This window comes from Triticum urartu, chromosome 3 (genome assembly GCF_003073215.2).
Source record: "Triticum urartu cultivar G1812 chromosome 3, Tu2.1, whole genome shotgun sequence".
Taxonomy (NCBI): domain Eukaryota; kingdom Viridiplantae; phylum Streptophyta; class Magnoliopsida; order Poales; family Poaceae; genus Triticum; species Triticum urartu.
The window spans coordinates 532,238,876-532,310,964 of NC_053024.1; positions in this window are offsets into that span (position 1 = coordinate 532,238,876).

Genomic DNA, 72,089 nt, shown 5'->3' on the forward strand with positions numbered 1-72,089 from the left:
TTTTCTGTCATGATTTTTTGTCATAGTAGTAGGAGCCCACCACGTCTATGATGATACCAGGTTTTGTCACAATTATCGTCATAGAAGTGTCATATGTATGACAGAAAAAAATTCGTTCGGCCCAAAATGTCACGGATGTGTCTTTTTTTGTAGTGCTAGGAAGAATCTATTGTACAAAAAATAGCAAAAACATAGCCAAAATTTCTTAGTCCACGCCAAAAACTACTACCTACCGATTAGGCTAGTTTAAACCCATTTATGACAGGGTTGGCCCACATGTCCCTACCGACGAGGCAGCTTAAACCAACACATTTTGTTTGACCGTTGACACGAGGGACCCACATCTGACCTTCTATCCTGTTATTCCCCCTCAAATCATTATTTTTCCTAAACATTACTTCAAACAGTACTGATGCGTGTTCGTCAGTGGTGCCGGTGATGAGCGAGTTAGCCGGACGCCGCGCTGGCCTCCGCACGGGTTGGCAGGCTGGCCCGAGCGTGACTCACGAGCGAGCAAGCCGCCGCGCTGGCCTTCGCTCGAGCCAGATGGTTGGCCTTAGCGCAGCGCGCGCGAGCAAGCCGCCGCGCCGCCGTGCCAATCTAGCTAGCAAACCTTGCAGACAAGCAGCTGGACAGAGCTATCTTGGCTAGCTAGCGGCCGCGAGCGCCGGACTGAGCTGGCATCCGGGCTGCCGCAAGATGGGCTCCGCACCGCTGGCGGTTTTGACCTCGCCTTCTGCCGGCGGCGGTAGCTGCGTCCCGTGGCCGAGGATGACTAGGTGGACGGGCGGAGGTAGGAGGTCACTCGGGGATTTTTGTGCAGACTGACATGTAGGTCCCACAAGTCATAACGCCCGGTCGAATAGAAGGCGCTGACTTAATGGGCGACATGGGCCCTGTTTGGATACTGTAAGTCAGAGGCTAGATTCTAACCCTGAACTAACTCTAACCAAAGTGGTGTTTGGATGGCAGGGTTAGATTGACAACAAATGTATCCAAACAGGGCCATGGGTTGAAACGTGCCTATAACGACACTTTGTAGAGTAGTCGTTTCTTGGTAGGGCTGGTTGGTAAGAGCATGTACAATGGTTGATAAGGTAGTCTTATCTTAAGTCTGCCACGTATGCAAGTGGTAGTAGTTTCTTGGCATTATTAGTGGTTTCTTGCATTATTAGGGGTTTCTTGTAAGGCTACTCATAGTGGGGAGTACCATATGCTAGTAACATGCGTATGATACTAGTGTATGATACTACCTTCATAGTGCATAGTATCATAAACTAGTATCATAGATGATCATATTTATTGCCATGCATGACACAAAGTAGCATAGCATTTAACATGATACGGTATCTACCTATGTTACTCTAACACACTCTCTCTCTCTTCTTTAATTATGTGCCACATAAGCATGTTTGCTAGTCCCAAGTGCATGTTACCACTTATGTTACCCCCACTATGGCCAACCTAAGGAACAATGTACTACTAGCGACAAAAGGCAATTCTAGGCTGTGTTGTACTCCAACGAGTACTACTACTGGTCGCGGGAGTGTATACCTCGTTTTGTGGGTTCTCGGCCGAACGCACGGCGGTCTTTTTTTTAAATAGTAACTTTGCTGTGAGCCAATATTTTACACGGGTAGTTTGAGTTTTGAAGTCAAACGAATGTGCGGTACCACAATCTGGGTGCACTGGATAGCCTAGCCACGTGAACGGGTTTTCCTTCCCAGCATCTCGTGGCTCGCGTGCTCGCCCTAGCCGCACCTCGCTTGCAGCTTCCTCATCAGCTAGTAGCATATTTAAACTAGCGCCTCCCAATTAAGCCCAAGGAGCCGGAAAAGCCTGGCGGGGCATTGGGAACTGTGCAATATGGCTCCGTACGTAAAGTGCTCTACTACTACTCTGTAGCTTGTGGCGTTGCACGCATGGACTTCACTCCATTATCGGCTCTACTATAAAAGAAATTCCTCTTGACATGTTTTTTTTGAAACGGAGGCAAAAGCTTTGCTTCATCTCATTCATAAAGAAGGAACTACTAACAAAGTTCGACGAGATCCATTACACCTCCACAAATGGAAGCAAAAAGCCTGGTCTCGCTATATCAAATAACTCAAATGTTCTGCCCCCGCAGTAACCGTCGTTGATAAACAGGCTGCTAGTGTGTGCGTGAGAGGAGCGGCTGAGTAGGCCAGCTACGTGAGAGGAGCGGCTGAATAGAGCACCGAGAGTACCCACTAGGCCACTACACAGGTGTACTTTCCCTGCATTGATAGTACAGCGATGGTTCTAGAGAACAGTAGTACCCTCCACTTCCAACTGTAGCTCCTTGGCCCTGAGATTCAAGAGTTCAAAACTGGTGCACTATACTAGAAGTACAGTACATAGCACTAGTAGTACCCTCGCACTACTAGTTGAGAAAGTAGTACTAGTACTGCTACAGTACGAGTACGTACTCCTCCGTCACGTAATGTAAGATGTTTTTTTTACACTAGTTGGTGTGTACAAAAAATAGCAAAAACATACCCAAAATTTCTTAATTCACGCCAAAAACTACTAGCTTACTACACTCTATAGTTGGAAGAGATGAGGCCCTATGGTTATTACGCTCTTATCTCCTCGTCGCCAGTTCCCCTCCCCCCGAAGAGAAGGCAGTTTATCGCTGCTCCCATGGATTCGCCAGGCGGTCCTCCTCCTCGTCGGGGCTGGGAGACCTTGGACGACGATCCTCTGGGAGAAATCGCACGCCGCTCCGATGTCCTCACTGCCGCAAGACTCGGTGCTTCCTACACCAACTATTTTCAAGACGGTGCTTAAAATGGCTTGGGAAAAGGCCATGCTTGTTGGTCTTCCATGCGTCCTCGAGGAGAAGGTTCTTCTATGGGATAATCCTTCGAAGTCCACCGCTCCTTGGCCATGGTTGCACGTTGACTCCGCTAGAGTTGCTGACGTTGAGAGGTAGTCGGATTTTGTCCGATGAGCAGGTCAGTAATGGAGTTTGATCATGTAGTACTTAGTTATTCCATTTCCATCCCATAATTTCTCCGCTGCCCACCGTCTTATATATAGGTCTGGGTCGGTGCCAACGAAGATTGGCTTGCATACCTCCGGCCGGATACCACCATCATTTTGCACAACATCCACAGCAGTGCGGCCGTTCCGGTAGACCCCTTCTCCACCATTGGGATCAGCCTTCCGGACTGGCTGGGCTTGAATACGTATGATGATGCCTACATGAGATTGAAGAAGATAGCAATTGCGGACCCGCCGACAAAGCAACGCTGCTACGATGATTACTATCTCATCGCGGTGTTCGACATAAGGATTGCCATCAATGCAAGAGGCAGTAACGGCAGAGGCTGGGGCGCATGTTGGCGGCGGCAGATTTGTACCCCTACACGTTCGAAGACGCCGTGCGCCATCTAGGCCGCATCTTCACAGTGACAAGCTAGGGGACTTGTTTCATCTGTTTGCCATCCTATGGTATGGGAGATTACAAACGGAATGCACAAACCATCATTTGCATCCCTAACGGTACTCCATTATTTTGCAAGGAGCAGTCATCCAGCGATCAAAATAAGATCACCGATCCTGGATGTGCATTTGCATCCGCGATTCGGTCCAACCTGGAACCTTGTAGCTGACTTTGGCATATTGGGATCAACTATCTTAGCAGTCGTTACCCATGGTACCACTGATGTGCAACATGGTCACACAATCTACCACGATCGGACCGTCACCATCCACCAAGGTATCCCATTTTTAACCCTCTCGCCTTCTCTTTCATTGTTGCACTAGTACTCTACTTACGTACTAGTAGGAGTACTTTTTACCTTGGAGGACGCGTATAGCTAGCTAGGCCCTTGAAGACTTGAACCCACTAGCTGCCACCATTTTTGTTTTTCCATGTCTTACTATCTCATCCATGTTGCCAACAGTGGCTATATATAATAAGCCGGTTATTTTACTTCCTCTATACCGGAGTAGTACTATTTGCTGCATGGTATTACTGACCGCCATATTTGAGCACAACATTATTATGCATGGACCTTGAGTATGTACGTCACCAAGTGTCCAGATGTGAGATGCCGCGTGTACCAGATGAATGGCGCCGAGTTCGACCCCCATGATGCTACGTGGGTGCCGAGGAACATTCTTGGAGAGTACTTGCTTTTCATTGGGGACAGCTACCCCATTGTGAAGCAGATGCCACCTTCCGTGCACGACGCGGAAGGCCTGCCGTCCATGAAGCATGGTTGTGTCTTCAGTGCGCACCGCCAGATGAACAACATGCTGGGACACGCTATCCCTGATTTATGCCGCTTCAGCTTGGATGAGTCTCCATCGTGTGGAACCGGACTAGAAAGCTGCGACAATGATTCCCGTTGCCCAACATTATGGATCGTGCCATCCATGAAGAACACCTGGGACTGGAACCTGGAGGAGGACATGTAGCCCATCTATAACGTGTAAGTGGAGTACGGTAACTTGTGAACGGTAGCGCTGTGAATATATGTAGACTAGCCGTGCACAAATTTATCACATGAATTGGAGATGAACTTGTGTGGCATACTGGCATTTGTCCTTTAGAATTTATTACTAGTAAATGTGTTATGTGTACGTGCAACTTGTGTGGTTGTTGCATGGGCTCCAACATGCTCTTTGAGAAAAAAGGTGGCACAGCTTTGGATATATGTGACGTGGTGGCATCATACAGTGGCATTTTTCGCTATAGTTGTAGTACACTCCTACTAGGATGACAACTCCTATAAAACCTTGCGCTTGGCTCTTTGCCTCTTCGGGAGGTTCAATAGTTTGTACTCGTGTGAACCTTGCACTTGGCTCTTTGCCTCTTCGGAAGGTCCAACAATGATGATACTATAGTACACATTATGCTTCTGGCAATCTGACACCGATTGAACTGTTGCACGTCCACTGCGAGGGCGAGGGCGAGGGAGAGGGTGCTATAGTCAAAACCATCTCCTTGTCCTGCGAACCACCGTGCACGTGGGCGAGGGAGAGGTGTAGTAAGCAAGATTCTCCTAGTTCGGCGAGTTGACGGGACACATCAAAGCAGTACTAGTACTAGTACTAGTCCATACTGCGTCCTTTTTGGTTAATATGGCTTAATTTTAAACGAGAAAAATACACTGGCGGTCAACGTATGTAACAATACGCTCTTTACGGTCACTATATATAGTTTTGCGGTGATTATACGATCACTAGCTCATCGTAGAGCACCGTATTGCACCCTACTGACCGGCCACATAGTCGACGTGGCACTTTGTTGACTGGTTAAATTGTCACCTGGTTTCTGGGTCCCACCTGTCAGTTGGCAGAGCAAAGAAATCAGCTAAAAAACAAAGAGTGTAGTACATCTACACTTACAATGCATTTAGCCTTTAATCTAAATCGATATTGATTGCCGCATGGGTGCGTGAGTGTTGCGTGCGTCCATGTGTACGTGTGAGTGTTGCATGTTGCATGTTGCATGCATGCATGCATGCATGGGGCTTACTCCCTCCCATTGACATTTTCGTATTTCAAGTTTCCTCTGTTCCCTCCATATGGTGATACTCCCTCTGTTCCCAAATACAGAGTAAAATCCTCCCTCTGTTCCCAAATACGGAGTATTTGTCTTTCTAGAGATTTCAACAAGTGACTACGTATGGAGCAAAATGAGTGAAGTGAGCATAGAGGCATAAGGATAATGTACAAAGGAAGTCTTCGCGATCCATTATTCCCCGTCTCGATTAGAGAGAACTATTCAACAAGTCTTCGCGGTGAAGTGACAATTCATGCTGCAGCAGATGGGACACTTAATTAATAAGCTGAACCAGCGTGTTGGTGTTACTAAATCAGCCTTACCCAGTACTGCCATCATGTTTGCCAGTAGAGCACGCTTCTGTCCTCCATTAACTGACATATGGGCCCTCTTGTGGTAGACCCACATGTCATCGGTGTAACTATTTACACTCCGAAGGACGGTATATCCTGGTAGTAGTAGTAGAATTGAGATTTAATGCACTTTCTTCCCCGTCTTCCACTCTTCTTCCTCCTCTCTTCTTCTTCCTCCTCTCTTCCCCATCGTCAGCCGCACACCATTTCCCCCCGCTCACTGCTCGCCCGCCCGCGCTATCTTCCTTGGTAGCTCGTGCGTAGCATATCCCCCACTCACTGCTCGGCCACGCGAGGAGAAGCTTCTTCGCTCGCCCGCCCGAATCCACTTCCTCGCTGGCTCGCAGGCACCGAAAACCCCAATGGCAGAACCGACTAACACGCAGAGCCGCGATTGGGATTCCCTCCTCGATATTCTCTTGGAGCAGATATGTAATCATATGGACCTACTCAGCACCGTCCGTCTGGCCACATGCTTGGTGTCTTTGTACCGTCTACTCGTCTGCAACCGGCCGGCTCTTTTCAAGACACCCTGCTTGCTGATGCCCGATCCTCGCAGGTGGCCCAGACACCGACTTGACGATCCTACGGAGGTTGCCGTGGTGCCCCTCGACATGCTACCACTAGCCGTCCAACTGTCCTTCATGCGCGGCCACTACTGGGCGGGCATGAAGGCCAACTGGATCATCCTCATCCACCAATCCGGTAGTCTGTGGCATCTCGTGGATATCTACAGCCTGCGAGAGATCACCCTTCCATCTTTGGATACCACCGCCATCGAGCCTCGCGGCCCGCCGGACACTCCTGCCTACTACGCATGAGACGCGTCAAGCTTTTGGCTCGACCTCTGTTTGCTAAAGGTTGTAATCTGCAAAGTGCCCACACCATCAGAAGACTACATGGATTACAAGCTCATTGACGTGTTCAACATGGGAGTAGTCTATCTGGAATCCGGTCGCCATACATGGTTATGGCTCATCGTCGATTCTCTTTACCCAACACTTCTGTCTGATGCTATAGTGCATGATGACATCGTTTATGCGGCCGACGCACAGATTGGCTTCCTATACTGGTGGAATCTATCGTCGTGTAATTGTTCTATCTCATCTCATCTTTACCTTAAGAATACGACTGCCTGTTCATTGTTACAAGTTTAGAATATATAGTATGTCTATAACCACATCATTGCTATATGTTCCTCTCATTTCCTAGATTGTTATGACCACACATGTTATTGTTAGAGTTGATATGAGAACAATTGGTATCTAATGATTGCTAGAATAGATATTATGAGTATAACCTCATGATTGCTATATGTTACTCTCATTTCCAGGATTTTTATAACAACGCGTGTTATTGCTTAGAGTTGGTATGATAACTGTAGTAAGTGCTATGGTAGAATATGAGTAGGCCTTGTCATATCTATTTTCCTCTCATTGTTACATGATGTTTGAACCATGATATACTGCTAGAATATGAAAGCCATTGGCTTATTTTTTTAACTTGGGGTATGATTATGACCACGGCATTGCAATTCTCTGTCTATGATATGTGTCACTGTTATAATAATCTTAATTCCACACATACTCTGAACATGATTGTTTATTTTTGTCTTTTTGGTCTCCAATTTGAATTGTTGCAGTAGACGCAAATGCGCTGGCCTTCATGATTCCAGGACCTAGAATCATACCAGCCGATTGGTGGTGGTTTATCGCTCGTTCAGCTGACAGTGGTCATTTGATGCTCATTTGCACGTACCAAATTGACCAAACCATTTCATCAAACCACATGCAGTACAATGCCTGGGGCGTTCGTGACATTGATGGCTATGGCTTCTTCGTGTTCGAGAAAGATCCCAGCTCCGTTGGGCCAGGCATATTCAACTGGAGGCGGGTTTATAGCATCGGCAACCACTCCATGTTCCTCGGGCTCAATTATCCGATCATCCAACCAATCATCGATCATATCACCAGCGATGATTACCGTGCTATGCAAATTCCATTCGCCAGGGGAACTATGTTTACACATCATACCGTGGGTTTCATGAATCACCATATCCAGAGATTCGTCGACATAGCTTGTTGCCAGATAATCTTCAGTGCGTGAAAGGCATGAAGCTTCCATGCGATGGATGGCTTTTGCAAACCCGACATGCGGCGATGTGGTTCATGCCAACAGCAAATATGCACAACTTGATTCGTACTGATATGTAGACTGAGCCATGTATTCTGCTGCTGTAGCACGACCCTCTTTTGTTGGATATTATGTACTATTGTTAGTTTGAAGCACTCCTCTGGTTTGAAGGATAGATACCTTTCTGGGATCAAGTGCATCCTAACTCACCTGCGCTGTACTGATAATGATGATGGAGATGATGTGCAGTATATATATATATATATCACTTAGGCTTCAAGTGCGTACTTGTTAGTTAAACCTATGGTCAAAATGTGACACTAAATACGACTAGTAAGTAGTACAGTAGCAGTACTAGTATACGCCGGTCAAATTATTCATCATGCACACACATTGAGTTGACGTGACAACACGCTATGTGTGAGGTGACACAAGAATCCTGGCGGCGTTTTCGGGCATTCTGGACTTCAGATTTGGAGTACCACTTATCTGTCGAAATCTTTCATCATTCACTTAAAACAGTTGATTGATCATACATTAGTACCATATAACTGGAATTAACCCATGCAAGTCGAAGAAGGATTGGCCGGTCCTGCCGGCTGGCGTCAAGTTCGATCCCACGGATCAGGAGCTGATCGAGCACCTTGAGGCCTAAGCAAGCATTTCTTCCAGCGCAATTCCAGGGCATTCAAGAGGGGCATGTGGACGCATCGCAAGATACAGTCGGAGTGCGGCATGCACGCGATGTGGCACAACACCGGCAATACCTTGCTAGTGATGGTCAATGGCCGGCAGACGGGCAGCAAAAAGGTTCTGGTGTTGCACACCAACAAGAACTTTGACCAGCAGAGGATCAACTGGGTGATGCACCAGTACCACGTCGGGGACCTGGAGCAAGAGAAGGAGCGGGAGCTGGTCCTCTGCAAGATTTTCTACCAGACGAACACTAGGGCCAGGACTAAAAACATTATAAGTTAGTTTGGTATTGGTACTTGTACTACCTTGTCGTCTGCAAGTTGGTATTGTTGTTAACGATCTTTTGGTATGAACTTGGCATTTGCTTCCAACCATCATGCCGAGCGTCGACGTGGATATAAAGCTGAATCATTTGTTTCGAAACGAATTTTCAGGCACCTGATTTTTATTTGATGGGTGGCATAAGGACCTACCGTTCGAATTTCCAGTTCTCCAAATTTTCTGAAACAAGTGCATGCTCTTATTATCACGATGAAAAAACAATATCCCTGATGCATCCCATTTATCAGTCTGTACTTTCAGAATTCTCTCGTTTATTGAGCACGTATATTGTTTTTTCAGGTCGAGCAAGTTTCAACTGGGCTGTAGACTGCCCAGGCTCGGTTTTGTTTTTAACAGGCCCAGCCCATGATGACAACGGGGCACAAAGATCCAGCAGGTATCTACTGGCCTCTGGCCCACCACCCTTAGTTATATTTTGTCTTACAACATCCGCATGCACTTTTTTTACTGAATCAAACACACAGCCCAGTTCTATTTTCCTCTTGAGACGCATGTCCTACATCCGTTTTCTAATCTCTACCTATAGTTTTACTAGTTCATATACACGTATCATTATATTAAAAATACATAAAATTCACTTTTCATATTTACATCCTTATTTTTTTGTTGTTTTCCCTCCCAGCGCAGATTTTTTTACCACTGGTTTTCCCTTAAACCAACTCAATTGTCCCACGTCTTATTTGCTTACAAAAACAAAACGATTTTTTTGGCAAATAAATAAATTCTTAAAAAAATGTTTATCATTTCGGGATTACAAAAGTTCGGACTCCACCGAAATATGCAAAATAAGGTTGAACTTTTTGACCGTGGTCCTGGGCAGAAAATGGGTTGTAATAAATTACTTAAGAATTAGCAAATGGGCTGCAAATTATTAAAAAATAGCAAATGGGTGTTGTCTGCCACAGATTTGGAGGCTGACTTGTGGGCCTACTAAGTTTATGCATACACAAGGTTTATCAAAAAAAGAAACTTAGTCAACAATCGACTCTACCAGTGTTAGACCGTTAGATGTCAATCTAACGGCAATCGTGCTTCTTCAATCTCTGATCTTCCTGCCCCAGCCACCCAAACCAGCGCCGTCGGAACCGCCTGCTCCTGCCTCCCGTGGCCGGCTGTGCTGCCGGGCAGGCCTCACGGCCCCATCATATACTCGCATCCCTGGCGGGTCTATCCCTCTACTCACCCACACCTCCTGTTATTTTCCGGCGAGGGCAGCCGAACCAGTCAACCCTCGTACTCTCCACCGTGTGGGTAGCCACTGTCGTGTCTTCCCCGGCTCCGTGTAGTTCCCTTCGTAGGCCTCGCCGTCGTCCACCGCCCTGGTGCTCTCGGCACGGCGTGGTCAACGAACGACATCCATCGGAAGTGGACTGTACGTGGAGAGGCTGACAGCTGGGTCCACGACTGCACACAATGAAATGCCTTCTTATTACGCGCAAAATAATGATTCCTCCACCTGACATCTGGGACCCACCGGAAGGGCCTCTGTATTTCACGAAAAAACATTCCCTCCGATGACAGGTCGGACCCACCAACTATATCTTCGCACGCACGGAAGTGCCTCCTTATTGCGCACAAAAAAATGAATATCCACCTGCCAGTTGGGACCCACCACAGTGGGAGGCTGACTTGTGGGCCTACTAAGTTGACGGGGACGGAGGGCTTTGTCAAGTTAGTCAATATGAATGATTCTAGCTCCAGTGACCGTACGATGTCCATCCAACGGCCTTAGTGCTTCCTCAACCTCTGGTCTTCTTGCTCCAGCCGCCCAAAGAAGCGTCGGTCGTGCCGCCTGCTCCTGCCTCCCGTGGCCGGCTGTGCTGCCTCGGAGGCCTCACCGCCCCCATACTACTCCCACCGCTGGCCAGGCCATCCCTCCACTCACCCACGCCCCCTGTTATTCTGCGGTGACAGCAGCCTCACATCGCAGCCGAACCAGTGAACCCTCGTACTCCTCTCCGCATGCACATCCACTGCCGCATCTTCCCCAGCTCCGCGTTGTCCCCTTCCTAGGCCTCGCCGTCGTCCACCGCATTGGTGCTCTCGGCGCGGCGTGGTCAATGGTCAACTTCCATCGGAAGAGTACTGTACGTGGAGAGGCTGACAGCTGGGTCCACGGCCACATCCCAGTTTTTTTGTGATTTGCCAAGTCGCTTTGTCAGGCCTGTTGGGCTGCAAATATTTCAAGACGAGGAGAGCTTCATTCGGTTGGCCGAGAAAATGTCCTGTCAGTAATGAGAAATGAGTTGTACATTTTTAAAACACATCAAACCGGCAATTAGTTTCAAATTTCTTTTTTTTCATTTTGAGATTTTAAATTGCATTGATTTTTATGCATGGACAATTTGTTGGATTTTATATTGATATACATTTATTTTTAAAATCAGTTTGAATGTGACTCGAAATTTCGGGATTAAAAACAGTTCAGACCGCACCGAAATATGCAAAATTTCGTATAATTTTTTAACCGTGGCCACAATATGGGTTGTAATGCTAACAAAAAGAATATGGGCTCCAAAAAACCTTAAGAATTAGCAAATGGGCTGTAAATTATTAGAAATAATGGCAGATGGGTTGTATGATGTTTTCCACAGATTTGAGGCTTTCCTAAAAAAAGGTTGGCGCACAACAGTGACTATTGGATGTCCATCCAACGGCCGTCGTGCTTCTTCAATTTCTTCTCTTCCTGCTCCAGCCGCTCAAACAAGCACCGGCGGGACTACCTGCTCCCTCCTCCCCGTGGCCGGCTGTGCTACCGCGTAAGCCTCACCGCCCCAACGTACTCCCATCGCTGGCCTAGCCATCCCTCTACTCACCCACACCTACTGTTATTCTCTGGCGACGGCAAACGAACCAGTAAACCCTCGTATAGTCGTACTCCCCTTCGCGTGGGAAACAACTGCCGAGTCTTCCCTGCCTCCGTGTCGTTCCCTTCCTTGGCCTCGCCGTCGTCAATCGCCCTGGTGCTCTCGGTGCGGCCTGGTCAACGTGGTCAAGGACCGACATGCATCTGAAGTGGACTATACGTGGAGAGGCTGACAGTTGGGTCCACGGCCGCACGCAAGGAAATGCCTCCTTATTACGCGCAAAATAATGATTCCTCCACCTGACATCTGGGACCCACCGAAAGGGCTTCTGTATTTCGTGAAAAAAATGTTACCACCGCTGACAGCTTGGACCCACCAGCTATATCTTCGCACGCAAGGAAGTGCCTCCTTATTACGCACAAAAATTCAATACTCCCCCTGCTAGCTGGGACCCAGCATAGTGGCAGGCTGACTTGTGGGCCTACTGAGTTGACGGGGACAGAGGGCTTTGTCAACTTAGTCAATATGCACGTTCTAGCTCCACTGACCGTACGATGCCCATCCAACGGCTGTAGTGCTTCTCCAGCCTCTGGTCTTCTTGCTCCAGCCGCTCAAACCAGCGTCGGTCGTGCCTCGTGCTCCTCCCTCCCGTGGCCGGCTGCGATGCGGCGGAGGCCTCACCACCCCCTACTACTCCCACCGCTGGCCAGGCCATCCCTGTACTCACCCACACCCCCTGTTATTCTGCGACGACGGCAACCTCACACCGCAGTAAACCAGTGAACCCTCATACTCCTCTACGCGTGGGCATCCACTGCCGTGTCTTCCCTGGCTCCGCGTCGTCCCCTTCCTAGGCCTCGCCGTCGTCCACCGCCCTGGTGCTCTAGGCGCGGCGTGGTTAACGTGGTCAAGGAACGGCTTCCATCGGACGTGGACTGTATGTGTAGAGGCTGACAGCTGGGTCCACGGCCGCAGCAAGGAAGTGCCTCCTTATTACGCGCAAAATAAATATTCCTCTACCTGACAACAGGGACCCACCAGACAGGCCACCGTATTTCATGAAAAAAAAGTTTTCCCCTGGCTGCTGGGACCCACCAGCTACATCTTCGCACGCAAGGAAGTGCGTCCGGGCACAAAAAACGATTCACCCCTGACTGCTGGGACCCACCAGCTACATCTTCGCACGCAAGGAAGTGCCTGACAGTCGGGAACCACGTGGTCGAAGCGTACATAGCATTGTCATTCTGGTCGTGAACGTGTACGTACATACTGGTCGATGTAGAGGTGCACACGTGTCGTAGTAGAGGTGCGCACGTAGCATGTACACGTACGTATAGTGGCCAGGGTGCAAGAAAGTAAATACAGCCACATACGTACATACGGGCGGGGTCTCGAACGCCTACTCGCGCGTACGTACGGCCAGGGCTCATGTACATGGCTGGGTCAGAATGGAGAAACAACGTCGTCATCGTGTTCATGGGGAGCCAACCGGCCGGGTCGAAACGGAATGTGTCGTCGTGTTCATCGGGAGGGCTTGGACGGAATAGCTGATGGAAACGAGGCCTGGCGTACCACAAAACGGAGGAAACGGCCTTGTGTTTGACCGGCCACGTTCAAAACAGGATCCTATTCATCAGGAGGGGTCTGGCGTACCGCAAAACGGAGGAACGGACCTCCTATGGTCGAAACGAGGGTCATGTTGATTGGGAGGGGTGTGGCGTACTGCAAAATGGAGGAAACGGACTTGTGTTGGACCGCAACGGTCGAAATGGGGGTCCTGTTCATCGGGAGGGGTGTGGCGTACCGCAAAACAGGACTCCATGGGATACTGTTCATCTCCACCGTCGACCCCCTCCAGCCTCCACGGGCTACTATTTGATACGTCTCCGTCGTATCTATAATTTTTGATTGTTCCATGCCAATATTCTACAACTTCCATATACTTTTTGGCAACCTTTTATACTATTTTTGGGACTAACATATTGATCTAGAGCCCAGTGCCAGTTCCTGTCTATTGCATGTTTTTGGTTTCGCAGAATATCCATATCAAACGAAATCCAAACGGGATAAAAACGGATGGAGAATTATTTTGGAATATTTGTGATTTTTGGGAAGAAAATCAACGCGAGACGGTGCCCGAGGTGGCCACGAGGTGGGGCCCACGACACTACAAGTAGGCGCACCCCCCACCCTCGTGGGCCACCCGTAAGGCAGTTGATGCTCTACTTTGGCCGCAAGAAAGCTAATTTTTGGGAAAAGATCTGGGCGAAGATTTCAACCCAATCGGAGTTACGGATCTTCGGATATAAAAGAAACGGTGAAAGGGCAGCATAACAGAACGGAGAAACAGAGAGAGACAGAGAGACATATCCAATCTCGGAGGGGCTCTCGCCCCTCCCACGCCATGGAGGCCATGGACCAGAGGGGAAACCCTTCTCCATTCTAGGGAGGAGGTCAAGGAAGAAGAAGAAGAAGAAGAAGGAGGGGGGCTCTCTCCCCCTCACTTCCGGTGGTGCCGGAGTGCCACCGGGGGCCATCATCATCACCGCAATCTTCACCAAAAACTTCACCGCCATCATCACCAACTCTTCCCCCCTCTATGCAGCGGTGTATCCCTCTCTTACCCGCTGTAATCTCTACTTAAACATGGTGCTCAACGCTATATATTATTTCCCAATGATGTATGACTATCCTATGATGTTTGAGTAGATCTGTTTTGTCCCATGGGCTATTTGATGATCGTGATTGGTTTGAGTTGCATGTTTTATTATTGGTGTTGTCCTATGGTGCTCTCCGTGTCTCGCAAGCGTGAGGGATCCCCGCTGTAGGGTGTTGCAATACGTTCATATTCTCTTATAGTGGGTTGCGTGAGTGACTGAAACACAAACCCGAGTAAGGGGGTTGTTGCGTATGGGATAAAGAGGACTTGATACTTTAATGCTATGGTTGGGTTTTATCTTAATGATCTTTAGTAGTTGCGGATGCTTGCTAGAGTTCCAATCATAAGTGCATATGATCCAAGTAGAGAAAGTATGTTAGCTTATGCCTCTCCCTCATATAAAATTGCAATAATGATTACCGGTCTAGTTATCGATTGCCTAGGGACAAATAACTTTTCCGTAACAAAAAGCTCTTTAGTAAAACTAACTTAGTAGTGTCTTTACCTAAATAGCCCCTACTTTTTATTTACATGCTCTTTTTATCTTGCAAACATATCCAACAACATCTACAAAGTACTTCTAGTTTCATACTTATTCTAGGTAAAGCGAACATCAAGCGTGCGTAGAGTTGTATCGGTGGTCGATAGAACTTGAGGGAATATTTGTTCTGCCTTTAGCTCCTTGTTGGGTTTGACACTCTTACTTATCGAAAACTGTTGCGATCCCCTATACTTGTGGGTTATCAAGACCTTTTTCTGGCGCCGTTGTCGGGGAGCAATAGCGTGGGGTGAATATTCTCGTGTGTGCTTGTTTGCTTTATCACTAAGTAATTTTTATTTGCTGTTCTTAGTTGTTCTTTATCTTTAGTTATGGATATGGAACATGAAATACCAAAAAAATTAGGTGTACTTGCTACTCATGGAGATGGGGAACCTCCTAAAACCCTCGATGCTGGTTATGTGAAAGATATTATGTACTACTTTAATAATCCTGAGAAAACCCCATTCAATTATGTAATGGGAGTAATGTTGGATCAACGTGAATACTTTAGGGATTACCGCTTGACACAAAAAGGGAAACTATTATGGGATCAAATTCGTATATTGAAGTGGTATGCTAGGCAACTATGCTTGAGATATGATTATACTTGTTTCTCTAGGATGAAGGCTCCACACCTTCCCTTTTTATGCGAATTTAATGATAATAAAACCTTAGCTTCTTATGATAATGGTATATATGATTACTATGATGTGGAACAAATAGAAGAATTTGTTGCTTTTATGGGTGCTTATGAAATTGAATCTATGTTTAAAGAGTTTGAAGATTTTGATGATCCGGTTTATAGACCTGAAAATTTAGCTATCCGTAAATATTGCTATGAGAATTATGAATACAATTTCGATATTAATTCACTTATTGAGAAAGTCTCCGCTGTCCAAGAAGAGAAATATTTTGCAGGAATCTATGGAAGAAGAAGTTGATGAAACTGTGAGCTCATAGGATGAAAAAGATGAGGAGGAGAGAGAAGAACAAAAGGAGGAAGAGTGGATTGATCACCCATGCCCGCCTTCTAATGAGAGTAACTCTTCAACTCATACATTGTTTAATTTCCCTTCGTGCTTACCGAAGGATGAATGCTATGATAATTGCTATGATCCCGTTGATTCTTTTGAAATATCCCTTTTGATGATGCTTGCTATGCTTGTGGCCAAGATGCCAATATGAATTATGCTTATGGAGATGAACTTGCTATAGTTCCTTATGTTAAACATGAAATTGTTGCTATTGCACCCACGCATGATAGTCCTATTATCTTTTTGAATTCTCCCAACTACACTATATCGGAGAAGTTTACCCTTATTAAGGATTATATTGATGGGTTACCTTATACCGTTGCACATGATGATTTTGATATGTAATATGCATGTGCTTGCTGCTCCTACTTGCAATTATTATGAAAGAGTAACTACATCTCCGCCTCTTTATGTTTCCAACACGATAAAATTACAAGAAACTGTTTATACTATGCATTGGCCTTTACTATGTGTGCATGAATTGTTCTTTTATGACATGCCTATGCATAGGAGGAGAGTTAGACTTCGTCATTACATGATATATGTTGCTTTGTGCTCACTACTAAATTACAAATAATTGTTAATTAAAATTGGCTTTGATATACCTTGGGATCCGGGTGGATTCACTACTTGAGCACTATATGCCTACCTTAATGGCTTTAAAGAAAGCGCTGCCAGGGAGACAACCCGGAAGTTTTAGAGAGTCATTTATTTCTGTTGAGTGCTTTCATATAGTTTTAAAACAACAAAAATAAAGAGGGGAACCCAAAACTCTTTCAAAAAGGAAAGTGAAAGTGAGAAAGACAAGCATTGTTGAAGTGGGAGAGCTCCTTGAACTTTGTTCATGCTCACGGCAACTTTGTGAATCTTGATTACAAAAAAATTTCAACAAAAATAATTATCCCCTTGTACAATTACATTGTATTATACAAATAATGTGCCAAGGTTTGCCTTTAGGATGTTTACATTTGCTTGATGGTCTGTACGGTGCAGGACAGAAACTTTGGCTGTAGTGCGCGATTTTATATTTTTAGTTGGAATGTCAAATGGTTCTTATTCTTTTTGAACTGTATTTCTACACAAATTTTTTATTTTTCATAATTTTGACAGAATTTTTCAAGTATCAGAAGTATGGTGAATGTTCAGATTATTACAGAATGTTCTGTTTTAGACAGATTCTGTTTTTTATGCATAGTTTGCATGTTTTGATGAAACTATCAATTTATATCAGTGGATTAAGCCATGAAAAAGTTATATTACAGTAGACACAATGAAAAAACAAAATATGAATTGGTTTGCAACAGTACTTAGAGTAGTGATTTACTTTATTATACTAACGGATCTTACCGAGTTTTCTGTTGAAGTTTTGTGTGGATGAAGTGTTCGATGATCGAGAAGGTCTCGATGTGAGAAGAAGGAAGAGAGGCAAGAGCTCAAGATTGGGGATTCCCAAGGCACCCCAAGTAAATATTTAAGGAGACTCAAGCATCTAAGCTTGGGGATGCCCCAGAAGGCATCCCCTCTTTCTTCAAGAAGTATCGGTATGTTTTCGGATTCGTTTCGTTCATGCGATATGTGCAAATCTTGGAGTGTCTTTTGCATTTAGTTTTAACTTTTCTTTTATGCACCATGCTGGTATGAGATAGTCCTTGGTTTATTTATAGAACGCTCTTTGCACTTCACTTATATCCTTTGAGTATGGCTTTATAGAATGCTTCATGTGCTTCACTTATATCATTTGAAGTTCAGATTACCTATTTCTCTTTACATAGAAAACCGCCATTTGTAGAATGCTCTTTTGCTTCAGTTATATTTGTTAGAGCGTGGGCATATCTTTTGTAGAAAGAATTAAACTCTCTTGCTTCACTTGTATCTATTTAGAGAGATGACAGGAACTGGTCATTCACATGGTTAGTCATAAAATCCTACATAAAACTTGTAGATCACTGAATATGATATGTTTGATTCCTTGCAACAGTTTTGCGATATAAATATGGTGATATTAGAGTCATGCTAGTGGGTAGTTGTGGATTAGTATAAATACTTGTGTTGAGGTTTGTGATTCCCGTAGCATGCACGTATGGTGAACCGTTATGTAACAAAGTCGGAGCATGATTTATTTATTGATTGTCTTCCTTATGAGTGGCGGTCGGGGACGAGCGATGGTCTTTTCCTACCAATCTATCCCCCTAGGAGCATGCGTGTAGTACTTTTTTGATAGCTAATAGACTTTTGCAATAAGTATGTGAGTTCTTTATGACTAATGTTGAGTCCATGGATTATACGCACTCTCACCCTTCCACCATTGCTAGCCTCTCTAGTACCGCGCAACTTTCGCCGGTACCATAAACCCACCATATACCTTCCTCAAAACAGCCACCATACCTACCTATCATGGCATTTCCATAGCCATTCCGAGATATATTGCCATGCAACTTCCATCATCATCATATACATGACTTGAGCATTCATTGTCATATTGCTTTGCATGATCGTAAGATAGCTAGCATGATGTTTTCATGGCTTGTCCGTTTTTTGATGCCATTGGTACGCTAGATCATTGCACATCCCGGTACACCGCCGGAGGCATTCATATAGAGTCATATCTTTGTTCTAGTATCGAGTTGTAATATTGAGTCGTAAGTAAATAAAGTGTGATGAGCATCATTATTAGAGCATTGCCCCAGTGAGGAAAGGATGATGGAGACTATGATTCCCCCACAAGTCGGGATGAGACTCCGGACGAACAAAATAAAAAAAAGAAAAAGAAGAAGAAGAGAAAGGCCAAAAAAGAGAAGGCCCAAAAAATGAGAGAAAAAGAGAGAAGGGGCAATATTATTATCCTTTTACCACACTTGTGCTTCAAAGTAGCACCATGTTCTTCATATAGAGAGTTTCTTGAGTTATCACTTCCATATACTAGTGGAAATTTTCATTATAGAACTTGGCTTGTATGTTCCAATGATGGGCTTCCTCAAATGCCCGAGGTCTTCATGAGCAAGCAAGCTGGATGAACACCCACTTAGTTTTCAGTTTGAGCTTTCATACACTTATAGCTCTTAGTGCATCCGTTGCATGGCAATCCCTACTCACTCACATTGATATCTATTGATGGGCATCTCCATAGCCCGTTGATACACCTAGTTGATGTGAGACTATCTTCTCCTTTTTGTCTCCTCCACAACCACCATTCTATTCCACCCATAGTGCTATCTCCATGGCTCACGCTCATGTATTGCGTGAAAGTTGAAAAGGTTTGAGAACGCCAAAAGTATGAAACAATTGCTTGGCTTGTCATCGGGGTTGTGCATGATGTGAATATTTTGTGTGGTGAAGATGGAGCATAGCCAGACTATATGATTTTGTAGGGATAACTTTCTTTGGCCTTGTTATTTTGAAAAGACATGATTGCTTTAGTAGTGGGCTTGAAGTATTATTGTTTTTATATCAAATGATAGACTATTGCTTTGAATCACTCGTGTCTTAATATTCATGCCATGGTTAGATATGTGATCAAGATTATGCTAGGTAGCATTCCACATCAAAAATTATCTTTTTTATCATTTACCTACTCGAGGACGAGCAGGAATTAAGCTTGGGGATGCTGATATGTCTCCATCATATCTATAATTTTTGATTGTTCCATGCCAATATTCTACAACTTCCATATACTTTTTGGCAACCTTTTATACTATTTTTGGGACTAACATATTGATCTAGAGCCCGGTGCCAGTTCATGTCTGTTGCATGTTTTTGGTTTCGCAGAATATCCATATCAAACGGAATCCAAACGGGATAAAAATGGACAGAGAATTATTTTGGAATATTTGTGATTTTTGGGAAGAACATCAACGCGAGACGGTGCCCGAGGTGGCCACGAGGGTGGGGCCCATGACCACTACAGGCAGGCGCGCCCCCACCCTCGTGGGCCACCCATAAGGCGGTTGATGCTCTACTTTGGCCGCAAGAAAGCTATTTTTGGAAAAATATCTGGGCGAAGGTTTCAACCCAATCGGAGTTACGGATCTCCGGATATAAAAGAAACGGTGAAAGGGCAGCAGAATAGAACGCAGAAACAGAGAGACAGATCCAATCTCGGAGGGGCTCTCGCCCCTCCCACGCCATGGAGGCCATGGACCAGAGGGGAAACCCTTCTCCCATCTAAGGAGGAGGTTAAGGAAGAAGAAGAAGGAGGGGGCTCTCTCCACCTCGCTTCCGGTGGTGCTGGAGTGCCACCGGGGGCCATCATCATTACCGCAATCTTCACCAACAACTTCACCGCCATCATCACCAACTCTCCCCCCCTCTATGCAGCACTGTAATCCCTCTCTTACCCGCTGTAATCTCTACTTAAACATGGTGCTCAACTCTATATATTATTTCCCAATGATGTATGGCTATCCTATGATGTTTGAGTAGATTTGTTTTGTCCTATGGGCTATTTGATGATCGTGATTGGTTTGAGTTGCATGTTTTATTATTGGGGCTGTCCTATGGTGCTCTCCGTGTCGCGCAAGCATGAGGGATCCCCCCTGTAGGGTGTTGCAATATGTTCATGATTCGCCTATAGTGGGTTGCATGAGTGACTGGAACACAAAGCCGAGTAAGGGGGTTGTTGCGTATGGGATAATGAGGACTTGTGTGACGCCCCAAAACCGGAGCTTCAGGTGCCTTCCATGATTTCTGGGTTTCGTCGTGTGATTTGTTTGGTTCATTGCATTCATCATTGCATCATGTCATCTTGCCATCATTTTCTCAAAGCCGACTAAAACTCACTTAAATAAATTGCATGGATCTTCGGTCCATTTAAACCGAGGGAATTCACGTGGTGATTCTCTTTAGAACATATACCCCAATATTAGGGAGCTATATTAAATATTCCACTATTTTGAAATTCACCTTAACACACTTGCATAAATCCCAATGCCTGTGTTATCACAATTCTTGGCTTCTAACTTTGCTATATACCCTTTCTCTATTTTCCGGAGCTCTACCAAAATTCTCAACATTTTTGGATACTCCTAAAACCTCGTCCTAGTTCAAACCCATTTGAATTAAATTCAAATGAGTTTGAATTCTTATCGTTCGATCTGGACTTTTCTAATTTTCTCAGACCAAGCATATTTTTGTGAGTCCAAGAAAATTAACCACATGCCCAAATTCTTCCTCTAACCTTCTCTTCTCTCTTTTCCTTTCTCTTATTTCTCTGTTAATGTAAAGAGAAGGAAATAGGAGAGAGAAGAGCCTAGCTGGGCCTCCCAGCCCAGCTGCAACTTGCCCAACAACTAGCTCGCTACTTCTCCGTGGCCCATTTGTCCAACCGAGCCTCCCGCGCCGGCCCATTGGCCCAGCCGCCTTCCTAACCCTAGCCACATCCCGATCGATCCCCTCCTCTCCTTCATTTCCTCCTTGCGTCGGCAGCTCAGGGAGATGCTCGTTCGATCCCATCTCCTCTCCCCTTCCCTCGTTCCCTTCCCTCCAGCGCCGCCAGGGGCCTCGCTCCCCATCTCTCCCTCTCAACCAGGCCTGCCGCCGCCACCGCGAACGTCATGGCCCCGCGCCCTCAAGCTCCGGCGACCGTTGCAGCTCCGTGCACCCCAGCCATCCTCCTGCGCCCCTCGATTCCTTCCTCCGTATCATTGCCTCGACCTCGAGCTCCTCTGTCAGCATCACGGATCTCCGCTTCCTCTTCCTCGCATGGCATGGCTCCCTGCCGCGTGCCTGGTTGCTCGCCCGCAAACCCCCTCCCCGCGTGCCCGTGCTCCCTTTGCCTCCTCGCTGCTGGCTCCGCCTTCGCTGGAGCACGCGAGCAGCAGCAGCCTGAGCCTCCTGCACCGCGCCATGTTCGACCAGAGACCAAGCGCCCCTACTCCTGGTATGTCCTCCTTCGTGCGGAGCAGCACCACCACGGGTCCTCGGCCCGAGCTGCTACTCACCACCGACCAACACCGACCCAGGGCAGGACCTTGCCAGGTCCACCCCGCTCCGGCCACGACACCAGCAAGACCACTGCTGCATCTGTACACCGCGTTGTTGCTCGTTGCATGTCAAGACCGCCTCCGTGGATTTACGTTGAGTACCTCTTCGCAAGACCAAGTACCTCTCCGAATGAACGTGAACGACTGCCGTCGCAAGAACGGGACTGGAAAGTCCGAAGACTCCAAGTACCACGACATCGATGACATGAACATCTTCGGAATGTGTACGACTACACAGTGTTGCGCCAAGTACCCCGATGGCCGGAGCCCTCGGATCCATCAAGCTCGTCTACGAACCAAGAACAACTACCGTCTCCGAAGAACTGTGGGTCACAAGACTCGTGTACAACTACCATCGTCGTGTACTACTACTTCCACTACCCTCGCGAGAACGACTACAATGTGAACGTGTACCCGACGACCCCGGAGACCTATGTTGCGCCAAGTACCCGCTCGTTGACCCGGACATCTACAGGAAAACGGGTACCACTACCGTCAAGGACCGATAGTACCACTAGTTCCACTACCCTCGCGAGAACGACTACAATGTGAACGTGTACCCGACGACCCCGGAGACCTATGTTGCGCCAAGTACCCGCTCGTTGACCCGAACATCTACAGGAAAACGGGTACCACTACCGTCAAGGACCGATAGTACCACTACTTCTACTACCATCGCGGAACGACTACTTCCTCTACGTCCCATCGAACCCGTCCGCCTCGAAACGCTCACTTCGAAGGTATAACCACCGAGAACGACCGTCCGAGAACGAATGCATCTTGTTTGAGATGCACCCCTGTTCGCCTCGAGTCCGAATTGTCAGTGCACGTTGCCCCTCTTTTCCCTTGTCACCGACATGTGGGAACCCGGTATCCGGGAGCACCCCACCATCCTTGCATGACACGCTCCCATCACTTTTCATTTTGCACCGGTATCTCCCTGAGCTACCGGAACCGATACGTTGCCATGGCAACATTTTCAAATTCGTCGCCGTGGCACCCTTTCTTTCCACCACGGTGACAAATGCTTCATAATGCTCTTATCAACATTTTCATTAAAATTGCATAAACTTGCATATGTCATCCGCATCATGATAACAACTTCTAGAATGTTTAAATTGTTGCTTGCTTAAATTGCTAAATGCACATGAGGATTTACCGGAATTGTTGTTTGCTATTTCCAGCCTCATTTAAACTTGCCAAAATGTTTAGTTTATTTATGCTCCACCTCTTGCCATGTTTAAACAACATTTAATTTTGTTGAGTAGTTTATGGGAGAGAACTAAATAAGTCACATGGCGTTTTGTCAATATGCAACTCATTGCATATTGAGCTCCACTTAATTTGTAGTATTGTTTGTGCATATTGCCATGCCATGCTTATTTAAACCAGACATGCATCATACTTGATTGTGCAACATGCCATGTTTATGTGATGGTTGTTTATTATGTTGCTTGTTTCTTTCCGGGTTCCTTCTCTCGTTAGCTTCGGTTTCATTCCAGAGTTGTGAGGATCCGTTCGACTACGCCCGTTTGCCTTCTTCTTGGACCCGTTCTTCTTCCTTGCGGGATCTCAGGCAAGATAACCATACCCTCGAAATCACTTCTATCTTTGCTTGCTAGTTGCTCGCTCTTTTGCCATGCCGCAATACCTACCACATGCTTTATCATGCCTCCCATATTGCCATGCCAAGCCTCTAACCCACCTTGTCCTAGCAAACTGTTGTTTGGCTATGTTACCGCTTTGCTCAGCCCCTCTTATAGCGTTGTTAGTTGCAGGTGAAGATGAAGTTCGTTCCTTGTTGGGACATGGTTATTGTTGGGATATCATTATTATATCTTGTTTACTTTAATGCATCTATATACTTGGTAAAGGGTGGAAGGCTCGGCCTTATGCCTGGTGTTTTGTTCCACTCTTGCCGCCCTAGTTTCCGTCATACCGGTGTTATGTTCCTTGATTTTGCATTCCTTACGCGGTTGGGTTATAATGGGAACCCCTTGACAGTTCGCTTTGAATAAAACTCCTCCAGCAAGGCCCAACCTTGGTTTTACCATTTGCCACCTAAGCCTTTTTCCCTTGGGTTCTGCAGACTCAAGGGTCATCTTTATTTTAAACCCTCGGGCCAGTGCTCCTCTGAGTGTTGGTCCAAACTAGAGTCCTTTGTAGCGCCCCCTCGGCGAAACTCGAGGTTTGGTTTTAGTTGTACGGAGTGCTCATCCGTTGTGCCCTGAGAACGAGATACGTGCGTCTCCTATCGGGATTTGTCGGCACATCGGGCGGCTTTGCTGGTCTTGTTTTACCATTGTCGAAATGTCTTGTAACCGGGATTCCGAGCCTGATTGGGTCATCCTGGGAGAAGGAATATCCTTCGTTGACCATGAGAGCTTGTGATGGGCTAAGTTGGGACACCCCTGCAGGGTTTTGAACTTTCAAAAGCCGTGCCCGCGGTTATGGGCAGATGGGGAATTTGTTAATATCCGGTTGTAGAAAACCTGAAACTTAACTTAATTTAAAATGGATCAACCGCGTGTGTAGCCGTGATGGTCTCTTTCCGGCGGAGTCCGGGAAGTGAATACGGTCTCGTGTTATGCTTGATCGTAAGTAGTTTCAGGATCACTTCTTGATAACTTCTAGTTCATGGCCGTGCATTGCTTCTCTTCTCGCTCTTATTTGCGTATGTTAGCCACCATATATGCTAGTGCTTGCTGCAGCTCCACCTCATTACCCCTTTCCTGCCCCTAAGCTTAAATAGTCTTGATCGCGAGGGTATGAGATTGCTGAGTCCCCGTGACTCACAGATACTTCCAAAACAGTTGCAGGTGCCGATGATACCGTGCAGGTGACGCAACCTAGCTCAAGTGGGAGCTCGATGAAGATCGTGTTCGTTGTGTTGTTTCGTTTCCAGTTGATCAGTAGAGGAGCCCAGTCGGGGCGGCCGAAGATCTAGCATTAGGGGTTGTCTTTCTTTATTTGGTTCCGTAGTCGGACCTTGATTGTATTTTGGATGATGTAATGCTATATTCATGTATTGTGTTGAAGTGGCGATTGTAAGCCAACTCTTTATCCCTTTCTTATTCAGTACATGGGATGTGTAAAGATTACCCCTCTTGCGACATGCCTACTATGCGGTTATGCTTCTAAGTCGTGCTCCGACACGTGGGAGATATAGCCGCATCGTGGGTGTTACAAGTTGGTATCAGAGCCTTCCCCGACTTAGGAGCCCCCTGCTTGATCGAATCGCTGACGTTGTTGTGTCTAGAAAAAAATGTTTTGAGTCTTAGGATTATATATATCGGAGAGTAGGATTCTTTTTACTCCTCAGTCCCTTCGTCGCTCTAGTGAGGCCTCCTGGCGTAGAGTTTTCACTCTTCTCTCCTCAAATTTCACAAAAAAATTTAGGATCACATGGGTATCTTGGAATCGTTCCGATGATTTTGTGACGAGAACATTGTTCTTGGTGCCTCCTGACATTTAGGGGTTGTGGCAGTGTCCCGGGGAGTTGAGCTCTGAGGTGTTGTCGTCACAATTTATCGTTGCAGTTCTGGAATACCTGAGTTCGCCGACATCGAAAATCTCCTTTATGCAGTTGTTGGTGAGATAACCTCGACGCCACCCAGTACTGGGGCGGGAGTTCGGGAGTATTGCCATAACTCGTATAACTGATGTTTTTTACGAAGGTTGAGGTACATGATTTCCGAAGGTTTCTTGGTTATGTGTTGAAGGATGGATACAGCTGGATGTAGGGATTGTTAGTTTGGGTGAGATAGTATGCTTCCCCTGTATCCCCAACACCTGATTGCATAACCTGAAAGTTTCGGGAGTTTATAAGTGGGAATTCAAGTAGCTCCTAGAATATCTTTCCGACAGACAAATGATACGATATGGGATCTATCATATGTTTGTTTCCGGCTTATTCTGCAAGCCAATCCTTTGATTTGTATTGGAGTTGTGGTATTCGAGTTGCTTCGAAGTCAACTGTTGATTCCATACCTTTTTCCTAAGCGGTGTTCTCATGTTCCTATGTGAATACTAATCCTTCATGATAATCGAGATTGTCATGTCAATTCTTTTCAACCGGTGTGCTTCTCTTCAAGTGGATCCGATCATTTCAACATCAGCAAGATCAATTATCAGTTCTTCTCAACGGTGTTTGCTTCATCCGTTGCAAGTTGCCTTTGTTTTTCCCCCCCCCCCCCCCCTTTTTTTTCGACGACTCGGATTTCTAATCAAGTATCCATCTTATGGATGTGAAGTCTCTCTATTCTTTTCCGTCAATGTTCTTATCCGATGATTCTCAGGAAGATGCTAAGGAAGCTTCAAGTTCGTTATTCTTCATTCCTTTCTTCTCCGGTGGTTTCAATTCAAGCTTTCGGTGTTGATCATTCCTTTCCTTATTTCAAATATCTTCTCATGTCGGTGCACCTCTTAATCATTCACCTCCCGCTATACATTTGTTCCGGAGTGCCGAAGATAGCTCAGAAGATTCGTGTTTCCACTCTGTTTTCGTTCAAGCTCTTTCGAGGATGTTATCTTAGTCAAGTCATTTAATTCGCCGGTGCAATCTCTCTATTAAATCATTTCAACGGTGTTTCTTTTGAGTGGGCCCTAACCCACAGGTCTTTTCCCAGGATCTTACCTGACTCTTCAAATTCTTTCCGGAGTTATTCTCAAATCTTTCATAGTTTGACATAAGAATGAGTTATCATCGGTCAAATGCCTTTCTCCAAGATCTATCAAATTCTTATCACCGTTGGTTCAACCTTTAAATTCGTCATCCCGGAGTATCTCAACAATTCTTGGTGGTGCTTCTCATCGTCGTTCTCAACATTTGAAGACCGAAGAAGAGTTTCTCTTAAATCTTGCTCCGTTCTCTTAAAGATGCATGGTTCTAGCTTGATCCATCCTCTCATAATTGTTTTCGATTATGAGAATTCTTTTCACCCATCCGGAGCAATTCAGGAGTCTTTTCAGTTTGATTCTCCGGATCCCATCTTCTCGGAATTATTCATTCGAGCTCTCAACTCTCATTCTCCAAATCTTACCAGTGCATCGTTCAAGTTTTCTCTAATCAGATCGTGATCTCTTCTTTCTCATGTATCTAAATTCCCTCAAGTATCTTCATTCATTCTCTAATTCTTCCCGGGGTTTCCTTATCTTTTCTTCATTCATTTTCAATTCTTACGGTGGTACGTTCAAGTTTTCTCTTCCTTCATCACCATATCAATTTATTCGTTGTTTCAATCCTACCGGTGGATCGTTGAAGACCTTCTCAAGTTTGCGTCATATCTATCTTAATCCTTTCTACGAGATTAAGTAGTATGCCAAATCCGTTGCTTGTCATCAAATTAAATTGGTGAAGGATACGCATAACATAATTCTTATTCTTGTTTCATCCAGTGATCAATTCCTTCCTTCGGAGTTTGTTCATGATGAATAAATTCTCGTTTTCAATTGTTTCATCTTTTCTTTTTCCGGAGTTCCAAGTTTTTCTGCATTATCTCGTCGCGAAGCTCCATCTAATCAATGCAAGGATTCATCTTATTCTTTTTCAAGCTTCCTTTCCTTGTGACCTTCTTTTTATCCATCCGGAGTTCTTTGAGAGTTTCTTCATGGTGGCTCGTCAAGGATTCTGTTCATTCTTCAATTGTTCTTCAAGATCAAGTCATGACCCGCCAAGCTATACTCTAAGATAAACATGGTGTTCAACACATGTCTTGTTTCGAGGAGTTCAAGCATTCTTCATCTTGCATTATGAAGTGCAATTCTTTCTATCTTATATTTTGAGGTGGTGTTATGTCATTTTGAAAGTTTCCTTCATGTTTCATGATCAACAAGTTGTCCGGAATGACATATTTTAAACCCATCATTTTCAATTCGTTCATGAGATCCTTTGCAACCCATCAATCTCTTCATTGGAGTTATATTGGGTTATATTTCACCTAAAGCTTTTCCCTAAGGATTGTTGTTATTTATGGTGCTTATAAATGACCCAAGTTCTTCATTTATCCTCCTGGTGAAATAAGTTTCTCGTCTCCTTGTTGATATCAATCCAATCTATTATTTCCATTAGTGGCAGAATTTCACTCAAATTTCGAGATGTTTTCCATAAGCCCACATCAAGCTTACTCCTTTCGTTGTTGGTTTTTCCAACAACTCCGTTCGACCCTTCTCCTAAAGATGCTTTTTCAAGCTCATTTGAGGTAGAAGATGTTGTTTTCTCCTCCGTTCTTTTGATTCCATTCTTACAGTTGTTTCGGAGGCAGTGTGTTGTTGATTTCATCAAGTATCCTCTCATCTTGTCAAGATGATATTCTATGCCTTCCTTTTTCCAACCGGAGTGTTATCGTAATTGATCTTTATCGATCCTTGTACATCTCGTTTCTACCGGAGTGCTTGCATGTACTTCTTCTCCATTGCAACCCTTTTTCTTATGTCTTTAAACCTACAAGGTTCCCGTAAGGTTCCTTGTTCCTCTTTTCTAACGGAGTGTTTTGAACTTTGTTCTTCTTCGTTGCATTCTTTCTTTCAATTTGTTTAACCTCTCAAGGCTCGTTGGTTTCACTCGTTTGTCAAAGAAGCAACTTAGTTTTACCTCTTCTCTTCCTCTTCCGTTTCTCTCCGGTGCCATCCTAGATCTCGGGACGAGATCCTCTTGTAGTGGTGGAGTGTCGTGACGCCCCAAAACCAGAGCTTCAGGTGCCTTCCATGATTTCTGGGTTTCGTCGTGTGATTTGTTTGGTTCGTCGCATTCATCATTGCATCATGTCATCTTGCCATCATTTTCTCAAAGCCAACTAAAACTCACTTAAATAAATTGCATGGATCTTTGGTCCATTTAAACCGAGGGAATTCACGTGGTGATTCTCTTTACAACATATACAACAATATTAGGGAGCTATATTAAATATTCCACTATTTTGGAATTCACCTTAACACACTTGCATAAATCCCAATGCCTTTGTTATCACACTTCTTGGCTTCTAACTTTGCTATATATCATTTCTCTATTTTCCGAAGCTCTACCAAAATTCTCAACATTTTTGGATACTCCTAAAACCTCATCCTAGTTCAAACCCATTTGAATTAAATTCAAATGAGTTTGAATTCTTATCGTTCGATCTGGACTTTTCTAATTTTCTCGGACCAAGCATATTTTTGTGAGTCCAAGAAAATTAACCACATGCCGAAATTCTTCCTCTAACCTTCTCTTCTCTCTTTTCCATTCTCTTATTTCTCTGTTAATGTAAAGAGAAGGAAATAGGAGAGAGAAGAGCCTAGCTGGGCCTCCCAGCCCAGCTGCAACTTGCCCAACAACCAGCTCGCTACTTCTCCGTGGCCCATTTGTCCAACCGAGCCTCCCGCGCCGGCCCATTGGCCCAGCCGCCTTCCTAACCCTAGCCACATCCCGATCGATCCCCTCCTCTCCTTCGTTTCCTCCTTGCGTCGTCAGCTCAGGGAGATGCTCGTTCGATCCCATCTCCTCTCCCCTTCCCTCGTTCCCTTCCCTCCAGCGTCGCCAGGGGCCTCGCTCCTCATCTCTCCCTCTCGACCAGGCCTGCCACCGCCACCGCGAACGTCGCGGCCCCGCTCCCTCAAGCTCCGGCGACCGTCGCCGCTCCGTGCACCCCAGCCATCCTCCTGCGCCCCTCGATTCCTTCCTCCATATCATTGCCTCGACCTCGAGCTCCTCTGTCAGTGTCGCGGATCTCCGCTTCCTCTTCCTCGCGTGCAATGGCTCCCTGCCGTGTGCCTGGTTGCTCGCCCGCAAACCCCCTCCCCGCGTACCCCTACTCCCTTCGCCTCCTCGTTGCTGCCTCCGCCTGCGCTAGAGCACGCGAGCAGCAGTAGCCTGAGCCGCACCCTGCCTGCACCGCGCCATGTCCGACCAGAGACCAAGCGCCCCTACTCCTGGTATGTCCTCCTTCGTGCAGAGCAGCACCACCACGGGTCCTCGGCCCGAGCTGCTACTCACCACCGACCAACGCCGACCCAGGGCAGGACCTTGCCAGGTCCACCCCGCTCCGGCCACGACACCGGCAAGACCACTGCTGCATCTGTACACCGCGTTGTTGCTCGTTGCATGTCAAGACCGTCTCCGTGGATTTACGCCAAGTACCTCTTCGCAAGACCAAGTACCTCTCCGAACGAACGTGAACGACTGTCGTCGCAAGAACGGGACCGGAAAGTCCGAAGACCCCAAGTACCACGACACCGATGACATGAACATTTACGGAATGTGTACAACTACACGGCGTTGCGCCAAGTACCCCGATGGCCGGAGCCCTCGGATCCGTCAAGCTCATCTACAAACCGAGAACAACTACCGTCTCCGAAGTACCGTGGGTCACAAGACTCGCATACAACTACCATCGTCGTGTACCACTACTTCCACTATCCTCGCGAGAACGACTACAATGTGAACGTGTACCCGACGACCCCGGAGACCTATGTTGCGCCAAGTACCCGCTTGTTGGCCCGAACATCTACAGGAAAACGGGTACCACTACCATCGAGGACCGATAGTACCACTACTTCTACCACCATCGTGGAACGACTACTTCCTCTACGTCCCATCGAACCCGTCCGCCTCGAAACGCTCGCTTCGAAGGTATAACCGCCGAGAACGACCGTCCGAGAACGAATGCATGTTGTTTGAGATGCACCCCTGTTCGCCTCAAGTCTGAATTGTCGATGCACGTTGCCCCTCTTTTGCCTTGTCACCGACATGTGGGAACCCGGTATCCGGGAGCACCCCACCATCCTTGCATGACACGCTCCCATCACTTTTCCTTTTGCACCGGTATCTCCCTGAGCTACCGGAACCGATATGTTGCCGTGGCAACATTTTTGGATTCGTCGCCGTGGCACCCTTTCTTTCCACCACGGTGACAAATGCATCATAATGCTCTTAGCAACATTTTCATTAAAATTGCATAAACTTGCATATGTCATCCGCATCATGATAACAACTTCTAGAATGTTTAAATTGTTGCTTGCTTAAATTGCTAAATGCACATGAGGATTTACCGGAATTGTTGTTTGCTATTTCCGGCCTCATTTAAACTTGCCAAAATGTTTAGTTTACTTATGCTCTAGCTCTTGCCATGTTTAAACAAAATTTAATTTTGTTGAGTAGTTTAAATAGGAGAGAACTAAATAAGTCACGTGGCGTTTCGTCAATATGCAACTCGTTGTATATTGGGCTCCACTTAATTTGTAGTACTGTTTGTGCATATTGCCATGCCATGCTTATTTAAACCGGACATGCATCATACTTGATTGTGCAACATGCCATGTTTATGTGATGGTTGTTTATTATGTTGCTTGCTTCTTTCCGGGTTGCTTCTCTCGTTAGCTTCGGTTTTATTCCGGAGTTGCGAGGATCGGTTCGACTACGCCCGTTTGCCTTTTTCTTGGACCTGTTCTTCTTCCTTGTGGGATCTCATGCAAGATGACCATACCCTCGAAATCACTTCTATCTTTGCTTGCTAGTTTCTCGCTCTTTTGCCATGCCGCGATACCTACCACATGCTTTATCATGCCTCCCATATTGCCATGCCAAGCCTCTAACCCACCTTGTCCTAGCAAACCGTTGTTTGGCTATGTTACCGCTTTACTCAGCCCCTCTTATAGCGTTGCTAGTTGCAGGTGAAGATGAAGTTCGTTCCTTGTTGGGACATGGTTATTGTTGGGATATCATTATTATATCTTGTTTACTTTAATGCATTTATATACTTGGTAAAGGGTGGAAGGCTCGGTCTTATGCCTGGTGTTTTGTTCCACTCTTGCCGCCCTAGTTTTCGTCATACCGGTGTTTTGTTCCTTGATTTTGCATTCCTTACTAGGGTGTGTTATAATGGGAACCCCTTGACAGTTCGCTTTGAATAAAACTCCTCCAGCAAGGCCCAACCTTGGTTTTACCATTTGCCACCTAAGCCTCTTTTCCTTGGGTTCTGCAGACTCAAGGGTCATCTTTATTCTAAACCCCCGGGCCAGTGCTCCTCTGAGTGTTGGTCCAAACTAGAGTCCTTTGCAGCGCCCCCTCGGGGAAACTCGAGGTTTGGTTTTAGTTGTATGGAGCGCTCATCCGGTGTGCCCTGAGAACGAGATACGTGCGACTCCTATCGGGATTTGTTGGCACATCAGGCGGCTTTGCTGGTCTTGTTTTACCATTGTCGAAATGTCTTGTAACCAGGATTCCGAGCCTGATCGGGTCGTCCTGGGAGAAGGAATATCCTTCGTTGACCGTGAGAGCTTGTGATGGGCTAAGTTGGGACACCCCTGCAGGGTTTTGAACTTTCGAAAGCCGTGTCTGCGGTTATGGGCAGATGGGAATTTGTTAATATCCGGTTGTAGAAAACCTGACACTTAACTTAATTTAAAATGAATCAACCGCGTGTGTAGCCGTGATGGTCTCTTTCCCGCGGTGTCCGGGAAGTGAACACGGTCTCGTGTTATGCTTGATCGTAAGTAGTTTCAGGATCACTTCTTGATCACTTCAAGTTCACGACCGTGCATTGCTTCTCTTCTCGCTCTTATTTGCGTATGTTAGCCACCATATATGCTAGTGCTTGCTGCAGCTCCACCTCATTACCCCTTTCCTACCCATAAGCTTAAATAGTCTTGATCGCGAGGGTGTGAGAATGTTGAGTCCCCGTGACTCACAGATACTTCCAAAACAGTTGCAGGTGCCGATGATACCGTGCAGGTGACACAACCTAGCTCAAGTAGGAGCTCGATGAAGATCGTGTTTGTTGTGTTGTTTCGTTTCTAGTTGATCAGTAGAGGAGTGATACGTCTCCAACGTATCTATAATTTTTGATTGCTCCATGCTATATTATCTACTGTTTTGGACATTATTGGGCTTTATTATCCACTTTTATATTATTTTTGGGACTAACCTATTAACCGGAGGCCCAGCGCAGAATTGCTGTTTTTTGCCTGTTTTAGGGTTTCGAAGAAAAGGAATATCAAACGGAGTCCAAACGGAATGAAACCTTCGGGAACGTGATTTTCTCAATGAACAAGACCCGGTAGACTTGGACCGTACGTCAAGAAAGAAAAGAGGAGGCCATGAGGTAGGGGGCACGCCTACCCCCCCAGGCGCGCCCTCCACCCTCGTGGGCCCCCTGTTGCTCCACCGACGTACTCCTTCCTCCTATATATACCTACGTACCCCCAAACGATCAGATACAGAGCCAAAACCCTATTCTACCGTCGTAACTTTCTGTATCCACGAGATCCCATCTTGGGGCCTGTTTTGGAGCTCCGTCGGCGGGCATCAATCACGGAGGGCTTCTACATCAACACCATAGCCCCTCCAATGAAGTGTGAGTAGTTTACCTCAGACCTACGGGTCCATAGTTAGTAGCTAGATGGCTTCTTCTCTCTTTTTGGATCTCAATACAATGTTCTCCCCCTCTCTTGTGGAGATCTATTCGATGTAATCTTCTTTTTGCGGTGTGTTTGTTGAGACCGATGAATTGTGGGTTTACGATCAAGTCTATCTATGAATAATATTTGAATCTTCTCTGAATTCTTTTATGTATGATTGGTTATCTTTGCAAGTCTCTTAAAATTATCAGTTTGGTTTGGCCTACTAGATTGATCTTTCTTGCAATGGGAGAAGTGCTTAGCTTTGGGTTCAATCTTGCGGTGTCCTTTCCCAGTGACAGTAGGGGCAGCAAGACACATATTGTATTGTTGCCATCGAGGATAATAAGATGGGGTTTTCTTCATATTGCATGAGTCTATCCCTCTACATCATGTCATCTTGCTTAAGGCGTTACTCTGTTTTTAACTTAATACTCTAGATGCATGCTGGATAGCGGTCGATGAGTGGAGTAATAGTAGTAGATGCAGGCAGGAGTCGGTCTACTTGTCTCGGACGTGATGCCTATATACATGATCATACCTAGATATTCTCACAACTATGCTCAATTCTGTCAATTGCTCAACAGTAATTTGTTCACCCACCGTAGAATACTTATGCTCTCGAGAGAAGCCACTAGTGAAACCTATGGCCCCCGGGTCTATCTTTATCATATTAATCTCCTACTACTTAGTTATTTCCTTTGTTAATTACTTTGCCTTTATTTTACTTTGCATCTTTATCACAAAAATACCAAAAATATTATCTTATCATATCTATTAGATCTCACTCTCGTAAGTGGCCTTATAGGGATTGACAACCCCTATTTGCGTTGGTTGCGAGGATTTATTTGTTTTGTGCAGGTACGAGGGACTCACGCGTAGCCTCCTACTGGATTGATACCTTGGTTCTCAAAAACTGAGGGAAATACTTAAGCTACTTTGCTGCATCATCCCTTCCTCTTTGGAGAAAACCAACGCAGTGCTCAAGAGGTAGCAAGAAGGATTTCTAGCGCCGTTGCAGGGGAGGTCTACGCAAAAATCAACATACCAAGTACCCATCACATACCCTTATCTCCCACATTACATTATTTGCCATTTGCCTCTCGTTTTCCTCTCCCCCACTTCACCCTTGCCGTTTTATTCGCCCTCTCTCTCTCTCTACCCTCCCTCTCTTTCTCTATTTGCCTCTTTTTGCCCGCTTGCTTTTTGTTTGCTTGTGTGTTAGTTTGCTTGCTTGTCACGATGGCTCGAGATAATACTAAATTGTGTGACTTCACCAATACCAACAACAATGATTTTATTAGCACTCCGATTGCTCCTCTTACCGATGCTGAATCTTGTGAAATTAATACTGCTTTGCTGAATCTTGTCATGAAAGATCCGTTTTCCAGCCTTCCTAGTGAAGATGCCGCTACCCATCTAAATAGCTTCTTGATTTGTGTGACATGCAAAAGAAGAAAGATGTGGATAATGATATTGTTAAATTGAAGCTATTTCCTTTTTCACTTAGAGATTGTGCTAAAGCTTGGTTTTCGTCTTTGCCTAAAAATAGTATTGATTCATGGAACAAGTGCAAAGATGCTTTTATCTCTAAGTATTTTCCTCCCGCTAAGATCATCTCTCTTAGAAACGATATTATGAACTTTAAGCAACTTGATCATGAACATGTTGCACAAGCTTGGGAGAGAATGAAATTAATGATACGTAATTGCCCTACTCATGGTTTAAATTTGTGGATGATTGTTCAGAATTTTTATGCCGGATTGAATTTTGCTTCTAGAAATCTTTTAGATTCGGCCGCGGGAGGCAATTTTATGGAAATCACTTTAGGAGAAGCTACTAAACTCCTAGATAATATTATGGTTAATTATTCTCAATGGCATACTGAAAGATGTACTAATAAAAAGGTGCATGCGATAGAAGAAATTAATGTTTTGAGTGGAAAGATGGATGCACTTATGAAATTATTTGCTAATAAAAGTGTTTCTTCTGATCCTAATGATATGACCTTGTCTACTTTGATTGAGAATAATAATGAATCTATGGATGTGAATTTTGTTGGTAGGAACAATTTTGGTAACAACGCGTATAGAGGAAATTTTAATCCTAGGCCTTATCCTAGTGATCCCTCTAATAATTATGGTAATTCCTACAACAATTCTTATGGAAATTATAATAAGATGCCCTCTGATTTTGAATCTAATATTAAAGAATTTATTACTTCGCAAAAGAATTTTAATGCTATGATTGAAGAAAAATCGCTTAAGATTGATGATTTGGCTAGGAACGTCGATAGAAGTTCTCTTGATGTTGATTCTTTGAAATTTAGATCTATTCCACCTAAGCATGATATCAATGAGTCTCTCAAAGCCATGAGAATTTCCATTGATGAGTGCAAAGAAAGAACCGCTAGGATGCGTGCTAAGAAATATGCCTTTATAAGAGCATGTTCTTCTAGTTCCTATGAAAATAAAGATGAAGATCTAAAAGTTATTGATGTGTCCCCTATTAAATCTTTGTTTTTCAATATGAGTCTTGATAATGATGGGACTGAATATGATCCACCTTTACCTAGAAGGCGTTCTAAGAATTCGGAATTTGTTGATCTTGATGCTAAATTTGATAAAAGTGGGATTGAAGAAATTAAAACTTTAGATGTTGATAAACCCACCATTATGGATTTCAAGGAATTTAACTATGAAAATTGCTATTTGATTTATTGTATTTCCTTGTTGCAATCCGTGCTAAATTCTCCTCACGCTTATAGTCAAAATAAAGTGTTTACTAAACATATCGTTGATGCCTTGATGCAATCTTATGAAGAAAAACTTGAATTGGAAGTTTCTATCCCTAGAAAGCTTTATGATGAGTGGGAACCAACTATTAAAATTAAAATTAAAGATCATGAATGCTATGCTTTATGTGATTTGGGTGCTAGTGTTTCCACGATTCCAAAGACTTTGTGTGATTTGTTAGGTTTCCGTGATTTTGATGATTGTTCTCTAAACTTGCACCTTGCGGATTCCACCATTAAGAAACCTATGGGGAGAATTAATGATGTTCTTATTGTTGCAAATAGGAATTATGTGCCCGTAGATTTTATTGTTCTTGACATAGATTGCAATCCTTCATGTCCTATTATTCTTGGTAGACCTTTCCTTAGAACGATTGGTGCAATTATTAATATGAATGAAGGAAATATTATATTCCAATTTCCATTAAAGAAAGGCATGGAACACTTTCCTAGAAATAAAATTAAATTACCATATGAATCTATTATGAGAGCCACTTATGGATTAACTACCAAAGATGGCAATACCTAGATCTATTCTTGCTTGTTATGCCTAGCTAGGGACGTTAAACGATAGCGCTTGTTGGGAGGCAACCCAATTTTATTTTTATTCCTTGCTTTTTGCTCCTGTTTAGTAATAAATAATTTATCTAGCCTCTGTTTCGGTTGTGTTTTTTGTGTTTAATTAGTGTTTGTGCCAAGTAGAACCGTTGGGAAGACTTGGGGAATGTCTTGTTGAACTTGCTGTAAAAAAACAGAAACTTTAGCGCTCACGAGAACTGCTGTCATTTTTATTTGGAAAGTGATATTTAGTTAATTATTTTTGAAAATGATTAATAGATAAATTTCTCAAGTCCAGCAATTTATTTTAGAATTTTTGGGGTTCCAGATCTTGCGCTAGCTACAGATTACTACAGACTGTTCTGTTTTTGACAGATTCTGTTTTTCATGTGTTGTTTGCTTATTTTGATGAATCTATGGCTAGTAAAATAGTCTATAAACCATAGAGAAGTTGGAATACAGTAGGTATAACACCAATATAAATAAATAATGAGTTCATTACAGTACCTTGAAGTGGTCTTTTATTTTCTTTCGCTAACGGAGCTCACGAGATTTTTTACTTTAAGTTTTGTGTTGTGAAGTTTTCAAGTTTTGGGTAAAGATTTGATGGATTATGGAACAAGGAGTGGCAAGAGCCTAAGCTTGGGGATGCCCATGGAACCCCCAAGATAATCTAAGGACACCTAAAAGCCAAAGCTTGGGGATGCCCCGGAAGGCATCCCCTCTTTCATCTACTTCTATCGGTAACTTTACTTGGAGCTATATTTTTATTCGCCACATGATATGTGTTTTGCTTGGAGCGTCTTGTATGATTTGAGTATTTGCTTGTTAGTTTAACACAATCATCCTTGCTGTACACACCTTTTGAGAGAGCCATACATGATTTGGAATTTGTTAGAATACTCTATGTGCTTCGCTTATATCTTTTGAGTTATATAATTTTTGCTCTAGTACTTCACTTATATCTTTTAGAGACGGTGGTGGATTTGTTTTATAGAAACTATTGATCTCTCATGCTTCACTTAGATTATTTTGAGAGTCTTAATAGCATGGTAATTTGCTTAAAATCCTAATATGCTAGGTATTCAAAGTTAGTAAAATTTTCTTAAGAGTGTTTTGAATACTAAGAGAAGTTTGATGCTTGATGATTGTTTTGAGATATGGAGGTAATAATATCAAAGTCGTGCTAGTTGAGTAGTTGTGAAATTGAGAAATACTTGTGTTGAAGTTTGCAAGTCCCGTAGCATGCACGTATGGTAAACGTTATGCAACAAATTTGAAACATGAGGTGTTATTTGATTGTCTTCCTTATGAGTGGCGGTCGGGGACGAGCGATGGTCTTTTCCTACCAATCTATCCCCCTAGGAGCATGCGCGTAGTACCGAGGTTTTTGATGACTTATAGATTTTTGCAATAAGTATGTGAGTTCTTTATTACTAATGTTGAGTCCATGGATTATACGCACTCTCACCCTTCCATCCTTGCTAGCCTCTTCGGTACCATGCATTGCCCTTTCTCACATTGAGAGTTGGCACAAACTTTGCCGGTGCATCCAAACCCCGTGATATGATACGCTCTTTCACACATAAACGTCCTTATATCTTCCGCAAAACAGCCACCATACCTACCTATTATGGCATTTCCATAGCCATTCCGAGATATATTGCCATGCAACTTTCCATCATTCCGTTCATCATGACACATTCATTATTGTCATATTGCTTAGCATGATCATGTAGTTGACATAGTATTTGTGGCAAAGCCACCATTCATAATTCTTTCATACATGTCACTCTTGGTCCATTGCATATCCCGGTACACCGCTGGAGGCATTCATATAGAGTCATCTTTTGTTCTAGTATCGAGTTGTAATCATTGAATTGTAAATAAATAGAAGTGTGATGATCATCATTTTCTAGAGCATTGTCCCAAGTGAGGAATATAAAAAAAGGCCATATAAAAAAAGAGAAGGCCCAAAAAAAAGAGAAAGGCCATAAAAAAGGCTTAAAAATGAGAGAAAAAGAGAGAAGGGACAATGTTACTATCCTTTGCCACACTTGTGCTTCAAAGTAGTACCTTAATATTCATGTTAGAGAGTCTCTTGTCTTGTCACTTTCATATACTAGTGGGAATTTTTCATTATAGAACTTGGCTTGTATATTCCAACAATGGGCCTCCTCAAGTGCCCTAGGTCTTCGTGAGCAAGCAAGTTGGATGCACACCCACTAGTTTCTTTTGTTGAGCTTTCATACATTTATAGCTCTAGTGCATCTGTTGCATGGCAATCCCTACTCCTTGCATTAACATCAATCGGTGGGCATATCCATAGCCCATTGATTAGCCTTGTTGATGTGAGACTTTCTCCTTTTTTGTCTTCTCCACATAACCCCCCTCATTATATTCTATTCCACCCATAGTGCTATGTCCATGGCTCGCGCTCATATATTGCGTGAAAGTTTATAGGTTTGAGATTACTAAAGTATGAAACAATTTCTTGGCTTGTCATCGGGGTTGTGCATGATGAGAGCATTCTTGTGTGACGAAAATGAAACATGACTAAACCATATGATTTTGTAGGGATGAACTTTCTTTGGCCATGCTATTTTGAGAAGACATAATTGCTTAGTTAATATGCATGAAGTATTATTATTTTTATGTCAATATGAACTTTTGTCTTGAATCTTTCAGATCTGAATATTCATACCACAATTAACAAGAATTACATTAAAATTATGCCAAGTAGAATTCTGTTTTTATCATTTACCTACTCGAGGACGAGCAGGAATTAAGCTTGGGGATGCTTGACACGTCTCCAACGTATCTATAATTTTTGATTGCTCCATGCTATATTATCTACTGTTTTGGACATTATTAGGCTTTATTATCCACTTTTATATTATTTTTCGGACTAACCTATTAATCGGAGGCCCAACCGAGAATTGTTGTTTTTGCCTGTTTTAGGGTTTCGGAGAAAAGGAATATCAAACGGAGTCCAAACGGAGTCCAAACGGAATGAAACCTTCGGGAACGTGATTTTCTCAACGAACAAGACCCGGGAGACTTGGACCCTACATCAAGAAAGAAAAAGGAGGCCACGAGGTAGGGGGCGCGCCTACCCCCCCCCCCTAGGCGCGCCCTCCACCCTCGTGGCCCCCCTGTTGCTCCACCGACGTACTCCTTCCTCCTATATATACCTACGTACCCCCAAACGATCAGATACAGAGCCAAAACCCTAATTCTACCACCGTAACTTCCTGTATCCACGAGATCCCATCTTGGGCCCTGTTCCGGAGCTCCGCCGGAGGGGGCATCGATCACGGAGGGCTTCTACATCAACACCATAGCCCCTCCAATGAAGTGTGACTAGTTTACCTCAGACCTACGGGTCCATACTTAGTATCTAGATGGCTTCTTCTCTCTTTTTGGATCTCAATACAATGTCCCCCCCTCTCTTGTGGAGATCTATTCGATGTAATCTTTTTGCGGTGTGTTTGTTGAGACCGATGAATTGTGGGTTTATGATCAAGTCTATCTATGAATAATATTTGAATCTTCTCTGGATTCTTTTATGTATGATTGGTTATCTTTGCAAGTCTCTTCGAATTATCAGTTTGGTTTGGCCTACTAGATTGATCTTTCTTGCAATGGGAGAAGTGCTTAGCTTTGGGTTCAATCTTGCGGTGTCCTTTCCCAGTGACATTAGGGGTAGCAAGGCACGTATTGTATTGTTGCCATCGAGGATAACAAGAGGGGGTTTTCTTCATATTGCATGAGTCTATCCCTCTACATCATGTCATCTTGCTTAAGGTGTTACTCTGTTTTTAACTTAATACTCTAGATGCATGCTGGATAGCGGTCGATGAGTGGAGTAATAGTAGTAGATGCAGGCAGGAGTCGGTCTACTTGTCTCGGACGTGATGCCTATATACATGATCATACCTAGATATTCTCACAACTATGCTCAATTCTGTCAATTGCTCAACAGTAATTTGTTCACCCACTGTAGAATACTTATGCTCTCGAGAAAAGCCACTAGTGAAACCTATGGCCCCCGGGTCTATCTTTATCATATTAATCTCCTACTACTTAGTTATTTCCTTTGTTATTTACTTTGCATTTATTTTACTTTGCATCTTTATCACAAAAATACCAAAAATATTATCTTATAATATCTATCAGATCTCACTCTCGTAAGTGGCCTCATAGGGATTGACAACCCCTATTTGTGTTGGTTGCGAGGATTTATTTGTTTTGTGTAGGTATGAGGGACTCGCGCATAGCCTCCTACTGGATTGATACCTTGGTTCTCAAAAACTGAGGGAAATACTTACGCTACTTTGCTGCATCATCCCTTCCTCTTCGGGGAAAACCAACGCAGTGCTCAAGAGCTAGCAAGGAGCCCAGTCGGGGCGATCGGGGATCTAGCATTAGGGGTTGTCTTTCTTTATTTGGTTCCGTAGTCGGACCTTGATTGTATTCTGGATGATGTAATGCTATATTCATGTATTGTGTGAAGTGGCGATTGTAAGCCAACTCTTTATCCCTTTCTTATTCAGTACATGGGATGTGTAAAGATTAACCCTCTTGCGACATGGCTACTATGCGGTTATGCCTCTAAGTCGTGCTTCGACACGTGGGAGATATAGCCGCATCGTGGGTGTTACAACTTGATACTTTAATGTTATGGTTGGGTTTTACCTTAATGATCTTTAGTAGTTGCGGATGCTTGCTAGAGTTCCAATCATAAGTGCATATGATCCAAGTAGAGAAAGGATGTTAGCTTATGCCTCTCCCTCATATAAAATTGCAATAATGATTACCGGTCTAGTTATCGATTGCCTAGGGACAAATAACTTTCTCGTAACAAAAAGCTCTTTACTAAAACTAACTTAGTTGTGTCTTTACCTAAACAGCCCCTACTTTTTATTTACATGCTCTTTATTATCTTATAAACCTATCCAACAACATCTACAAAGTACTTCTAGTTTCATACTTGTTCTAGGTAAAGCGAACATCAAGCGTGCGTAGAGTTGTATCGGTGGTCGATAGAACTTGAGGGAATATTTGTTCTGCCTTTAGCTCTTCGTTGGGTTCGACACTCTTACTTATTGAAAACTGTTGCGATCCCCTATACTTGTGGGTTATCACTGTTCATCCACCGTCGACCTCCTCCAGCCTCCACCTGTGACTGTTCATCCACGGGCTCCTATTCATCCAGCCTCCACCGCGCGCTACTCCATCGGCTACTGTTCAACCAGCCCTCTCCATGGGCTCCTGTTCAACCACCCCTCCACGGGCTACTGTTCATCCATCCCTCCACCGTCTACTATTCATCCTGCCCTCCACGGGGTGGTCCTGTTCATCCTGCCCTCCACGGGGTCCTGTTCATCCAGCCCCAACCGGCTCGATCGATCGGGGTCCTGTTCATCCAGAGGCAACACCACGGGGTCCTGTTCATCCACCCCCACCAGGAACTGTTCATCCAACCCTCCCCCTCCAGGAACGCTCACTGTTCATCTAGAGGCAGCATCGATCGGCTTCAGTTAGCAGCAGTAGCGAAGGAATCGCTCGATCGGGTTCAGTTAACAGCCATCGATCGATCGCTCGGGTTCAGTAACGTGTAGCCTGTAGTGCAATCGCTCAGGTTCAGTTAGATCCCAACGCCTCGCTCGGGTTCAGTTAGATCCCAACGCCTCACACCCACGCGCGTGCGTGTACGAGAGAAACACACATCGCTCAGCCCCGACCACCCACCGTAACCGGGAACACCCCGATATTTTCCTCGCCCTCGCTTCTACCACAATTTTTTTCGTCATGGACAGCGCAAAGAATGTCATGCAGCTGCGTCTCCGGCCCGCCCAGGATGAAAAGCCCATTTTTTGTCATGATTTTTTGTCATAGAAGCAGGACCCCACCACATCTATGATGATACCGGGTTTTGTCACAATTATCGTCATAGAAGTGGCATAAGTATGACAAAAAAATTCGTTCGGCCCAAAATGTCACGGATGTGTCTTTTTTTGTAGTGATGACTGTTGTCGCTCTCTAGCCGGTCGCTTCCCAGTCTTTTACTAGCCTTCACCTGTACTAAGCGGGAATACTGCTTGTGCATCCAATTCCATAAACCCCAAAGTTATTCCATATGAGTCCACCATACCTACCTATATACGGTATCTACCCGCCGTTCCAAGTAAATTTGTATGTGCCAAACTCTAAACCTTAAAATAAACATTCTATTTTGTATGCTCGAATAGCTCATGTATCAACTAGGGTCGTCCTTATCTTCCATGTTAGGCGGGTTATTCTCAAGAGCAGTGGACTCCGCTGCTCACTCACGAGAACATGGCTGGTCACCGGGATGCCCAGTCCCATGCTTTATGTAAATCAAATCAAAATAATTGCAAACAAAACTCCCCCGAGACTGTTGTTAGTTGGAGGCACTTGTTTCGAGCAAGCCATGGATTGATGTTTGTTGGTGGAGGGGGGTATAAACTTTACCATTCTGTTTGGGAACCGCCTATAATGTGTGTAGCATGGAAGATATCGCCATCTCTCGGTTGTTATGTTGACAATGAAAGTATACCGCTCAAAATATTATTCATATCTATTTCAAAACCGAGCTCTAGCACCTCTACAAATCTCTGCTTCCCTCTGCAAAGGGCCTATCTATTTACTTTTATGCTGAGTCATCCTCCTCTTATTAAAAAGCACCAGTTGGAGAGCATCACTGTCATTTGCATCCATTACTGTTAGTTTACATTGAGTATGACTTGACTGGATCTCTTTTACCATGAATTACAATGTATGGCCAGTCCTTGATCTTTAAAGGTGCTCTACATTTATGTTTTGCGGTCTCAGAAAGGGCTAGCGAGATACCATCTTGTTATATCATATCATGATTGTTTTGAGAAAGTGTTGTCATCCGAGATTTATTATTATTGCTCACTAGTTGATTATGCCATTGGTATGAGTAAACATGAGACCTAAATGTTATTGTGAATATGGTTAGTTCATAATCTTTGCCGAAAACTTGAATGCTGGCTCTACATATTTACAACAACAAGAGTAAACAGAGTTTGTAAAAGTTTTTCTTTATCACTTTCAGTTTATCAACTGAATTGCTTGAGGACAAGCAAAGGCTTAAGCTTGGGGGAGTTGATATGTCTCCATCGTATCTACTTTTCCAAACACTTTTGCCCTTGTTTTGGACTCTAACTTGCATGATTTGAATGGAAATAACCCGGACATACGCTGTTTTCAGCAGAATTGCCATGGTGTTATTTTTTTGCAGAAATAAAAGTTCTCGGAATGACCTGAAAATCAACGGAGAATTATTTTGGAATATATAAAAATACTGGAAGGAAGATCCACGTCAGGGGGCCTCCACCTGTCCACGAGGGTGGGGGGGGGGGCGCGCCCTACCCCCCCTAGGCACGCCCCCTGGCTCGTGGGCCCCTGACGCTCCACCGACCTCAACCTTGACTCCATATATTCACTTTCGGGGAGAAAATAACCAAGGAGAAGGATTCATCGCATTTTACGATACGGAGCCACCGCCAAGCCCTAAACTCTCTCACAAGGGCTGATCTGGAGTCCGTTGGGGGCTCCGGAGAGGGGAATCTGTCGCCATCGTCATCATCAACCTTCCTCCATCACCAATTTCATGATGCTCACCGCCGTGTGTGAGTAATTCCATCGTAGGCTTGCTGGACGGTGATGGGTTGGATGAGATTTATCATGTAATCGAGTTAGTTTTGTTAGGGTTTGAACCCTAGTATCCACTATGTTCTGAGATTGATGTTGCTATGACTTTGCTATGCTTAATGCTTGCCACTAGGGCCCGAGTGCCATGATTTCAGATCTGAACCTATTATGTTTTCATCAATATATGAGAGTTCTTGATCCTATCTTTCAAGTAAATAGTCACCTACTATGTGTTATGATCCGGCAACCCCGAAGTGACAATAATTGGGACCACTCCCGGTGATGACCGTAGTTTCAGGAGTTCATCTATTCACTGTGTGTTAATGCTTTGGTCCGGTACACTATTAAAAGGAGGCCATAATATCCCTTAGTTTCTATTAGGACCCCGCTGCCACGGGAGGGTAGGACAAAAGATGTCATGCAAGTTCTTTTCCATAAGCACGTATGACTATAATCGGAATAGATGCCTACATTACATTGATGAATTGGAGCTAGTTCTGTGTCACCCTAGGTTATGACCGTTACATGATGAACCACATCCGGCATAATTCTCCATCACCGATCCATTCCCTACAAGCTTTTCATATATTGTTCCTCGCTTATTTACTTTTCCGTTGCTATTGTTACAATCACTATAAAACACCAAAAATATTACTTTTGCTACCGTTACCTTTTACCACCGTTACCACTACTATCATATTACTTTGCTACTAAATACCTTGCTGCATATATTAAGTTTCCAGGTGTGATTGAATTGACAACTCAGCTGCTAATACTTGAGAATATTCTTTGGCTCCCGTTGTGTCGAATCAATAAATTTGGGTTGAATACTCTACCCCCGAAAACTGTTGCGATCCCCTATACTTGTGGGTTATCACATACTCAGGGAGAACACTTATACCTTGAAATTTAGTGAGAGATCATATTATAATGCTACCGCCGAACTAAGCAAAATAAGATGCATAAAGGATAAACATCACATGCAATCAAAATATGTGACATGATATGGCCATGATCATCTTGCGCCTTTGATCTCCATCTCCAAAGTACCGTCATGATCTCTATTGTCACCGGCATAACACCATGATCTCCATCATCTTGATCTCTATCAATGTGTCGTCACATGGTCGTCTCGCCAACTATTGCTTTTGCAACTATTGCTATCGCATAGTGATAAAGTAAAGCAATTACATGTCACTTGCATCTTATGCAATAAAGAGACTGTTGGGGAACGTAGCAATAATTCAAAAAAATTCCTATGTGTCACCAAGATCAATCTATGGAGAGACTAACAACGAGAGAGATGGGAGTCTACCTTCATACCCTTGAAGATCGCGATGCGCAAGCATTACAAGAACGCGGTTGGAGGAGTTGTACACGCAGCGATTCAGATCGCAGTCGATTCCGATCTAAGCATCAAACAACGGCGCCTCCGCGTTCAACACACGTGCAGCCCGGTGACGTCTCCCGCGCCTTGATCCAGCAAGGAGGAGGGAGAGGTTGGGGAAGACAAATCCAGCAGCAGCAGCTCGACGGCGTGGTGGTGTTGGAGCAGCGTGGCTTCCAGCAGGGCTTCGCCAAGCACTACGAAGGATGAGGATGTGGAGAGGTAGGGTTGCGCCGAGGGAGAGAAAGACTCGTGTCCTTGGCAGCCCCCAAAACCCCCCACTATATATAGGAGGAGGGGACGTGGCTGCGCCCCCTCTAGGGTTCTCACCCTAGGGGATGCGGCAGCCCTAAATGGGACTGGAGCGGCGGCCAAAAGGGGGAGAGAGGGGGGTGCGCCCTAGGGTGGGCCTTTAGGCCCATTTGTGCCTAGGGTTTCCCGCTCCTCCTAGCTGCGCCTTGGGCCTTGGTGGGAGGCGCACCAGCCCACTCAGGGGCTAGTCCCTTCCCACTCTTGGCCCATGCACGCCTCCGGGGCAGGTGACCCCTCCCGGTGGACCCCCGGAACCCTTCCGGTGGTCCCGGTACATTACCGGTGACGCCCGAAACACTTCCGGTGACCAAAACCTCACTTCCTATATATTATTCTTTACCTCCGGACCATTCTGGAACTCCTCGTGACGTCGGGGATCTCATCCGGGACCCCGAACAACATTCGGTAACCACGTACCAACTTTCCCTATAACCCTAGCATCATCGAACCTTAAGTGTGTAGACCCTATGGGTTCGGGAGGCATGTAGACATGACCGAGATATCTCTCCGGCTAATAACCAACAGCGGGATCTGGATACCCATGTTGGCTCCCACATGTTCCACGATGATCTCATTGGATGAACCACGATGTCAGGGATTCAATCAATCCCGTATACAGTTCCCTTTGTCCATCGGTATGTTACTTGCCTGAGATTCGATCGTCGGTATCCCAATACCTCGTTCAATCTCGTTACCGGCAAGTCACTTTACTCGTTTCATAATGCATGATCCCGTGACCAACTCCTTAGTCACATTGATCTCATTATGATGATGCATTACCGAGTGGGCCCAGAGATACCTCTCCGTCATACGGAGTGACAAATCCTAGTCTCGATTCGTGCCAACCCTACAGACACTTTCGGAGATACATGTAGTGAACCTTTATAGCCACCCAGTTACGTTGTGACGTTTGGTACACCCAAAGCATTCCTACGGTATCCGGGAGTTGCACAATCTCATGGTCAAAGGAAATGATACTTGACATTAGACAAGCTTTAGCAAACGAACTACACGATCTTGTGCTACGCTTAAGATTGGGTCTTGTCCATCACATCATTCTCCTAATGATGTGATCCCGTTATCAATGACATCCAATGTCCATGGTCAGGAAACCATGACCATCTATTGGTCAACGAGCTAGTCAACTAGAGGCTTACTAGGGACATATTACGATCTATGTATTCACACATGTATTACGGTTTCCGGTTAATACACTTATAGCATGAACAATAGACAATTATCATGAACAAGGAAATATAATAATAACCATTTTATTATTGCCTCTAGGGCATATTTCCAACAGTCTCCCACTTGCACTAGATTCAATAATCTAGTTCACATCGTTATGTGATTAACACTCATAGTTCACATCGCCATGTGACTAACACCCGAAGAGTTTACTAGAGTCAATAATCTAGTTCACATCGCCATGTGATTAACACTCAATGAGTTCTAGGGTTTGATCATGTTATGCTTATGAGAGAAGTGTCAGTCAACGGGTCTGCAACATTCAGATGCACGTGTTCTTCACAAATCTCGATTTTCATATTGTAGATGTTGCTACTATGCTCCACTTGGAGCTATTCCAAATGGTTGCTCCACTATACGTATCCGGTTTGCTACTCAGTGTCATCCGGATAGGTGTTAAAGCTTGCGTCGATGTAACCCTTTACGCCGAACTCTTTATCACCTCCATAACCGAGAAACATTTCCTAATTCCTAAGGACAATTTTGACCGCTGTCCAATGATCCACTCCTAGATCACTCTTGTACCCCCTTGCCAGACACGTGGCAAGGCACATCGTGGTACACAACATGGCATATCGTATAGAGCCTATGGCTAAGGGATAGGGGACGACTTACGTCCTTTCTCTTTCTTCTACCGTGGTCGAGCTTCAAGTCTTAACTTCACACCTCACAACTCAGGCAAGAACTCCTTCTTTGACTGATCCATCTTGAACTCCTTCAAGATCATGTCAAGGTATGTGCTCTCTGAAAGTCTTATCAGGCATCTTGATCTATCTCTATAGATCTTGATACCCAACATGTAAACAGTTTTACACAGGTCTTCCTTTGAAAAACTCCATTCAAACAACCCTTTATGCTTTCTAGAAATTCTACATCATTTCCGATCAACAATATGTCATCCATATATACCTATGAGAAATATTGTAGTGCTCCCACTCACTTTCTTTGAGACAAGAATGGTGACATTACCATCAGCGTCTGTCTTCTTCTTAAAGATCCATTTATTCTCAATGGCTTGCCGTTCATCGGGAAAGTCCACCAAAGTCCATACTTTGTTCTCATACATGGATCCTATCTCGGATTTCATGGCTTCTAGCCATTTGTTGGAATCTGGGCCCACCATCGCTTCTTCATAGCTCATAGGTTCATCGTTGTCCAACAACATGACCTTTAAGACAGGGTTACCACTAAGAAGTTGTACACACCCTTGTCGACCTACGAGGTTCGATGGTAATTTCATCCGAATCTTCATGATTATCATCATTAGCTTTCTCTTCAACTGACGTAGTTGCCACAGAAACATCTTTCTGTGCTGCACTACTCTCTGGTTGAAGTGAAGGTTCAACAACCTTATCAAGTTCTATCTTCCTCCCACTCAATTCTTTCGAGAGAAACTCTTTCTTGAGAAAGGACATGTTCTTAGCGACAAACACTTTGCCCTCAGATCTGAGATAGAAGGTATACCCAATCGTCTTGTTTGGGTATTCTATGAGGACACAATTTTCCGCTTTGGGTTCGAGCTTTTCTGACCGAAGCCTATCGACATAAACATCGTAGCCCCAAACCTTAAGAAACAACAACTTTGGTTTCTTGCCAAACCATAGTTCATACGGTGTCGTCTCCACGGACTTAGATGGTGCCCTATTTAAAGTGAATGTAATTGTCTTTAATGCATAACCCCTAAAAATAGCGGTAGATTGGTAAGAGACATCATACACCATATCCAATAAGGTTCGATTACGACGTTCGGACACACCATCATGCTACGGTGTTCCAGGCGGCGTCAACTATGAAACGATTCCACCTTGTCTTTAGTGATTGCCAAACTCATAACTCAGATACTTTCCCTTTGATCAGTTCGAAGGAACTTGATCTTCTTGTTACGATGATTCTCAACTTCACTATGAAATTGCTTGAACTTTTCAAACATTTCAAATGTATGCTTCATTAAGTAAATATACCCATATGTACTCAATTCACCGGTGAAGGTGAGAAAATAACGATATCCACTGCGCGCATCAACACTCATCGGACCGCACACATCAGCATGTATGATTTCCAACAAGTCACTTGCCTGTTCCATTGTTCCAATGAACGGGGTTTTAGTCATCTTGCCAAAGAGGCATGGTTTGCATATGTGTCAAGTGATTAAAAATCAAGTGACTTCAAAAGTCCATTAGCATGGAGGTTCTTTCATGCACTTTACAGTAATATGACCTAAGCGGCAGTGCCACATGAAAGTGGTACTATCATTATCAACTCTACATCTTTTGGCATCAATGTTATGAACATGTGTATAACTACGACCGGGATTCAATAAACCATTTACATTGGGTGCATGACCATAGAAGGTATTATTCATGTAAACAGAATAACCATTATTCTCTGACTTAAATGAATAATTGTATTGCAATAAACATGATCTAATCATGTTCATGCTCAACACAGACACCAATGCAAACAACATTTATCTAGGTTCAACACTAATCCTGAAGGTAGAGGGAGCGTGCGATGGTGATCACATCAACCTTGGAAACACTTCCAACACACATCGTCACCTCGCCCTTAGCTAGTCTCCGTTAATTCCGTAGCTTTTGTTTCGAGTTTACCAATATTAGCAACTGAACCGGTATCTAATACCCAGGTGCTACTAGGAGTACTAGTAAGGTACACATCAATAACACACATATATCAAATATACTTTTGCTGAAGTTGACAACCTTCTTATCTACCAAGTATTTGAGGCAGTTCCGCTACCAGTGACTGTTCCCCTAATATAAGCACTTTGTCTCGGGTTTGGGTTCTTGGGTTTCTTCACTAGAGCGGCAGCTGGCTTGCCATTTAAGAAGTTTCCCTTCTTGCCCTTGCCCTTCTTTGAAACCAGTTGTCTTGTTAACCATCAACACTTGACGCTCCTTCTTGATTTCTACCTTCACGGCCTTAAGCACGACGAACAACTCCGGGATTAACTTCCCTTGCATGTTATAGTTCATCACAAAACTCTAGTAGCTTGGTGATAGCGACTGGAGAACTATTGTCATTCACTCTCTTATCTGGAAGATTAACTCCCACTTGATTCAAGTGATTGAAGTACCCAGACATTCTGAGCACATGCTCACTGGCTGAGCTATTCTCCTCCATCTTGTAGGCAAAGGTCTTGTCAGAGGTCTCAACCTCTCAACACGGGCATGAGCCTGAAATACCAATTTCAGCTCTTCGAACATCTCATATGTTCTATGGCGTTCAAAACGCTTTTGGAGCCCCAACTCTAAGCCGTAAAGCATGGTGCACTAAACTATCAGGTAGTCATCAGAACGTGTCTACCAGATGTTCACAACATCCACAGACGATGCCAGAGGGGTTGGCACACCGAGCGGTGCATCAAGGACAGAAGCCTTCTGTGTAGCAGTGAGGACAATCCTCGGACTACGTCCCTAGTCCGCACAATTGCTTACAATATCTTTCAACTTAGTCTTTCTCTAGGAACGTATTAAAACAAAGAGCTAGAGCATGAGCTATTAATCCACAACATTATTTGCAAAGAAAATTTAGACTATGTTCATGATAATTAAGTTCATCTAATCAAATTATTCAATGAACTCCCACTCAGATAGACACCCCTCTAGTCATCTAAGTGATACATGATCCGAATTGACTAGGCGGTGTCCGATCATCACATGAGACGGACTAGTCATCAACGGTGAACATCTCCATGTTGATCGTATCTACTATACGACTCATGTTCAACCTTTTGATCTCTCATGTTCCGAGGCCATGTCTGTACATGCTAGGCTCGTCAAGTCAACCTAAGTGTTTTGGATGTGTAAATCTGGCTTACACCCATTGTATTCGAACGTTAGAATCTATTACACCCGATCATCACGTGGTGCTTCGAAACAACAAGCCTTCGCAACGGTGCACAGTTAGGGGGAACACTTTCTTGAAATTTTAGTGAGGGATCATCTTATTTATGCTACCGTCGTTCTAAGCAAATAAGATGTAAACATGACAAACATCACATGCAAATCATAAAGTGACATGATATGGCCAATATCATCTTGCGCCTTTGATCTCCATCTTCGAGGCGCGACATGAACACCATCGTCACCGGCATGACACCATGATCTCCATCATCATGATCTCCATCATCGTGTCTTCCTGAAGTTTCCTCGCCAACTATTACTTCGACTACTATGGCTAATGGTTAGCAATAAAGTAAAGTAATTACATGGCGTTTTCATTGACACATGAGTCATAAATAAATTAAGACAACTCCTATGGCTCCTGCCGGTTGTCATACTCATTGACATGCAAGTCGTGATTCCTATTACAAGAACATGATCAATCTCATACATCACATATATCATTCATCACATCCTTTTGGCCATATCACATCACACGGCATATGCTACAAGAACAAGTTAGACGTCCTCTAATTGTTGTTGCAAGTTTTTTACGTGGCTGATATAGGTTTCTAGCAAGAATGTTTCTTACCTATGCCAAAACCACAACGTGATATGCCAATTTCTATTTACCCTTCACAAGGACCCTTTTCATCAAATCCGATCCGACTAAAGTGGGAGAGACAGACACCAGCTAGCCACCTTATGCAACTAGTGCATGTCAGTCGGTGGAACCAGTCTCACGTAAGCGTACGTGTAAGGTCGGTCCGGGCCGCTTCATCCCACGATGCCGTCGAATCAAGATAAGACTAGTAACGGCAAGTAAATTGACAAAATCGACACCCACAACATCTTGTGTTCTACTCATGCATAGAAACTACGCATAGACCTAGCTCATGATGCCACTATTGGGGAATGTAGCAATAATTCAAAAAAAAATTCCTACATGTCACCAAGATCAATCTATGGAGAGACTAGCATCGAGAGAGAGGGGAGTGTATCTTCATACCCTTAAAGGTCGTGATGCGGACGCGTTACAAGAATGCGGTTGGAGGTGTCGTACACGCAGCGATTCAGATCACGGTCGATTTCGATCTAAGCACCGAACAATGGCGCCTCCACGTTCAACACACGTGCAGCCCGGTGACGTCTCCCGCGCCTTGATCCAGCAAGGAGGAGGGAGAGGTTGGGGAAGACAACTCCAACAGCAGCACGACGACGTGGTGGTGTTGGAGCAGTGTGGTTTCTAGCAGGGCTTCGCCAAGCACTACAAAGGATGAGGATGTGGAGAGGTAGGGCCGCGCCGAGGGAGAGAAAGACTCGTGTCCTTGGCAGCCCCAAAAAACCCCACTATATATAGGAGGAGGGGAGGTGGTTGCGCCCCCTCTAGGGTTCCCACCCTGGGGGGTGCGGCAGCCCTAGATGGGACTGGAGGGGGCGGCCAAGAGGGAGAGAGGGGGGCGCGCCCTAGGGTGGGCCTTTAGACCCATCTGCGCCTAGGGTTTCCCCCTCCTCCTCCTAGCTGCGCCTTGGGCCTTGGTGGGAGGCGCACTAGCCCACTCAGGGGCTGGTCCCTTCCCACTATTGGCCCATGCACGCATCCGGGGCAGGTGACCCCTCCCGGTGGAATTACCGGTGATGCTCGAAACACTTCCGGTGACCAAATCCTCACTTCCTATATATTATTCTTTACCTCCGGACCATTTCAGAACTCCTCGTGACGTCCGGGATCTCATCCGGGACTCCGAACAACATTCGGTAACCACGTACAAACTTTCCCTATAACCCTAGTGTCATCGAACCTTAAGTGTGTAGACCCTACGGGTTCGGGAGGCATGTAGACATGACCGAGATATCTCTCCGGCCAATAACCAACAGGGGGATCTGGATACCCATGTTGGTGATACGTCTCCAACGTATCTATAATTTTTGATTGCTCCATGCTATATTATCTTCTGTTTTGGATGTTTATGGGCCCAGTGCCATTTTCTGTTTTTACCTTGTTTTAGAATATCGCAGAAAAGGAAAACCAAACGGAGTCCAATTGACCTGAAACTTCATGGAACTTATTTTTGGATCAGAAGAAGCCCAGAAGACTTGGAGTGCACGTCAGGGGATCTACGAGGAAGCCACGAGGCAGGGGCGCGCCCACCCCCTTGGGCCCGCCCTCCACCCTCGTGCCCCCCCTGACGTATTTCTTCCGCCTATATATCTCCATATACCCTAAAAACATCCGGGAGCACAATAGATCCGGAGTTCTGCCGCCAGAAGCCTCCGTAGCCACCGAAAGCCAATCTAGACCCGTTCCGGCACCCTGCCGGAGGGGGCAATCCCTCTCCTGTGGCCATCTTCATCATCCCGGTGCTCTCCATGATGAGGAGGGAGTAGTTCTCCCTCGGGGCTGAGGGTATGTACCAGTAGCTATGTGTTTGATCTCTCTCTCTCTCTCTCTCTCTCTCTCGTGTTCTTGAGGTGATACGATCTTGATGTATCTCGAGCTTTGATATATTTGGATCCTATGATGTTTTGTCCCCCCTCTACTCTCTTGTAGTGGATTGAGTTTCCCCTTTGAAGTTATCTTATCGGATTGAGTCTTTAAAGATTTGAGAACACTTGATGTATTTCTTGCCGTGCGTATCTGTGGTGACAATGGGATACCACGTGATTCACTTGATGTATGTTTTGGTGATCAACTTGCGGGTTCCGCCCATGAACCTATGCATAGGGGTTGGCACACGTTTTCGTCATGATTCTCCGGTAGAAACTTTGGGGCACTCTTTGAGGTTCTATGTGTTGGTTGAATAGATGAATCTGAGATTGTGTGATGCATATCGTATAATCATACCCACAGATACTTGAGGTGACATTGGAGTATCTAGGTGACATTAGGGTTTTGGTTGATTTGTGTCTTAAGGTGTTATTCTAGTACGAACTCTAGGGCTGTTTGTGAAACTTATAGGAATAGCCCAACGGATCAATTGGAAAGAATAACTTTGAGGTGGTTTCGTACCCTACCATAATCTCTTCGTTCGTTCTCCGCTATTAGTGACTTTGGAGTGACTCTTTGTTGCATGTTGAGGGATAGTTATATGATCCAATTATGTTATTATTGTTGAGAGGACTTGCACTAGTGAAAGTATGAACCCTAGGCCTTGTTTCCTAGCATTGCAATACCGTTTACGCTCACTTTTATCATTAGTTACCTTGCTGTTTTTATATTTTCAGATTACAAAAACTAGTATCTACTATCCATATACCACTTGTATCACCATCTCTTCGCCGAACTAGTACACCTACACAATTTACCATTGTATTGGGTGTGTTGGGGACACAAGAGACTCTTTGTTATTTGGTTGCAGGGTTACTTGAGAGAGACCATCTTCATCCTATGCCTCCTATGGATTGATAAACCTTAGGTCATCCACTTGAGGGAAATTTGCTACTGTCCTACAAACCTCTGTACTTGGAGGCCCAACAACGTCTACAAGAAGAAGGTTGTGTAGTATACATCAGTTGGCTCCCACATGTTCCACGTGATCTCATCGGATGAACCACGATGTCGGGGATTCAATCAATCGCGTATACAATTCCCTTTGTCCATCGATATGTTACTTGCCCGAGATTCGATCGTCGGTATCCCAATACCTTGTTCAATCTCATTACTGGCAAGTCACTTTACTCGTTCCATAACACATGATCCCGTGACCAACTCCTTAGTCACATTGAGCTCATTATGATGATGCATTACCGAGTGTGCCCAGAGATACCTCTCCATCATACGGAGTGACAAATCCCAGTCTCGATTTGTGCCAACCCAACAGACACTTTTGGAGAGACTTCTAGTGCACCTTTATAGCCACCCAGTTACGTTGTAACGTTTGGTACACCCAAAGCATTCCTATGGTATCCGGGAGTTGCACAATCTCATGGTCTAAGGAAATGATACTTGACATTAGAAAAGCTTTAGCAAACGAACTACACGATCTTGTGCTACGCTTAAGATTGGGTCTTTTCCATCACATCATTCTCCTAATGATGTGATCCCGTTATCAATGACATCCAATGTCCATGGTCAGGAAACCATGACCATCTATTGATCAACGAGCTAGTCAACTAGAGTCTTACTAGGGACATATTACGATCTATGTATTCACACATGTATTACAATTTCCGGTTAATACAATTATAGCATGAACAATAGACAATTATCATGAACAAGGAAACATAATAATAACCATTTTATTATTGCCTCTAGGGCATATTTCCAACAGAGGCAGCCATAGGGCTTCTGCCAGTTGCCGATAACTTTAGCAAAACATGATCATCTCATACAACAATTTATATCTCATCACGTCTTGACCATATCACATCACAACATGCCCTGCAAAAACAAGTTAGACGCCATCTACTTTGTTGTTGCAAGTTTTACGTGGCTGCTACAGGCTGAGCAAGAACCGTTCTTACCTACGCATCAAAAAACACAACGCGGTATAGTGATTGCTTTTTGATCTTCAAAAAGAACCCTATTCATTGAATCCGATTCAACTAAAGCTGGAGAAACAGACACCCACTAGCCACCTGTGTACGAAGCACGTCGGTAGAACTAGTCTCGCGTAAGCATACACGTAATGTCGGTCTGGGCTGCTTCATCCAACAATGCCGCTGAATCAAGAATCAACTAGTGACGGCAAGCAATATGTATATACCCACGCCCAAAACTCCTTTGTGTTCTACTCATGCATATAACATCTAAGCATAAACCCGACTCGGATGCCACTGTTGGGGAACACAATAATTTCAAAAAAAATCCTACCCACACGCAAGATCATGGTGATGCATAGCAACGAGAGGGGAGAGTGTCGTCCACATACCCTCGTAGACCGTAGGTGGAAGCGTTATGAGAACGCGGTTGATGTAGTTGTACGTCTTCATGATCCGACTGATCCAAGTACCGAACATGCGGCACCTCCGAGTTCAGCACACGTTCAGCTCGGTGACGTCCCACGAACTCCGATCCAGCAGAGCTTCGAGGAAGAGTTCCGGCAGCACGACAGCATGATGACGATGATGATGATGCTACCGACGCAGGGCTTCGCCTAAGCATCGCTACGATATGACGGAGGTGGATTATGGTGGAGGGGGGCACCGCACATGGCTAAAATGTCAACTGATCAACTTGTGTATCCATGGGGTGCCCCCCCTCCTCGTATATAAATGAGTGGAGGAGGGGGAGGGCCGGCCCTCTACTATGGCGCGCCCTGGGGAGTCCCACCGGGAGTAGGATTCCCCACCTTCCATGTAGTAGGAGTAGGAGAGAAGGAAAGGGAAAAGAGAAGAGAAGGAAGGAGGGGGCGCCGACCCTCCCCATAGTCCAATTTGGACTAGGCCTTGGGGGCGCAGACTCCCCTCTCTCTTTCCCCTCAAGTCCAATAAGGCCCATATACTCCCCGACGAATTCCCGAAACTCTCCGGTACTCTGATAAATACCCGAACCACTCAGAACCTTTCCGATGTGCGAATATAGCCTTCCAATATATCGATCTTCGTCTTGAACATTTCGAGACTCCTTGTCATGTCCCTGATCTCATCCGGAACTCCGAACAATCTTTGGTACATCAAAACACATAAACTCATAATATCGATCGTCACCGAACGTTAAGCGTGTGGACCCTACGGGTTCGAGAACTATGTAGACATGACTGAGACTCATCTCCGGTCAATAACCAATAGTGGAACCTGGATGATCATATTGGCTCCTACATATTCTATGAAGATCTTTACCGGTCAAACTGCATAACGGTATACATTGTTCCCTTTGTCATCGGTATGTTACTTGCCCGAGATTCGATCGTTGGTATCTCAATACCTAGTTCAATCTCGTTACCGGCAAGTCTCTTTACTCGTTCCGTAATGCATCATCCCGCAACTAACTCATTATTCACATTGCTTGCAAGGCTTATAGTGATGTGCATTACCGAGAGGGCCCAGAGATACTTCTCCGACAATCGGAGTGTCAAATCCTAATCTCGATCTATGCCAACTCAACAAGCACCATCGGAGACACCTGTAGAGCACCTTTATAATCACCCAGTTGCGTTGTTACGTTTGGTAGCACACAAAGTGTTCCTCCGGTATTCGGGAGTTGCATAATCTCATAGTCAGAGGAACATGTATAAGTCATGAAGAAAGCAGTAGCAACAAACTAAACGATCATCGTGCTAAGCTAACAGGATGGGTCAAGTCAATCACATCATTCTCTAATGATGTGACCCCGTTAATCAAATGACAACTCATGTCTATGGCTAGGAAACTTAACCATCTTTGATTCAACGAGCTAGTCAAGTAGAGGCATACTAGTGACACTCTGTTTGTCTATGTATTCACACATGTACTAAGTTTCCGGTTAATACAATTCTAGCATGAATAATAAACATTTATCATGATATAAGGAAATAAATAATAACTTTATTATTGCCTCTAGGGCATATTTCCTTCACTAAGGTTTATCAATCCGTGGGAGGCGTAGAATGAAGATGGTCTCTCTCTAACAACCCTGCAACCAAATAACAAAGAGTCTCTTGTGTCCCCCAACACACCCAATACAATGGTAAATTGTATAGGTGCACTAGTTCGGCGAAGAGATGGTGATACAAGTGCAATATGGATGGTAGATATAGATTTTCCTAATCTGAAAATATAAAAATAGCAAGGTAACTGATGATAAAAGTGAGCACAAACGATATTGCAATGCTTCAAAACAAGGCCTAGGGTTTATACTTTCACTAGTGCAAGTTCTCTCAACAATAATAACATAATTGGATCATATAACAATCCCTCAACATGCAACAAAGAGTCACTCCAAAAGTCACTAATAGCGGAGAACAAACGAAGAGATTATTGTAGGGTACGAAACCACCTCAAAGTTATCCTTTCTGATCGATCTATTCAAGAGTTCATAGTAAAATAACACGAAGCTATTCTTTCCATTCAATCTGTCCTAGAGTTCGTACTAGAATAACACCTTAAGACACAAATCAACCAAAACCCTAATGTCACCTAGATACTCCAATGTCACCTCAAGTATCCGTGGGTATGATTATACGATATGCATCACACAATGTCAGATTCATCTATTCAACCAACACAAAGAACTTCAAAGAGTGACCCAAAGTTTCTACCGGAGAGTCAAGACGAAAACGTGTGCCAACCCCTATGCATAAGTTCATGAGGTCACGGAACTCGCAAGTTGATCACCAAAACATACATCAAGTGGATCACGTGAATATCCCATTGTCACCACAAATAAGCACATGCAAGACATACATCAAGTGTTTTCAAATCCTTAAAGACTCAATCCGGTAAGATAACTTTAAAGGGAAAACTCAATCCATTACAAGAGAGTAGAGGGGGAGAAACATCATAAGATCCAACTATAATAGCAAAGCTCGCGATACATCAAGATCGTGTCGAATCAATAACACGAGAGAGAGAGATCAAACACATAGCTACTGGTACATACCCTCAGCCCCGAGGGTGAACTACTCCCTCCTCATCATGGAGAGAGACGGGATGATGAAGATGGCCACCGGAGAGGGATTCCCCTCTCCGGCAGGGTGCCGAAATGGGTCTAGATTGGTTTTCGGTGGCTATAGAGGCTTGCGGCGGCGGAACTCCCGATCTAGGTTATTTTCTGGAGGTTTCTATATTTATAGGAATTTTTGGCGTCGGGAACAAGTCAGGGGGGTCTCCGAGTCATCCACGAGATAGGGCGGCGCGCCCGGGTGGGGGGGGGGGGGGGGGGGGGGTAGGGCACGCCCCCACCCTCGTGGACAACCCGGGACTCTTCTCGCCCAACTATTTTACTCCGGGGGCTTCTTTTGGTCCATAAAAAATCATCAAAAGTTGGCATGTCAATTGGACTCCGTTTGGTATACCTTTTCTGTAAAACTCAAAAACAAGGAAAAATCAGAAACTGGCACTGGGCTCTAGGTTAATAGGTTAGTCCCAAAAATCATATAAAATACCATATAAATACATATAAAACATCCTAGATGGATAATATAATAGCATGGAGCAATCAAAAATTATAGATACATTGGAGATGTATCAAGCATCCCCAAGCTTCATTCCTACTCGTCCTCGAGTAGGTAAATGATAAAAACAGAATTTTTGATGTGGAATGCTACCTAACATAATTATCAATGTAATTCTCTTTATTGCGGTATGAATGTTTAGATCCAAAAGATTCTAGACAAGAGTTTAATATTGACATAAAAATAATAATACTTGAAGCATGCTAACCAAGCAATTATGTCTTATCAAAATAACATAGCCAAAGAAAGCCCATCCCTACAAAATCATATAGTTTGGCCATGCTTCATTTTCTTCACACAAAATGCTCCCATCATGCACAACCCCGATGACAAGCCAAGCAATTGTTTCATACTTAGCCTTTTCAAACTCTTTCAACTTTCACGCAATATATGAGCGCGAGCCATGGACATAGAACTATGGGTGGAATAGAATATGTTGATGGAGGTTGTGTGAGAAGAAAAAAAGGAGAAAGCCTCACATTGACACGGCTAATCAACGGACTATGGAGATGCCCATCAATTGATGTCAATGCAAGGAGTAGGGAATGCCATGCAACAGATGCACTAGAGCTATAAATATATGAAAGCTCAACTAAAGAAACTAAGTGGGTGTGCATCCAACTTGCTTGCTCACGAAGACCTAGGGCATTTTGAGGAATCCCATCATTGGAATATACAAACCAAGTTCTATAATGAAAAATTCCCACTAGTATATGAAAGTGACAAAATAAGAGACTCTCTATCATGAAGATCATGGTGCTACTTTGAAGCACAAGTGTGGAACAAGGATAGTAACATTGACCTTTCTCTCTTTTTCTCTCATTTTTTTATTTGGGGCTTTTTCTCTTTTTTATGGCCTCTTTTTTTATTTGGGCTTCTTTGGCCTCTTTTATATTTATTTTTATTTTTCGTTCGGAATCTCATACCGACTTGTGGGGGAATCATAGTCTCCATCATCCTTTCCTCACATGGGACAATGCTCTAATAATGAAAATCATCACACTTTTGTTTACTTAGAACTCAAGAATTACAACTCGATACTTAGAACAAAATATGACTCTATGTGAATGCCTTGGCGGTGTACCGAGATGTGCAATGAATCAAGAGTGACATGTATGAAAGAATTATGAAGGTGGCTTTGCCAGAAATACGATGTCAACTTCATGATCATGCAAAGCAATATGACAATGATGGAGCGTGTCATAATAAACGGAACGGTGGAAAGTTTCATGGCAATATATCTCGGAATGGCTATGGAAATGCCATAATAGGTAGGTATGGTGGCTGTTTTGAGGAAAATATAAGGAGGCTTATGCGTGATGGAGCGTATCATAACCTGGGGTTTGGATGCACCGGTGAAGTTTGCACTGACTCTCAAGGTGAGAAAGGGCAATGCACGGTACCAAAGAGGCTAGCAATGATGGAAGGGTGAGAGTGCGTGTAATCCATGGACTCAACATTAGTCATAAAGAACTCACATACTTATTGCAAAAATCTACAAGTCATCAAAACCAAGCACTAGCGCATGCTCCTAGGGGGATAGATTGGTAGGAAAAGACCATCGCTCGTCCCCGGCCACCACTCATAAGGAAGGCAATCAAAGAACACATCATGCTTAAAATTTGCCACACAACGGTTACCATACGTGCATGCTACGGGACTTGCAAACCTCAACACAAGTATTTCTCAGTTTCACAATTACTCAACTAGCACGACTCTAATATCACCATCTTTATATCTCAAAACAATTATCAAGTATCAAACTTCTCATAGTATTCAATGCACTCTACATGAAAGTTTTTATTATACCCATCTTGAATGCCCATCATATTAGGACTAGTTTCATAAGCAAAGCAAATTACCATGTTGTTTAGGACTCTCAAAATAATATAAGTGAAGCATGAGAGTAAATGACAAACTACTCCAAAAGATATAAGTGAAGATCAATGAGTAGTCGAATAATTATGCAACTATGTGAAGACTCTCTAACATTTAAGAATTTCAGATCTTGGTATTTTATTCAAACAGCAAGCAAAAAAATGACGCTCCAACAAAAACACATATCATGTAGTGAATAAAAATATAGCCTCAAGTAAAGTTACCGATGAACGAAGACGAAAGAAGGGATGCCATCCGAGGCATCCCCAAGCTTAGGCTCTTGCTTGTCCTTGAATATTACCTTGGGGTGCCTTGGGCATCCCCAAGCTTAGGCTCTTGCCACTCCTTATTCCATAGTCCATCAAAACTTTACCCAAAACTTGGAAACTTCACAACACAAAACTTACCAGAAAACTCGTAACTCCGTTAGTATAAGAAAATAAATCACCACTTAGGTACTATTGTGAACTCATTCTAAATTCATATTGCTGTAATATCTACTGTTGGGAAACGCAGTAATTTCAAAAAAATTCCTACGCACACACAAGATCATGGTGATGCATAGCAACGAGAGAGAGGAGAGTATTGTCTACGTACCCTCGTAGACCGTAAGCGGAAGCATTATGACAACACGGTTGATGTAGTCATACATCTTCACGATCGACCGATCCTAGTACCGAACGTACGGGCACCTCCGTGATCTGCACACGTTCAACTCGGTGACGTCCCACGAACTCATGATCCAGCAAAGCTTCGAGGGAGAGTTCCGTCAGCACGACGGCATGATGATGGTGATGATGATGTTACTGACGCAGGGCTTCGCCTAAGCACCACTACGATATGACCGAGGTGGAATATGGTGGTGGGGGGCACCGCACACGGCTTGGAACAATCAACTTGTCTGTCCTAGGGTGCCCCCTGCCCCCGTATATAAAGGAGCAAGGGGAGGGGCCGTTCGCCTCATAGGGTGCGCCCCAAGGGGGGAATCCTATTCCTACTAGGAGTAGGTTCCCCCTTTCCTAGTCCAACTAGGAGGGGAAGGAAAGAGGAGGAGAGGAGAAGGAAAGAGGGGGTCGGCCCCCAAAGCCCTAAACCAATTCAGTTTGGGCCTAGGGGCGCACCCCACACTTCCTTGCTGCCCTCTATTTCCACTAAAGCCCACGAAGGCCCATTGACCCTCCCGGTGAATTCTCGTAACTCTCCGGTACTCCGAAAAATACCCGAATCACTCGGAACCTTCCCGATATCCGAATATAGTCGTCCAATATATCGATCTTTACGTCTTGACCATTTCGAGACTCCTCGTCATGTCCCCGATCTCATCCGGGACTCCAAACTAGCTTCAGTACATCAAAACACATAAACTCATAATACCGACCGTCACCGAACGTTAAGCGTGCGGACCCTACGGGTTCGAGAACTATGTAGACATGACCGAGACTCACCTCCGGTCAATAACCAATAGCGAAACCTGGATGCTCATATTGGTTCCTACATATTCCATGAAGATCTTTATCGGTCAAACCGCATAACAACATACGTTGTTCCCTTTGTCATCGGTATGTTACTTGCCCGAGATTCAATCATCGGTATCTCAATACCTAGTTCAATCTTGTTACCGGCAAGTCTCTTTACTCGTTCCGTAATGCATCATCCTGCAACTAACTCATTAGTCACATTGCTTGCAAGGCTTATAGTGATGTGTATTACCGAGAGGGCCCAGAGATACCTCTCCGACAATCGGAGTGACAAATCCTAATCTCGATCTATGCCAACTCAACAAGTACCATCGGACACATCTGTAGAGCACCTTTATAGGTAGCACACAGAGTGTTCCTCCGGTATTCAGGAGTTGCATAATCTCATAGTGAGAGGAACATGTATAAATCATGAAGAAAGCTGTAGCAACAAACTAAACGATCATCGTGCTAATCTAACGGAATGGGTCAAGTCAATCACATCATTCTCCAATGACGTGATCCCGTTAATCAAATGACAACTCATGTCTATGGCTAGGAAACTTAACCATGTTTGATTCAACGAGCTAGTCAAGTAGAGGCATCCTAGTGACACTCAGTTTGTCTATGTATTCACACTTGTACTAAGTTTACGGTTAATACAATTCTAGCATGAATAATAAACATTTATCATGATATAAGTAAATAAATAATAACTTTATTATTGCCTCTAGGGCGTATTTCCTTCAGTCTCCCACTTGCACTAGAGTCAATAATCTAGTTCACATCGTTATGTGATTTAACACCAATAGTTCACATCTTTATGTGATTAGTTCACATATCCATGTGACTAACACCCAAAGGGTTTACTAGAGTCAATAATATAGTTCACATCGCTATGTGATTAACATCCAAAGAGTGATCATGTTTTGCTTGTGAGAGAAATTTAGTTAACGGGTCTGCCACATTCAGAGCCATATGTATTTTGCAAATTTTCTATGTCTACAATGCTTTGCACGGAGCTACTCTAGCTAATTGCTCCCACTTTCGATATGTATCTAGATCGAGACATAGAGTCATCCAGATCGGTGTCAAAAGCTTGCATCGACGTAACTCTTTATGACGAACTCTTTTATCACCTCCATAACCGAGAAATATTTCCTTAGTCGTCTAAGGATAATTTTGACTGTTGTCCAGTGATCTACTCCTAGATCAAAATTGTACTCCCTTGCCAAACTCAAGGTAGGGTATACAATAGGTCGGGTACACAGCATGGCATATTTTATAGAACCTATGACTGAGGCATAGGGAATGACTTTTCATTCTCTTTCTATTTTCTATCGTGGCCGGGTTTTGAGTATTTACTCAACTTCACACCTTGCAACACAGGAAAGAACTCCTTCTTTGACTGTTCCATTTTGAACTACTTCAAAATCTTGTCAAGGCATGTACTCATTGAAAATATATCAAGCGTCTTGATCTATGTCTATAGATCACTCAATATGTAAGTAGCTTTGCCGAGGTCTTTCTTTGAAAAACTCCTTTCAAATACTCCTTTATGCTTTCCAGAAAATTCTACATTATTTCCGATCAACAATATGTCATTCACATATACTTGTCAGAAATGTTGTAGTGCTCCAACTCACTTTCTTATAAATACAGGCTTCATCGTAAGTCTGTATAAAATCATATGCTTTGATCACTTTTATCAAAGCATATATTCCAACTCCGAGATGCTTGCATCAGTCCATAGATGGATCGCTGGAGCTTGCACACTTTGTTAGCACCTTTAGGATTGACAAAACCTTCTTGTTGCATCATATACAACTCTTCTTTAAGAAATCCATTAAGGAATGCAGTTTTGGCATCCATGTGACGCCCGGATAATTAAGCTACAGTAACCCTCTGCTAATGATGCCACGTCACCTCGGTTACTGTTGCTAACCTTGCGTTAGTTCGAAAACGATTCGAATTCAAATTCAAAATCAAGCAAGCAACAACAGTTTTGAAACACTAAAACAAAAATGTCCTAAAGGTGTCGGAAAAATGATAGGTAATTGTGGTGGCGAAACCAAACTCTGAAGAAGTGTTTAAAGGCTCTAAAATAATTATGACAGTATCAAAAACAATTAATTACATGCCTTTTTCAATTAACAAAATACTAACCTATTTTATTGGGGTCCATAGTTAATGTGGCAGTAGTATATTTAGATACACTAAATTAGAAACTACTTTTACCTCTTTAGATTCGAAAATAGATTAAAGGCTAAAAGAAAACATGATAGGAGAAATAAATAAGCAGAAAAGAAAAAAAAGAAAAAAAAGGAAAGGATAAAAAAAGAGAACACCCCCCTTGCTGGGCCATGGCCCAGATGGCCTCGGTGCCAACCAGGCCGGCCCAGCCGGCGCCTACATCACCCATGGGGCGACCGAACCCTAAACTCCCCCCCACTTTCCCCACGATCCCACGCTCCTCTCCCCCACCCCACGATCCGATCTGGATCAGGGGCGCCTCCAGCCCCGCCCGAGCCGGCGCCCCCATCGCGCGATGCCGTCGCCCGTCTCCCTCCTCCACGGAGCCCATCCTCGCAGCCATCGCCCGGCGCTGCCTCGCCGTCGTCCTCCTCGCCCCTCCACTTCCTGAAGCCGCGGCCTCGCCTCGTCACCGACCTCGACCCCGTCGCACCTCGCCGGCGCCTCGACGCCCACCGCCGCCGCACGTCGTCCTCATCTCCTCCTTGCCGGACGCGACCTCGAACCCTCCCTGAGCCCACTGCCGCCTCCCTATGCTCCGCTGTGAGCCCCTTGCCGTTTCCCCTTTTTCCCTGTCGTCCTCCGTCACCTAGGCCGCGCCCGGGCCTTGCGCTCGCCGCGTCCGCGCCCGTGGCCGCGTGCTACGCGCGAGCTCGCGCGGCCCGCATCGCAGTCCCTACGCACCCGTGCCGCGCCGGCCACGCCCGACGCGCGTGCCCGCTTCGCTGCCCTCCTCGGTGCGCTCACCACCTCCGCCACCTAGCCTCACCGCGCGGCCCTGCTCCGGCTGTGGTCACGGCTGCCGGCGCTAGGCCGCCCCCCTTCGCTTGCTGCCCTGTAGCGCCCCACGGGGCGGGCAGGCGCTCGTCGCCCGGCTCCGCCCATAGCCGTATCCGCTGCCCGTCACCCGCTATGGCCTCCTGGCCAAATGACAGACGGGGCCCACGCCCAAAATAAAAAAATAAAATAAAAATGAATTAATAAAATTAATTAGTTATTAATTAATTAATTAATGAATTAATTAAGTTAATTAATCCTGCTTAACTAATCTGATTAAAATAAATTAGCCTAATCACTTAGTTAGTCTAATTACCCCGGTTTAGTTAACCTATGTAAATGACATGTGGGACCCAGAGGTCTGTTGACTAGTCAAAGTCCACGTTTGACCGCTGACATCATGCTGATGTCATAAATGCATTTTAGGATTAAATTAATTATGTTAATTCTAGAAAATGATAAAATCCTTTTAAAATTAATATAAAATAAACCGTAGCTCGGATGAAAATACTTTGTACATGAAAGTTGCTCAGAACGACGAGACGAACCCGGATACGCAGCCCGTTCGTCCGCCACGCATCCCTAACCTATCCAACTCGCAACTTTCCCCCTCCGGCTCCTCTGCCCGAAAACGCGAAACACCAGGGACACTTTCCCGGATGTTTCCCCCCTTCACCGGTATCACCTCATACCGCGTTAGGGCACGCCTAGCACCACGCTTTGCTTTGTCATGCATCGTTATGCATCTGTTTGCATTGTATTTATTGTTTCTCCCCCCTCTTCTTCCGCTAGACACCGAGACCGACGCCGCTGCTACCCAGTACGACTACGGAGTTGACGACCCCTCTCTCTTGCCAGAGCAACCAGGCAAGCCCCCCCTTTGATCACCAGATATCGCCTACTCTTTTCTCTATACTGCTTGCATTAGAGTAGTGTAGCATGTTACTGCTTTCCGTTATTCCTATCCTGATGCATAGCCTGTCCTTGCTACTACTGTTGTTACCATTACCTGCTATCCTACTGCTTACTATAGGATGCTAGTGTTCCATCAGTGGCCCTACATTCTTGTCCGTCTGCCATGCTATACTACTGGGCCGTGATCACTTCGGGAGGTGATCACGGGCATATACAATATACTTTACACAGTTACCTTACCTGTGATACTGTTCGGAGATGGGGGCTGAAGGGGCAGGTGGCTCCATCCCGGTAGAGGTGGGCCTGGGTTCCCGACGGCCCCCGACTGTTACTTTGAGGCAGAGCGACAGGGCAGGTTGAGACCACCTAGGAGAGAGGTGGGCCTGGCCCTGGTCGGCGTTCGCGGATACTTAACACGTTTAACGAGATCTTGGTATTTGATCTGAGTCTGGCCACTGGCTTATACGCACTAACCATCTACGCGGGGACAGTTATGGGCACTCGACGTCGTGGTATCAGCCGAAGCACTTCGTGACGCCAGCGACTGAGCGGCGCGCGCCGGGTTGGACCGCGTAACGTGACTTCCTTTGTAATGGAGGTTGCTAGGTCTGCTCTCCGGCCGCGTACGCAACGTGCAGGTGTGCTATGGGCGATGGGCCCAGACCCCTGTGCGCTTAGGTTTAGACCGGCGTGCTGGCCTCTCTGTTGTGCCTAGGTGGGGCTGCGACATGTTGATCTTCCAAGGCCAGGCATGACCCAGGAAAGTGTGTCCGGCCAAATGGGATCGAGCGTGTTGGGTTATGTGGTGCACCCCTGCAGGGAAGTTAATCTATTCGAATAGCCGTGATCTTCGGTAACAGGACGACTTGGAGTTGTACCTTGACCTTATGACAACTAGAACCGGATACTTAATAAAACACACCCTTCCAAGTGCCAGATACAACCGGTGATCGCTCTCTCACAGGGCGACGAGGGGAGGATCATCGGTTAGGGTTATGCTATGCGATGCTACTTGGAGGACTTCAGTCTACTCTCTTCTACATGCTGCAAGATGGAGGTGGCCAGAAGCGTAGTCTTCGACAGGATTAGCTATCCCCCTCTTATTCTGGCTTTCTGCAGTTCAGTCCACCGATATGGTCCTTTACACATTTACCCATGCATATGTAGTGTAGCTCCTTGCTTGCGAGTACTTTGGATGAGTACTCACGGTTGCTTTCTCCCTCTTTTCCCCCTATCCCTTCTACCTGGTTGTCGCAACCAGATGTTGGAGCCCAGGAGCCAGACGCCACCTTCGACGATGACTCCTACTACATCGGAGGTGCCTACTACTACGTGCTGCCCGCTGACGACGACCAGGAGTAGTTTAGGAGGATCCCAGGCAGGAGGCCTGCGCCTCTTTCGATCTGTATCCCAGTTTGTGCTAGCCTTCTTAAGGCAAACTTGTTTAACTTATGTCTGTACTCAGATATTGTTGCTTCCGCTGACTCGTCTATGATCGAGCTCTTGTATTCGAGCCCTCGAGGCCCCTGGCTTGTAATATGATGCTTGTATGACTTATTTTATTTGTAGAGTTGTGTTGTGATATCTTCCCGTGAGTCCCTGATCTTGATCGTACACGTTTGCATGTATGATTAGTGTACGATTGAATCGGGGGCGTCACAATCCATTTACCAAATTTCATAAAATGTGGCAATTGCTAACATGATTCGGGCAGACTTAAGCATCACTACGAGTGAGAAAATCTCATCATAGTCAACATCTTGAACTTGTCGAAAACCTTTTGCGACAATTCGAGCTTTGTAGATAGTAACACTACTATCAGTGTCCATCTTCCTCTTGAAGATCCATTTATTCTTAATGGCTCGCCGTTCAACGGTCAAGTCAATCAAAGTCCATACTTTGTTCTAATACATGGATCTCATCGCACATTTCATGGCTTCAAGCCATTTTGTGGAATCTTGGCTCATCATCGCTTCCTCATAGTTCGTAGGTTCGTCATGGTCAAGTAACATGACCTCCAGAACAGGATTACCATACCACTCTAGTGCGGAACATATTCTGGTTGACCTACGAGGTTCAGTAGTAACTTGATCTAAAGTTTCATGATCATCATCATTAACTTCCTCACTAATTGGTGTAGGAATCATTAGAACTGATTTCTGTGATGAACTAGTTTCCAATCGGGAGAAGGTACAATTACCTCATCAAGTTCTACATTCCTCCCACTCACTTCTTTCGAGAGAAACTTATTCTCTAGAAAGGATCCACTCTTAGCAACAAAAATCTTGCCTTTCGGATCTGTGATAGAAGGTGTACCCAACAGTTTCCTTTGGGTATCCTATGAAGACACATTTCTCCGATTTGGGTTCGAGCTTATCAGGTTGAAACTTTTTCACATAAGCATCGCAACCCCAAACTTTAAGAAATGACAGCTTTGGTTTCTTGCCAAACCATAGTTTATATGGTGTCATCTCAACGGATTTAGATGGTGCCCTGTTTAACGTGAATGCGGCTGTCTCTAATGCATAACCCCAAAACGATAGCGGTAAATCGGTAAGAGACATCATAGATCGCACCATATCTAGTAAAGTGCGATTACGACGTTCGGACACACCATTACTGTGGTGTTCCAGGTGGCACGAATTTGTGAAACTATTCCACATTGTTTTAATTGAAGACCAAACTTGTAACTCAAATATTCGTCTCCGTGATCAGATCATAGAAACTTTATTTTCTTGTCACGATGATTTTCCACTTCACTCTGAAATTCTTTGAACTTTTCAAATGTTTCAGACTTATATTTCATCAAGTAGATATACCCATATCTGCTCAAATCATGTGTGAAGGTCATAAAATAACGATACCCGCCGCGAGTCTCAACACTCATCAGACCACATACATCAGTATGTATTATTTCCAATAAGTTAGTTGCTCGCTCCATTGTTTCAGAGAACGGAGTCTTAGTCATCTTGCCCATGAGGCATGGTTCGCAAGCATCAAGTGATTCATAATCAAGTGATTCCAAAAGCCCATCAGCATGGATTTTCTTCATGCGCTTTACACCAATATAACCTAAACGGCAGTGCCACAAATAAGTTGCACTATCATTATTAACTTTGCATCTTTTGGCTTCAATATTATGAATATGTGTATCACTACGATCAAGAATCAATAAACCATTCACCTTGGGTGTATGACCATTGAAGGTTTTATTCATGTAAACAGAACAACAATTATTCTCTGACTTTAAATGAATAATCGTATTGCAATAAACATGATCAAATCATATTCAAGCTTAACGCAAACACCAAATAACATTTATTTAGGTTCAACACTAATCCTGAAAGTATAGGCAGTGCGCGATGATGATCATATCAATCTTGGAACCACTTCAAACACACATTGTCACTTCACCCTTAACTAGTCTCTGTTCATTCTGCAACTCCCGTTTCGAGTTACTAATCTTAGTAACTGAACTAGTATCAAATACTGAGGGGTTGCTATAAACACTAGTAAAGTACACATCAATAACATGTATATCAAATATACCTTTGTTCACTTTTCCATCCTTCTTATCCGCCAAATACTTGGGACAGTTCTGCTTCCAGTGACCAGTCCCTTTGCAGTAGAAGCACTTAGTCTCAGGCTTAGGTCTAGACTTGGGCTTCTTCACTTGAGCAGCAACTTGCTTGCCGTTCTTCTTCTAGTTCCCCTTCTTACCTTTGCCCTTTTCTTGAAACTAGTGGTCTTGTCAACCATCAACACTTGATGCTTTTCTTGATTTCTACCTTCGTCGATTCCAGCATCACGAAGAACTTGGGAATCATTTCCGTTATCCCTTGCTTATTATAGTTCACCACGAAGTTCTAGTAACTTGGTGATAGTGACTAGAGAACTCTGTCAATCACTATCTTATCTGGAAGATTAACTCCCACTCGATTCAAGTGATTGTAGTACTCACACATTCTGAGCACATGCTCACTATCTGAGCTATTCTCCTCCATCTTGTAGGCAAAGTGCTTGTCAAAGGTCTCCTACCTTTCGACATGGGCATGAGTCTGAAATACTAATTTCAACTCTTGGAACATCTCATATGCTCCGTGGCATTCAAAACGTCTTTGAAGCCCCGATTCTAAGCCGTAAAGCATGGTGCACTAAACTATCAAGTAGTCATCATACTGAGCTTTGTCAAACGTTCATAACGTCTGTATCTGCTCCTGCAATAGGTCCGTCACCTAGTGGTGCATCAAGGACATAATACTTATGTGCAGCAATGAGGATAACCCTCAGATCACGGAGCTAGTCCGCATCATTGCTACTAACATCTTTCAACTTATTTTTCTCTAGGAACATAACAAAAAATAAATGGGGAGCTACATCGCAAGCTATTGATCTACAACATAGATATGCAAATACTATCAGGACTAAGTTCATGATAAATTAAAGTTCAATTAATCATATTACTTAATAACTCCCACTTAGATAGACATCCCTCTAGTCATCTAAATGATCACGAGATCCAAATCAACTAAACCATGTCCGATCATCACGTGAGATGGAGTAGTTTTCAATGGTGAACATCATTATGTTGATCATATCTACTATATGATTCACGCTCGACCTTTCGGTCTCCAGTGTTCCGAGGCCATATCTGCATATGCTAGGCTCGTCAAGTTTAACCCGAGTATTCCGTGTGTGCAAAACTGGCTTGCACCCGTTGTATGTGAACGTAGAGCTTATCACACCCGATCATCACGTGGTGTCTCGAAACGACGAACTGTCGCAATGGTGCATACTCAGGGAGAACACTTATACCTTGAAATTTAGTGAGAGATCATCTTATAATGCTACCGCCGAACTAAGCAAAATAAGATGGATAAAGGATAAACATCACATGCAATCAAAATATGTGGCATGATATGGCCATGATCATCTTGCGCCTTTGATCTCCATCTCCAAAGTACCGTCATGATCTCTATCGTCACTGGCATGACACCATGATCTCCATCATCTTGATCTCTATCAATGTGTCATCACATGGTCGTCTCGCCAACTATTGCTCTTGCAACTATTGCTATCGCATAGCGATAATGTAAAGCAATTATTTGGCGCTTGCATCTTATGCAATAAAGAGACAAACATAAGGCTTCTTCTAGTTGCCGATAACTTCAACAAAACATGATCATCTCATACAACAACTTATATCTCATCACGTCTTGACCATATCACATCACAACAAGCCCTGCAAAAACATGTTAGACGTCCTCTAATTTGTTGTTGCAAGTTTTACGTGGCTGCTACGGGCTGAGCAAGAACCGTTCTTACCTACGCATCAAAAACCACAACGCGGTATAGT